The sequence below is a fragment of the Apium graveolens genome, chromosome 6 (assembly GCF_009905375.1).
Source record: "Apium graveolens cultivar Ventura chromosome 6, ASM990537v1, whole genome shotgun sequence".
NCBI lineage: Eukaryota > Viridiplantae > Streptophyta > Magnoliopsida > Apiales > Apiaceae > Apium > Apium graveolens.
The window spans coordinates 267,899,850-267,971,594 of record NC_133652.1 but is presented as its reverse complement, the minus strand read 5'-3'; the positions used below and the strand labels follow the sequence as shown (position 1 = coordinate 267,971,594).

Below are 71,745 nucleotides of genomic sequence, written 5' to 3'. Positions count from 1 at the left end.
TTAACACTACTACAATGCACACAGCTTTTTCTAGGAGCATACTTATCAGGTGTGTAATTGTTATGTTTGTTAACTCCTACCTTCCCATTTCTGTTGGATTTCCTTTTGGATTCCTTTTTATCCTCAACCATCTTGAGCCTATTGTTTAACTGTTCTAAGGTCATGTGCCCTACATTCACCTTTCTGACATCTTTGGATGTGTTTGCTTCTTCTTTGACAAAGTTCTTTGAAGTTGAACCAAACTTTTTGTTGAGTTTCTTTAGATTTTCTCTTTTAGAAACATCTGCCTGTTTTAATTGAGGAACCTTCAACGGATGTTCCTTTTCTTCCTTCAACGGATAACTTTCATCATCCGTTGATTCCACATCCGTTGACAGTCCATCAATTAATTCCAGTTTCTTTTTATTTTTATCCCAGGCAGTTTCACAGAATGATTCAATTCCTTGGACTTTGGCAATTTGAGCACTTACATCCCTAGATGTTTTCCAGGCTTTAATCACCTCTTGCTCTTTCTCTAATTGATTGGAAAGTATTTCTACTTTCTTAACAGATTCAGCTAGTTCATTCTCAACAGATATACAATGCAATTTTGTTTTCTCTAGGTCAATCAACTTATTTTCTAACACAGTATTTCTATTGCTTAAAAACAGATTGTTCTCTTTGATCCTACTATTTTCTTTAGCAAGAGATTTAAGAGACACACGCAAATGATACAATTCAGTAGACATGTCATTGAAAGCATCATTGCACTCTTCTTTAGTAAGCTGTGTTAAATCAGTAGTGATTACCTGATTGCTTGATGAACTAACTTCGTTTTCTTCAGAATCAGCCATGAGAGCAAGGTTGACATAATCCACATCTTCATCCTCTTCATCTCCATCAGCTGCCCAGTCCTTTTCTTGAGTAATGAAAGCCCTTTCCTTCTGTTTGAGCAGATCAAAATATTTCTTTTTGTAATCTACTTGTTCAAATTTCTTCTTTTCAGAGGTTGGCTTTCTGCACTCACTTGCAAAGTGTCCACTTATACCACAATTAAAACACTTGAACTTGGATTTGTCCACCATGTTCTTATAGGGTTTAGTGGCTCTAGTGTTTTTCCTGAACTTCATCTTTGCAAATCTCCTGGACAGAAATGCAAGATGCTCATCAATACCATCAGAGTCATCTTGACTGGAGTTGTCTTCATTTTCAGCAACTTGCTCTTTACCCTTGTCTGATTCTGGATTTCTTACACCATCTTTGGAGCTTGATGTAGATCTCACAGTTTCTTTTCTGCATGCTTTCTCATTTTCAGCTACCAATGCAACTGAACCTCCTTTCTTTCTCCCCCTCTCCAATACCTCATCCTGTTCCAACTCTAGTTCATAAGTCTTCAAGATTCCATATAATCTTTCAAGAGTAAAGTCCTTATAATCCTGAGAGTTTCTTAAGGAAACAGTCATGGGTTTCCATTCCTTTGGTAAGGATCTCAAAAATTTAAGATTTGAATCCTTCACCTGGTACACTCTACCATACAGCTTCAGTCCATTCAACAGCTTTTGGAATCTATTGAATGTGTCATTTAAAGATTCATTCTCTTCAAAATGAAAGTACTCATACTGTTGAATGAGAAGCTGCATTTTGTTCTCTTTTACTTGTTCTGTACCTTCACACAGCAGCTGAACTGTGTCCCAAACCTCTTTGGCAGTTGAACAATTTATCACATTATCAAACATATCCTTGTCAAGACCATTAAACAAAATGTTCATAGCCTTCTTATCCTTGTGGACTTCTTCTGTGTCTTCCATTGTCCATTCTGCTCTAGGTTTTGGAATGGATTGACCAACAGCAATTGTGGCCGTAGCAACTGTGGCTACTTTGTGGGGAATGTGAGGATCATTCTCAATGCAGTTTACATAACCTTCATCTTGGGAGAGTAGATGAAGGTGCATTTTCACCTTCCAGTGGTGATAACTGTCTTTGTCAAGAACTGGGATCTTTACTCCAATATCCTTCTTACTCATCTTTGTTAGATTCCAAGATCTTTAAACTCTTTGTGTGTCAAGAGCAGGCTCTGATACCAATTGTTATTCCTAGAGGACTAACAATGAGATTTACAGAAGGGGGGGTTGAATGTAAATCTCAAAACTTTTTCAGGTTTTGAGAAGTTTATTAAAGCAGTGTGTTCTAGATGAACAAGTGTATGAATTGCTTTGAGCTAATGCAGACAGATATATATTCAAACACAAAATGTAAGGAACACAACAAACTTTAAAAACTTTTCTGGTGGATTTGTTGTTCCACCAGAGATGGTATATTAGAAAATCTGTGTTCAACAATGTTGATCACAGCTGCATCCTAGTACAAACTAGATGAATTTTCTCTCAAGATATTTCTTAACAGCTCTGGAAAATCTCTCTCTAATTACTAGCTTCTTCTTGGTTTATATATTACCAAGTGTACAAGTGAAAAACAATATAAAATTACAATAGTAAAATAAGTTCTTCACTTGCTTCTTTTCCTGTTCAATCAAGTACTTTGTTGACTATTGCGTCTTTGTACTAAAGAAGAACGGCTGCTTTTTCTGTTGATCCTGAAATTCGGCTACCACATCTCAGTTTTCTCTGACAACCCATGTGCCTCTGTTTGTAGGTACAACTACCACTTATCAACGGCTAATTAGCAGAACATCCGTTGAAGCTTTCATCCGTTGATGACTTCATCCGTTGAAGGATGTTATCCGTTGAAGCTTTCATCCGTTGATGCTCTCATCCGTTGAAGGATGTTATCCGTTGAAGCTTTTAGAGACATCCGTTGAAGCTTAGCTTCTCATCCATTGAAGGTCTTTAAGTCATCCGTTGATACCACTTCATTTATACAAAATTACAAGGCATGAAATATTTACAATTGGCCTTCCTATCTGCATATCATCTAGTAGTCAACATGACTCATAGTTTCTCTCAACTTCTAAGAATTACATTTTAAATACAGAGACTGAAATATGCTACAATACTAGACTTATTTCTAAGTAAAGCTACACCATCAACGGATAGCCAAAGTGGTCTTATCCGTTGAGGCTACAGACACTAAATTTCTACTTAAGTGTTTTGTTAAACATATCATCAAACTAATGCACATATATTCCTAACAAAACCACTGTCTAGAAAAAAATAGAGCAAGTGTTTCATACAAGGCCCTTGGAGCTTGATTCAATCCATAGAGTGCTTTATCCAGTAAGTAGACATGATCTGGATACTTTGGATCAATAAAACATGGAGGCTGTTCAACATAAACTTCCTCTTCGAGTTCTTCATTTAAGAATGCACTCTTCACATCTATTTGGAACACCTTAAACTTGTTATGAGCAGCATAGGCAAGAAAGATTCTAATTACCTCAAGTCTAGCAATTGGAGCAAAAGTCTCATCATAATCAATGCCTTTTTGTTGTGAGTAACCCTTTGCAACCAGTCTTGCTTTATTCCTTGTAATAATGCCCTCACTATCAGTTTTGTTTCTGAACACCCACTTCGTGCCTACTACAGATCCATTCTTTGGTCTTGGTACAAGGGTCTAGACTTTGTTCCTTTCAAATTCATTGAGTGCCTCTTGCATTGCTGTAACCCAGTCAGGATCTCGCAGAGCTTCTTCAACCTTCTTAGATTCCGTTTGAGGTAGAAAAGAATGGTAGAGACATTCATTTGGAGTGGCTTTTCTTGTTCTTACACCACTGTCCGGGTTTTCAATGATTAAGTCAGGTGTGTGTGACTTAGACCATTTTCTTGCAGATGGAAGTTGACTTCTTGAAGACGAACCTCCCTCTTGATCCATGAACTCTCTGTTATTTCTTTGATTAGTACCACTATTGTTTCCTGATGCTCCCCCTGAATCAATATTCCCATTGTTATCAGTACTTGACTCATCAGAATTTGAGGAAGATGAGTCTGATGATCCTTCTACTAATGTTTCTTGAGTTGAATCACTTGTAATAGTCTTTGGATTTGAGTCATGTTGCTCCCCCTCAACATATACTTCAGTGTTAGAAGTATTTCCACTGTTTTGTGGAACCTCAGAGCTTTGAGTGATATCAGGATTTACTGTATCAGAGTCAGGACTTAAAAGTTCAGCATAAGGTACTTCATTTTCAAGTCTCAATTTGTCATGGTCATCTGCATCTTCTAGACCTGTTATATTCTTGTCATCAAAAGATACATGTATAGATTTCATGATTTTTCTTGTTCTCAGATTGTAAACTCTGAAGGCTCTTGTGGACAATGGATATCCCACAAAAATTCCTTCATCAGCTTTCAGATCAAACTTGGTCAGCTGCTCTGGATGAGTTTTGAGAACAAAACACTTACAACCAAAAATATGAAAGTACTTCAAATTTGGCTTCTTTCCCTTCACCATCTCAAATAGTGTTTTTCCATGCTTGTTGATCAATATTGCATTTTGTGTAAAGCAAGCAGTTTGCATAGCCTCAGCCTAGAAGTAGATAGGCAATCTTGCTTCCTCTAGCATGGTTTTTGCAGCTTTTATCAGAGTTCTATTCTCTCTTTTAACAATTCCATTTTGTTGTGGAGTTCCGGGAGCAGAAAACTCTTATTTTATCCCCTTGAGTTTGCAGAACTCTTTCATAGAGCTATTCTTGAATTCAGTTCTATTATCACTTCTGATGATCTTCACTTTGTATGTTGATCCTTTTTCCATCTCCCTCACATGATCAAGAAGAATGGATGGAGATTCATCCTTGGTGTGCAGAAAATACATCCATGTGTATCTTGTATATTCATCAAAAATTACGAGTGCATACCTCTTCTTGGCAATTGACATAACATTCAATGGACCAAAGAGATCAATATGAAGTAGATAATATGGTTCAAGAATGGAGGTTTCCATTTTACTCTTGAAAGAAGTTTTCCTTTGCTTGGCTTTCTGGCATGAGTCACATAAGCCATCAGGAGTAAAAATTGCATTGAATAATCCTCTCACAAGATCTTTCCTCACAAGTTCATTGATATTGCTGAAGTTAAGGTGAGAAAGCCTTTTATGCCAGTTCCAGTTGTCTTCCACAGATGCTCTACTCAGTAGACAAACTTCTGAATCATCAATACTCGTGGAGACCCTGGCTTCCTATAAACTACCATGTCTTACACCAGTCAATGCAATCTTTCCATCAGACTTACTGACAATTTCACAATGCTCCTCATAGAGGTTGACATGGTAACCTTTGGCATAGATTTGACTCACACTGATCAAATTATGCTTGAGTCCTGCAACTAGAGCTACATTTTCAATGATGATATTTCCAATATTGATTTTGCCATATCCCAAGATTTTTCCTTAGTTGCCATCTCCATAAGAAACGCTTGGGCCAGCATTCTCCTTAAATTCTGATAGCAGGGATTTATAACCAGTCTACAATCAGTAATTTGAATCGGTTAGTGTTTTTAAGGACCCAGACTTGCTTGGATCCTTTGGCCTTTTTAAATTTGTTAACATATGCAGCAGAAAACTTTTTATCATAGTTTATGTTAACATCATTACTATTAGTATTTATACATGCAGAAACATATTTTGCTTTAACTAAAGAGGGTTTCAGTTTATAATAATCATAATACAATCTGTGATACTATTTACATGTATAAATAGAATGCCAAACACTGCCACAATGAAAATAAGGAATTTGTGTTTATATCTAACTGTCCTATTCCTAAACTCTGATTTGGAAGGAACAACATTTATCTTTTTATTCTTCTTGCAAGAATTAGCAAGATGATTAGTGCTACTAAAGTTTGAACATGTCTTTCTAGGTGCATTAGGAGGGGTTACATAATTTCCATTCTTATTAACACCTACATTGCCATTTTTATTTTTCCGTAGACCTTTTCCTCTTGTCTTTCATGTGAAGATCCTTAAGCTTTTGCTTAAGCTGTTTCTGAGTCATTGAACAAATATTTACTGATTTTGTGTGAACTTGTTCACTCTTATCAATAATTAAGTTTGATCTAGGTGCTGAGGTTATACCTTCCTCATGGATTGACTTAACAGAATTAGCACTTGGATTAAACTTAATGGTCTTTATTTGAACCTTGTTCAGTTTGACCTTGCTATCAGTTTTTATTGGTTCTATTTTCTCAGTTTCTATTCCACTTTTCTTATCAGAATTAGATCTAGCAGAATATCCTAATTCTGATCCCCAACAACCATTCTCTAAAATTTCTAGTTGACTTTCCTGAGTTAGTCCAAAGTTTAATAACTTCTCTTTCTTTTGCTAGCTCCTTCTCTATATAATCATGTTTTTCTAACAATTTTTCTTTAACATAAATAACATTATCTCTTTCTTTTTGAATTTTTAGCATGGAAAGCAACTCAATTTCTAGGTGATCATTCTTTTTCTTTAACACAGAGTTTTCACTCTTGATTCCATTAATTTCTAAGGTTTAATCCCTATAACTAACATGCAGAGTCTTAAGAAATAATCTTAATTCATAGATATCATCAGCATCAAAAGCAAGAATAGACTGAGGTACCTTTGATTCGGCCTTGTCAGCCTCATTATCAGCTTTTTTCATAAGAGCATAATTGACTCCATCATCTGAATATGATGAATCATCCCAGTTTCTCTTCCTTGAGATCAAGGCTTGTTTCTTCTCAGCTCTGGGTTTTCTACAGTCAGCTGCAAAGTGTCCAATTCCATCACAGTTGAAACATCTCTCTTTTGACTTGTCAAGTTTTCCAGATGTAGATTCCCTCCCACCAGTATTTCTTTTGTTGTTCCTCTTATTAGAGTTTGAGGAACTGGAACCTTTTCTGGAAAATCTTCTCCTGTTCTTGAAGTTCTTTTAGACCATCTTCTTGAAGCTCTTAACCAGTAGGGTAACCATTTGATCCATGTCTTCATTGTTGTTATGATCACTGTCAGCATCTGATTCAGTATCAGTATTTGAGTCATCATCAGGATTTGAAGATTCATTATCTGACTTTGTAATCATGTCTTTCCCTTTGGAGTATATTTTCCTCCTAGCTTTCTCCTTTGGCTTCTCTTCAACCTTGAGTGCAAGTGGTCTAAATTTAGATCATTTCCTCTTGCTTCTTTGCTCCATCTCTAGTTCATGAGTTTTCAGAACTCCATAGATCTCATCTAGAGGTGTGTTATCAAGTTGATAGTTATCCCTTATTGATGTGACTTTAAAGTCCCACTTTTCAGGGAGAGCAAGTAGGAACTTCAAGTTTGAGTCCTCCAAATCATATTCTTTGTTGACAAGGGATATGTCATTCAGAAACTTCTGAAATTTGTCATGGATCTTAGTTAAGGACTCATTGTCCCTTAAGTCAAAGTGCTCATATTCTTGAGTAAGTACTTTCCTCCTGTTCTTCTTGATAGCGGTTGTACCTTGACACTTTATTTCTAAAGCATTTCATATCTCTTTTGTTGTCTTTCATCCAATGACTCTATTGGACATAACACTATCAAGATTGCTGTGCAGGATGTGTCTGACCTTAGCATCCTTCATGATAGATGCTATATCTTCAGGAGAATAGTCCTTCCTGTCTTTGTCTATCATCTTCTCTGGTTCTCCTGCAAACGAAACAACTACCTTCATTGGTCTATGTAACAACTCAAATTTTTTAGACGTTGTAAAACGCTTAATGAATAGTAACCCTGACATACGGGAAAAAGTTTTTAGCCCACACTATGTTGTGCAAGAGAAATTGAGTTTTCGGAGTCGGTAACGTGATTATACATACCAAATAAGTGTATGTAAACGCTATTAGTTTTCGAAGAAAATAAACTTTGAAAAAATGACCGTATCTACGAACCATCAAGGATTACGCGAATCACAATATAATTTTAAACTTTAAATCCTACAAATTCAAATCCAAAAACGATACTTCAAAACATAAAGAACGTATACGAAGGGATTTACACCGTGAACCGTTTGCAAGAATTTATTATGAAAATGAATAAGCGACCGAGCGAACGCTAAACGAATAAATAAACGTATCGAACCAATATAACTAAACAAACTAACTATGGTAAGAAACTAACCATGGTTAGGTTATCAAATAGTAACCTAAACTAGATAGCATGATGACCTAAAGGCTAGAATAGTAAACCTAGAATCTAAACTAGATAGATTAGCTTGTATACCTAGGAAGCTAGCTAAGATATGCATAGATTTTCTAGTACTAGGTTATATACTAAATTATATCTTCAAAATCTTCCAAGAGAAGCATTCAAGAAATCAAGAATATCTATATATCTCTCTCTCCCCCCCCCCCTCCCCATTCTTCATTCCATTCGGCCAAAACAAAGAAAAGCAAGAAATCAAATTCAAAACCCTCACTTATAACCATGGAAAAAATCCGCCATTAATTTCCAAGCTTGATACATCCTAAACTAAGGTAAAATAAATTTTTGAGCTAATTTTATTAAGGTTTGATGGGTGAAATAAATTCAAGAGAAGTGATAATGAATAGTATGAATATTAACTTTTCTTTGGTTTCTTGATTTTAATGATTGATTTAAGTTCCAAAACCCCAACCAAGTATTCCCAATACTCCACCATAATCAAGAACACATCTCAAGCTTTCAAGAAAGGCATAAATCTTTGACCCATATTTATTTAAGATTTATGTTTCAAGAACCTTTAAAATCCTAGATATAAACTTAGTTTTAGTGGTTGATTTGTTGAAATCTTAATGTTTAGTTAATTAGTTCTAAGGTTGATGATTGTTGCCTCAAGAACATTATGTTCTTGAGAGGAGTTAGTGTTGGGATGATGATTTGATGATTGTTGGTGGTGGTATAATGACTTAAGACGTAAACGAAACTCGGATCGTAATCGTAACCTCGCTAAAACGAACACAACTCAACATAAAGTTTCTGCAGAATTTCCCGAGTTAATAAACTGTAGTTTCTTGAAAAGTAACACTTAATTAAGATAGAAAATGTTATAAGTATCATTTAGGCATTTGAATCTCTTGATTCCGATTTACGGATCAAAAGTTATGACCGTTTTAGTAAAAGTGATTTACGCGACAAAAACTGCTACAAATTACGAACTTTGGGAATAGAAATGCTCGATTAAAAAATATTCATAAATCATGAAATTTTACAGAGAGTAATAAATAGAGTTCATTAACTGTTATAAAATATTTAAGTGAAAATAAGGATTTTTCAATTTTATAAAAATATCGGAACCGAGACCGCGCGATTAGAAAACCATAGAAATCATAAGCGGAGCCGACGATGAAAATGAAAATGGATATAAAGGATTTCGAAAATAAAGCGACCGTGACATAAATGAGTACTTAAAGGGGTAATAAGAATAAAATGAGTTGTGGGAAAGATTAATAAGTAGCGCGTATGTACGAGTCGCTATAGATAAGAACGGGATCTAACGAAACGATATATATTTATGATTATAGATTTCCGAGCGGACCCTAGAGCATCCTCCATCTCAAAGTATCCAGACAAGTTTATGAACCCAACTCCATATATTGTTGTGTTGTGAAAGGATTGTTTTACTATCTTTTGTATAAATGTCATGCTTGTTATGATGCTAAGCATTTGAGTTTTCGCATAAATAGCGATTGTATTACGATATGTATAGATGTCATAGAATATTTTAACGCCACCATGAGCGTGATGTATAATTATAAGACCGAGAGTCGGTTGGAATTTTAAAACGAAAACCTGGGAGACATTCCGGAGATGTTTTGGACGATTAAAGTTCGTACTTATTTTATTCCAAGGGACTCGATGTCCACTTGCGAAGTATTAAATACCTCGAATTTATTTAAAACGATTTTCAAAGATCGTATTCCCTCAACTATATTTAATTATTTGAACAACGAATATTATTTCGGTTATTCATTTAATATATGAGAAGTATTCTCCAACGATTCTTCATTTCAAACTCGATTAATTATATTATTAAAGATTACTTTAATTATTTAAACATAAATTAGTTGAGCAATATTATTTCAAATATTCTTTTAAAATATAATTATTCGAGGTTTAATTAATTAATAATTATTTATTTATTTATTATTTATTAAATGATTTAATATGATTTAAAAATCATAAAACCTGATTTAAAATACTTCTGAATTTTAGAAAATCATTCGAATAATTTCAGACCGTTGAATAATATTATCTCGACATATTTTAAATATTTTGAATATAGTTTCAAAAGAAAACCCCCCTCATTTAATTATCCGTTGACAACGGTCAACTCACATCCTTGGTAGTTCTTCTGAAAATTCTCGGAAGTACATATATATATCTATATAAATATATACTGATAAGATAAGCTGTTTCAATCAACAAGCAAAACGCTTGGGGAACTTCGATGTGGTTCGAGTTCTTGAGATATGATAGGATTCTTTTAAGAACTTGGAGGGGTAGACTCTAGTACTATGTGTACTAGGGAGACTACCAAAGGTACCGCAGGCGAAGGTACTCTGTGTACTCAGGAACTTGTGAAGTATACCCAAAATGGGGCACGTAGCCCGAATGAGGCAAGGGTGATAACTGGGATACGAAGGTGTCGTCCTTCTACTAGTAGAAAAGGTTACTATTTCCGTAGTACGACTGATCATCGTATGCGGTGCCTCCAGTGAATATCCTAAATTCTTCCAATTGGAAATTGTGATGCAATACCGTAACCAAAGCCTCGGTGTTGGGTTTACCATTAAGGTATTCGCAGGATAATAAATCCCCTAAAGAATTGTTTTCGAAAGAAGGTGTGCATCATCGAGGAAAAACTATTTTTGAATAAACATATCTATCGTATATGGACTTATACTTGAGTTTATCATACAGTCATCTCATACTGTACACTATTATGCTGAGCATTATAGCTCACACTTGTTTTTCTTAAATTGACACAACACAACAGTGAATCAAGATGCCTATCATGAGACTCACAGCCAGGAAACGGGTAGAAAATGGCCAGCTGTACCATAGGATGTTTGGTGTTGTACCTCAGGTAGACCGAATAAGCTGGACTGGTTTTCAGTTGTTTTTAGTCCGGCTTATTTACAAGTATGACTTATGTAAGATAATAAATAAGAAATGAATATTTGGCCGACAGACCAACCTTACTTAAAGGTTACTTCCGCGGTAAGACAATCACTTTTGGGGTTGTAATAATTATCACCTCGTGGATTGATATAATCTAGTAATGAATGGTTCGTTTCCAAGACAATAACTTATAAGTGTCTGTGTGTGTATGTTGATGAGTGTGGGGTCGTAAAGGCGTGAGTATTTATATATTGTGGTACAAGATAAGTGTTATACATGATTCAAGATGGCGTGGCCTCCTAGATCCCTGACCCCGGATTTTAAGGTGCCACAGAAATGGTATCAGAGCCTTAGGTTAACAAATCTTGAAAATGATAGGATATAAAATACGTAGACATAAGAATAATAATAATCAATTTTGAAATCAAGTCGAGTTCGCCGTCGGGCTACATCGGTAGTCTTGACACTTTTACCCTTAAGGAAATTCTGACTCAAAGTTAGTAACACCTTGCCTATTGTGTCAGGTACCAGTGGAGCCTATGGGGGAGGTTGACCCTGTTGATGATGTTATGGCCCCTGAGCGTGACCCTACTCCGGAGCCGTAGGACCCACCTATTGTTGACTCAGATGATGACCCTACTGAGGATCCCCGGAGGAGGAGACTGACTTCCCTGCCCCCATAGATGATGATGTTGAGATGCCTCAGGGCGATGGCGTAGTCTGGACAGACATAGAAATATATGATGAGGACGAGGATGATGAGATGGATGCACAGAACTATAAGGTTCATGACATATCCTCTAGTGACCCAAACTCACCTTTACCACCCCCAGTGACCATACATGTAGCAGTGCATGACTGCATAGTGGCTCAGCCTAACACTGAGATCACCGCGGTATATGTCTGCATTGTGGAGCTATGATAGGCGCTGACCGCCGAGAGAGCCATCAGGCTAGGATACCCAGGGGACTTTAGAGCTGCTTCCCCGTCCATAGCTCGCAGGTTGATTGATGGGATTGAGCTCCGTACCCGTGTACAAATGAGGATGACAGCGATGGGAGGATAGATCCCGGTAGTTGATGCAGAGCTGATGTTGGCAGACGTGATGAGGAGGGTTCGAGACCTCACGCGCATTGACAGTGACTGAGAGGACAGTGACTACTTATGGACCTTGTAAAGGGCTAGGTGACTTGTCACCAATTTTGTTAGGATAACTAGCAGTAGATAGCATTCCTAGCTTTTTAGGGTACCTGGTGTATGTGTATGTATTTGTATTTCAGTATTCAGGACCAAGTAGTTGATGTATTATATTCAGGATCATGTATGAAATTGGATGGTTGTTTTGTCCCCAAAATATAATTTGGGAGACCCTATGGTATATATCTAGCAGTTATTAAGAAATTGATGTCTATATTTATTGCACCTGATAAAGACATGCTAGATGATAAATGACATGCTTACCTACGAATAAATTAATCCAAATGTAAAAATCTGGCAACTGTATTGACATATTTTCATTATCAGAACAATGACATCCCGTAGAAGAGAAACCAGGGCACGGCCCGCAGAATCTGTCAACCAACAACGAAATGGACCTGACCACATAGTGAATGAGGAAAGTGAAGAAGACCTAGACTATAAGGAGTATGATGAGGAAGAGTATGTAGAAGAAGAAGCTGAGGATACCCATCATAGAGGGAACCCCATGAATGAATTTATGAAACTTTTAAGGGCCAATCTAAACCAATAGCCCATTCCACCATAGCCGCATATTGCCCAACAGATTGCGGCCATTGCCTTCAGGGCATTCAAATCCCTCAAACCCCCAGAGTTTCTAGGATCTGCTGACCTCGTTGAGGCAGGGGCTGGCTCAAAGAAATAGAAAAGTCCTTCGAAATACTAGGTATGGAAGAATGACACAAGACCATTTTTGCCTCTTACATGCTGAAGGGGGAAGCTAACTACTGGTGGGAGTCCAAATGAAACCTTGAGTCTGATGCTGTGATTCCATGGGATAGATTTACCCGATTGTTCTTAGACAAGTATTTCCCTAGGTTCATGGAGACTCAGATGGACATTAAGTTTCTAGAGTTGAAACAAGATAAGATGACTGTGGCGGATTATGAGGCCAAGTTTACTGAGTTATCACGATTTATGCCTGAGTTTGTGAATACTGAGGAGAAGAAAACGTGAAGGTTTCAGCTTGGTCTGAAATAGTGGATCCAGAACCGAGTAGCAGTTATAGAACTGACATATTATGCCACCTTAGTACAGAATGCCTCGATTGTTGAAGCAGGTAGTGAACAAAGTTTGAAGGAAAAGGAAAATAGGAAAAGGAAGATAGGGAGTCAAGACAGAGGAGGAGGAACTAGGAACAGGAGCCTTCCAAGCAGGTTTGTCAGAGGAGTGGTGTCCCAACCTGCGAGAGGCTCCGAATTTAGAAAGACCCCAAGTGAGAGCGTTGGCTAGAGCGGCGGACAATCTAGGGAAACATTTCATAGCCAACCCCGCGCCCCAATACCGAAATGTCAAACATGCGGAAAAAGACACCTTAGAGTGTGCAACCAGGTGAGAGCCCCTCTGAAATGCTACAGGTGTGACCAAACCGGACACCTTACCAACAACTACACCCGACCCAATGTGGCGTGTTTCCAATATAGGAAGGTAGGGCACATGAGGAAGGATTGTCCGACATTAAGGCCCCCAGCCTTAAGGATGAGCAGAGCTGCATCCAACCGGCCCCCAGCTGCTAGGACTTTCAACATGACCGTCCAGGACGCTGTCCGAAACACTGACGTGATAGCAGGTACCCTTTTGTTAAATTCCGAACATGCATATATCCTATTTGATTCTGGAGTGACCATTCTATATAATCTTAGGAATGGATTGATTATCCATTAATGGAGCGCAGATAGATTGTGAGCGAAAGAGGGTAAAGATAAGAGTGCAAAATAGAAATGAAATAGTGTTTAAAGGTCAACGACAGACCCCGAAATTTCTGACCATGCTTCAGGCAAAGAGATTGTTAAAAAAAGGTAACGAGGCCTACTTGGCTTATGTGATGGATACTAAGAAGGAACTTCCCAACAAACGGGACATACCCGTAGTGAATAAATTCGAGGATGTGTTTCCAAAGGACTTACCAGAATTGCCACCCGACAGAGATAAAGAATTTTCTATAGAACTAGCATCAGGGATGACACCAGTGTCCAAGGCCCCTTATAGGCTAGCCCCAGTTGAGTTGAAGGAACTAGGTTCTCAACTACAGGAGTTATTAGATAATGGGATGATATGACCCAGTGTGTCGCCGTAGGGAACACCAATACTGTTTGTAAAGAAAAAGGATGGTAGTATGAGATTATGCATAGACTATCGGGAGTTGAATAAGCTGACTATCAAGAATAGGTACCCTCTCCCTAGGATTGATGACCTATTCGACCAACTCAAGGGTTCTGTACACTTTTCCAAAATAGATTTGAGAACATGATATCACCAGTTAAAAATCAAACCATAGGATATACCAAAGACTGCCTCTCGCACTAGGTATGAACATTATGAGTTCTTAGTCATGTTGTTTGGACTAATCAATGCACCCGCAACCTTTATGGATTTGATGAACAGAGTGTTCAAAAAGTACCTAGATATATGTGTGATAGTTTTCATAGATGATATTCTAATCTACTGAAGGGCAGAGCAAGAACATACAGAGCATTTGAGGATAGTCTTAGAAATCTTGAGGAATGAGAAATTATATGCCAAGTTCTCGAAATGCGAATTTTGGTTAAAGGAAGTTCAGTTCTTAGGACATGTGGTGAGTAGCAAAGGAGTTTTAGTCGACCCTGCCAAGATGGAGGCGGTATCCAATTGGGAAAAACCGACTACCCCAATCGAGGTTAGGAGTTTTGTGGGTTTAGCAGGATATTACCGGAGATTCTTGAAAGACTTTGCCAAGATAGCCGGCCCATTAACTAGACTTACCCAGAAAACGAAAAAGTTCGTGTGGACAGAGAAATGTGAGGAAAGCTTTCAGGAACTCAAAAGGAGACTGGTGTCAGCACCAGTGCTTGCTCTTCCCGATGGAAAGGGAGAGTTTGTGATATACAGCGACGCCTCGCACAAGGGACTAGGATGTGTGCTTATGCAGCACGGAAAGGTTATTGCGTATGCCTCTCGGCAGTTGAAGGAATATGAGATCAGATACCCAACCCACGATCTACAGTTAGCAGCCATAGTGTTTGCCCTCAAAATTTGGAGGCACTACTTGTACGGTGAGAAATGCGAGATTTAAACAGACCATAAGAGCCTTAAGTATATTTTTACTCAAAAAGAATTGAACATGAAACAGAGGAGGTGGTTAGAATTGATTAAGGACTACGATTATGAAATTTTGTATCACCCGGGTAAAGCTAATGTGGTGGCTGATGCCCTCAATAGGAAGGAGATACTCAAAATAATAATGACATCTGAGGAGCTAGTTAAAGAATTTGAAAAGATGGAAATTGATGTGAGAATAACCGGTAAAGGATCAGAAGGATTATTTGAGATTAGGCTAATGCCGGAACTGACTGAAAAGATACGAGTGTGTCAGGAAAAGAAGATGATTGAAGACAGAGAAATATTGACCGGTGAGGAAGTCAAATGCGAGAAATATGAGAAAGGGATCATGAGGTATGCATCCCGGATTTGGATTTCAAATGTGCAAGAACTAAAGAATGAGCTGTTGCACGACGGGCACAGCTCCAGATATTCGATCCACCCACGAAGTATGAAAATATACCATGACCTTAAGAAATATTATTGGTGGCCTAACATAAAAAGAAAAGTAGCAGAGTGGGTCAGCAAGTGCTTGACATTCCAGAGAATAAAGGCTGAAAGTCAGCGACCGAGTGGACTATTACGGCCCCTGGAAATTTCTGAATGGAAATGGGAGCATATAGCCATGGATTTTGTGGCAGGCCTAACAAGAATGAAAACCAATCACGATGCCATATGGGTTATCATAGATAGACTAACCAAGTCTGTGCACTTCCTGCCAATCAATGAAAGGTACACTGTAGACAAGCTAGTGGATATTTACATGAGGGAAATTGTAGTGAGAGACGGCGTTCTTGTTGTTATAGTGTCAGATAGAGACCTAAGGCTTAACTCCCGATTTTCGAGAAGCTTCTAGGAGTGTGTAGGCACCAGACTAAATATGAGTACCGCTTACCACCCCCAAACATATGGGCAAAGTGAAAGGACTATTCAGACCCTAGAGGACATGCTGTGAGTGTGTGTCATCGACTTTAAAGGGAATTGGAATGACCACTTACCCCTGATTGATTTTGCCTACAACAATAGCTATCACGCTAGCATAGGAATGCTTCCGTATGAAGCTCTTTACGGAAGAAGATGTCGCTCTCCCTTATGTTGGGATAAGGTTGGAGAAAATAAAATAATAGGACCCTAGTTAGTCTAGAAAACCAGAGAGATGGTGGGACTCAATAGGAAGAGACCGGTAGCAGCTCAAGACAGATAAAAGAAGTACGATGACTAGACCAGGAAAGATAGAGAATATGAAGTAGGAGATTCAGTGTTGTTGAAGGTATCCCCATGGAAAGGAGTGATGAGATTTGGAAAGAAAGGGAAACTAAGTCCCAAATTCATAGGACCCTTTGAGATTTTGAGGAGAATAGGACCTCTAGCTTACGAGCTCGCCATGCCTCCTAATCTGCAATAAGTGCACAACGTATTCCACGTGTCAATGTTAAGAAAATACCATGCCGATGCGTGACATGTGATAGAGTATGAGCAGGTAGATTTACAACCAAACCTGACCTACATTGAGACCAGTAAGGGTAATGGACCAGGATGAACAAGTGTCGAGGAACAAGACTGTGAAGCTGGTTAGAATCTTGTGGAGAAATCAGAATATTGAAGAGTCAACTTGGGAACTAGAAGACGCAATGAGCAATAAATATCCCCACCTATTTTCTAATTGATTCCGGAACGGAATCCTTTTTAGAGGGGAATGCTGTAATAACTCAAATTTTTGAGACTTTGTAAAACGCTTAATGAATAGTAACCCTGACAGACAGGAAAAACTTTTTAGCCCACACTATGTTGTGCATGAGAAATTGAGTTTCGGAGTCGATAACGTGATTATACGTACCAAATGAGTATATGTAAACGCTATTAGTTTTCAAAGAAAACGAACTTTGAAAAAATGACCGTATCTACGAACCATCAAGGATTACGGGAATCACAATATAATTACAAATTTAAAATCCTACGAATTCAAATCCAATAACGATACTTCGAAACATAAAGAACATTTACGAAGGGATTTTCACTGTGAACCGTTTGCGATAATTTATTACGAAAACGAATAAGCGACCGAGCAAACGCGTAAATGAATAAATAAACGTATTGAACCAAGCTAACTAAACTAACTAACTATGGTAAGAAACTAACCATGGTTAGGTTATCAAATAGTAACCTAAACTAGATAGCATGATGACCCAAAGGCTAGAATAGTAAACCTAGAATCTATACTAGATAGATTAGCTTGTATACCTAGGAAGCTAGCTAAGATATGCATAGATTTTCTAGTACTAGGTTATATATTAAATCATATTTTCAAAATCTTCCAAGAGAAGCATTCAAGAAAGCAAGAAAATCTTTCTCTCTCTCTCTCTCTCCCCATTCTTTATTTCATTCTGCCAAAATAAAGAAAAACAAGAAATCAAATTAAAAACCCTCACTTCTAGCCATGGAAAAAATCCACCATTAATTCCCAAGCTTCATACATCCTAAACTAAGGTAAGATAAATTTTTGAGCTCATTTTTTTAAGGTTTGATGGGTGAAATAAATTCAATAAAAGTGATAATGAATAGTATGAATAGTAACTTTTCTTTGGTTTCTTGATTTTAATGGTTGATTTAAGTTCCAAAAACCCAACTAAGTATTTTCAAGACTCCACCATCATCAAGAACACATCCCAAACTTTCAATAAAGGTATAAATCTTTGACCCATATTTATTTAAGGTTTAAGTTTCAAAAACCTTTGAAATCCTAGATATAAACTTAGGTTTAGTGGTTGATTTGTTGTAATCTTGATATTTGGTTAATTAGTTATAATGTTGATGATTGTTGCCTCAAAAACATGATGTTTTTGAGAATAGTTAGTGTTGGGATGATGATTTGATGATTGTTGGTGGTGTTATAAATATAAGACGTAAACGAAACTCGGATCATAATCGTAACCTTGCTAAAACGAACAAAACTCAACATAAAGTTTCTGCAGAAGTTCCCGAATGAATAAACTGTAGTTTCTTGAAAAGTAACACTTTATTATTATAGACAATGCTATAAGGATCTTTTAGGCGCTTGAATCGCTTAATTCCGATTTACGGATCAAACGTTATGACCATTTTAGTAAAAGTGATTTACGCGACGAAAACTGCTACGAATTACGAAATTTGGGAATAGAAATGCTCGACTTAAAAATATTCATAAATCATGAAATTTTTATAGAGAGTAATAAATAGAGTTCATTAACTTCTATAAAAAATTTAAGTAAAAATAAGGATTTTCAATTTTATAAAAATATTGGAACCGAGACCGATTGATTAGAAAACCATTAGAAATCATAAGCGGAGCCGATGATGGAAATGAAAACAGATATAAAGGATTTCGAAAAGAAAGTGACTGTGATATAAATGAGTAATTAAAGGGGTAATAAGAATTAAATGAGTTGCGGGAAAGATTAATAAGTAGCGCGTATGTACGAGTCGCCATAAATAAGAACGGGTTCAACAAAACGATATATGTTTATAATTATAGATTTCCGAGCGGATCCTAGAGCATCCTCCACCTCAAAGTACCCAGGAAAGTTTACGAACCCAACTTCATATACTATTGTGTTGTGAAAGGATTGTTTTACTATCTTTTGCATAAATGCCATGCTTGTTATGATGCTAAACATTTGAGTTTTCGTATAAATAGCGACTGTATTACGATATATATAGATTTCGTAGAATATTTTAACGCCACCATGAGCGTGATGTATGATTATAAGACCGAGAGTTGGTCGGAGTTTTAAAACGAAAACATGGGAGACATTCCGGAGATGTTTTGGACGATTAAAGTCCGCACTTATTTTATTCCAAGGGACTCGATGTCCACTTGCGAAGTATTAAACACCTCAAATTTATTTAAAATGATTTTCAAAGGTCGCATTCCCTCAACTATATTTAAATATTCGAAAATCGAATATTATTTCGGTAATTCATTTAATATAAGAGAAGTATTCTCCAACGATTATTCATTTCAAACTCGATTAATTATATTATTAAAGATTACTTTAATTATCTAAACATAAATTAGTTGAGCAATATTATTTCAAATATTCTTTTAAAATATAATTATTCGAGGTTTAATTATTTAATAATTATTATTTATTTATTAATTATTTATTAAATGATTTAATATGATTTAAAAATCATAAAACCGTATTTAAAATACTTCTGAATTTCAAAAAATCATTCGAATAATTTCAAACCGTCGATTAATATTTTTTTGACATATTTTAAATATTTTGAATATAGTTTTAAAAGAAACTCCCCTTCATTTAATTATCTGTTGACAACGGTCAACTCACATCCTTAGTACTTCTTTCGAAAATTCTCGGAAGTACATATATATATATATATATACATTGATAAGATAAGTTGTTTCTATCAACAAGCAAAATGCTTGGGAAACTTCGATGTGGTTCGAGTTCTCGAGATATGATAGGATTATTTTAAGGACTTGGAGGGGTAGACTCTAGTACTATATGTACTAGGGAGACTACCAAAGGTACGCAGGCGAAGGTACTCTGTGTACTCCGGAACTTGTGAAGTATGTGTATACCCAAAATGAGACACGTAACCCAAATACGGCAAGGGTGCTAACCGGGATACAAAGGTGTTGTCCTTATACTAGTAGAAAAGGTTACTATTTCCGTAGTACGACTGATCATCGTATGCGGTGGCTCCAGTGAATGTCCTAAATTTTTCCAATTGGAATTGTGATGCAAAACCGTAACCCAAGCCTCGGTGCTGGGTTTACCATTAAGGTATTCGCAGGATAATAAATCCACTAAAGAATTGTTTTCGAAAGAAGGTGTGTATCACCGAGGAAAAACTATTTTTGAATAAACATATATATCGTATATGGACTTATACTTGAGTTTATCATACTGTCATTTCATACTGTACATTATTATGGTGGGCATTATAGCTCACACTTGTTTTTTTTTAAATTTACACAATACAACAGTGAATCAAGATGCCTATCATGAGACTCACAGCCAGGAAACGGGTAGAAAACGGCCAGCTGTTCCGTATGATGTTTGGTGTTGTACCTCAGGTAAACCGAATAAGTTGGATTGGTTTTCAGTTATTTTTAGTCAGGCTTATTTACAAGTATGACTTATGTAAGATAATAAATAAGAAATGTATATTTGGCCGACGGACCAACCTTACTTAAAGGTTACTTCCGTGGTAAGACTTAATCACTTTTGGGGTTGTAATAATTATCACCTTGTGGATTGATATACTCTAGTAATGAATGGTTCATTTCCAAGACAATAACCAATAAATGTATGTGTGTTGATGAGTGTGGGGTCGTAAAGGTGTGAGTATTTATATATTGTGGTACGAGATAAGTGTTACACGGGATTCAAGATGGCGTGGCCTCCTAGATCCCTGACCCTGGATTTTGGGACGCCACAGTCTATGAGGACCATCATAGATCCTATTTAGATATTCAGGATCTGTGGATTCCAAACACATGGCCATCCTGGCTTTTCAGATTGGATATTCATGTATCTTCACGATATGCACCTAGATTGCTTCATATCTACTCATGTTGTTGCTTATCTGTGATGTGGCTGGGGGTTGTGGCTTTGGATTATGTGTTTCTTCTTATTTGTCCGACATTGTTGATTGATTTTCAGACCTTAAACTATTTGTACGTTAATAGCAAGCTCTGATACCAATTTTTAGGCCCTTAATCAATTGTAGAAGGGGGGGAATACAGTTAATACAATCAATTCGACAAAGCTTCAACAGAATCAACAGTGTTTATATTAACAGATAAAAACTGATTACAAACATACTCTGTCGAAAGGATGAACAAATATCCTTGAGAGTTGCTAGGTCATGCGAAAGATATAAAAATGTCGCAATACATATAGCATGACCCTAATCTGTGCTTTATATAGAGCACAACTACACAATGTATAAGGAATCATATTCTATTAATAATAAGGAAACCTATACAATGCTTCTGAGATAAAGTCCTTCAGCGCCTTGAGTTCCTGTTTCCTTTTCCTTATCGAATATCAACTGATGTGACAAATACTGATTACATCATCTGTTGACATCATCATCCGTTGATATCATTATCCGTCGATATTATCATCCATTGATATCTGTTGATATAAGTTTTGATGTGAACTTCTGATAGTTTTCACTTGATATCATCAATTGCTCCTAACATATCAAGCAATGAAACTCTCAAGGAAATGCAGGAGATGGTGGATCTATCTAATGAAGATGAATCTGAGTTCTACAGACAACTTCAACACCAGATAGAAGAGAACAATAAAAAGCTGAGAATGAAGATTAGACACTCAAGGAGAAAAGATACTCAGACTAGAGGAGCACCTTGAACAAAACTTGTGAGACTTTTGTGAACATTCTTTTATAAAACTGCAGCACTTACCATTTTATCTGCTATTGAATGATCCTTTTGCATAAGGTGTTTTGTCATCATTAAGTCCTCCTAAATTTATGCCTACAATTCTAGTAGACATAAATTGTGGGAGACTGTTAGGAATGTGTTGTAGTCTTAATGATATTTTACCAAAACACCTTAGTAGATTTAATTAAGTGTACTTGTAGTTTTCAACGGATAATCTTACTTTGTCATCCTTTGAAAGAGTAGCTTATGTTTAAATAAGTTTCTGTAGCACATTCATGTATACTGTAATGTCTTAGAGAATTAGAAATTGTAATATATTCTAAGTCATGTTGGCTACTAGAATGATATGCAAAATAGGTTGGCTAATTGTAAATATTAGATGCCTTACAATTTTGCATAAATGAAATTGAGTCAAATGCTATTGAAATACTTTCAACGGATGTTTCCACAAGGTATCGACGGATGACCCAAGTCCCAATCAACGGATGATCCAAAAGAGTCTCGACGGATAATCAAAGGATTCTCGACGGATAATAATTTCAAATAGAAGTTGATAGTGACTTGACAGTCACATGGGTTGATTTTATACAAAAGGAATGTGGCAACCTGTAATCAGGATTATGAAGATCAAGAAGCATTTACATTTCCATGCAAAACAGGGATGTTCAAAGATGCTATATCTATCTGGAGTTAGGGGTGAGCAACGGGTCAGAACCGGAGCGAACCGGAACCGAAAAAACTGAGAACCGAAATAGGAATATTTCAAGAACCGAACCAGACCCGCTTATAAGTAAGAACCGAATCAGAACCGAACCGTAAATTTCGGTTCGGTTTGGTTCCGAACCGAAAGAACCGAATTTATATTTTATTTCATATTTATTTATTTTGCATATTATTTTAGAATCTAACTTTTTAAATTTTGACTAATTTTGATTATTTATGAAGGATAACTTAGTAAAAGAAGATTTTTATAAGGGGTGGATCATTTTGAATTTGATTACTTTCTACTCCCTCCGTCCCTCCCAATTGTTATCGTTTCTGGGAGAGTGTCCGACACGCATTTTAAGATGAAGAGAAAGTATAGTTCTTTAACTTTTTTTAAAAATTTTATTTTTCTGAATAAAAGTTTAAACATTCTAGTTTTATTCAGAAAAAGAATTTTTTTCAATAAAGTTATAGAACTATACTTTCTATTCATCTTAAAATTTGTCCCGACACTCTCCCAGAAACGATAACAATTGGGAGGGACAGAGGGAGTAATATTTAAGAAGAAATAATATTTATAAAAAATATTCAAAACTCTATATATATTTAAATAAACGAGTAATTCAGTCAAAATCATATTTTTCTTAAAATTTATAATATTATAAATAAAAAAAACATAATACATAATATAAAGACATATATTATATATATATATTTATATTTATTCATTTATATATGGTTCGGTTCGGTTCTTATGATTTAGTATGTTAAGAACCAAACCGAACCGAGAACCGGAATTTCTAGAAAAGCAAGAACCGAACCGGACCCGAATTAGTTAAGAACCAAACCGGAACAGCAATTTTTGATCGGTCCGATTCGGTTCTCGGTTCTGAACCTGAAAATGCTCACTCCTACCTGGATTGCATTGGACAGAGAAATGAAGAAACATGTGATTAGACCTAGATAATAGACTTATGTTTTGTCTTACCACACATCTAACTTGGTGATGTATAAACCAAACATAATAAAGAGTTAATTATCGATTGACACAGTCAAAACAAGCCAGAACAAGAGAACAATTGTAAGCTATAAAGATATAGCTTAAAAATGCTCTCTTGTTCTGGCTTGTTTTGACTGTGTCAATCGATAATTAACTCTTTATTATGTTTGGTTTATACATCACCAAGTTACATGTGTGGATAATTTGATATAGATTTTTCTTAATTTGTAATTAATTTTGTTATATTAAAATTTGAATTACTAAATTGACTTTAAAATAAACATTGCCCTTCAGTAAATATACTATAGACAGGTTCAAATAAATCTGTTATATCTATGCCCGAGGTGTTGTTTGAGGGTGGGGCATCATGACTTATGATTGAATTAGGATACTGAAATGAGTTTGTGTACGTGTTGAATACATAATTAGTTTTTTCAATAAAATTACTAAATTGACTTTAAAATAAACATTGCCCTTCAGTAAATATACTATAGACCGTTCCAAATAAATCTATTATATCTATGCCCGAGGTGTTGTTTGAGGGTAGGGCATCATGGCTTATGATTGAAATAGGATACTGATTATTTAATAGAGTTTGTGTAAGTGTTGAATACATAATTAGTTTTTTTAATAAATAATGTAAATAATGGGTCTAATATTTTGGAAGCTATTAACAAATTGTTTTGGAAGGTGTTAACCAACCGACCAAACGATACCATATTTCGCTTATAATAATATAGTATAGATATCACGTCAAGGTAGGGGAACTTTTTAACATTTTAACTATCTAAAATTAGAATCCATAAATAACATAATATATAAAATATTAACTTCATTAATTTCAATAATATGTCTTTATTATATTTTCTTTATTATCTTTTATATAATAAAAAATTATAAAATTATAAATGTTATAATCATTCCGTGCATCGCGCGGGTTATATGCTAGTTATACTATTATAAGTGAAATATGGTTTCGTCTAGTCAGTTAGTTACTACCTTCCTAAAAAGTATGCTAATGCCTTCCAAAACAAAATTTAAACAAATATAATTTTATTAAAAAAAATTAAAACATGTATATAATATAACCTCAAACTTTATGAATTATTATCCAACTTAATTTCTAATTGCACTTAACTTCTTTTTTATCTCTTTCGTAGGGAATCAAATACTTTCAAAATTATTTTATTAATTCAAAATATAATATAACAAAATAATTAATAAATCAAGAAAAAATTTAAAAACAATATTAAAAAAACAATATCAAGTCATCCACGTATACCACTCATATTCAAGACTCTCAGTTTACTAAGGCTCACCCGCGTGTAATAGGAGAACATTTTAAAATTTTAATTATCAAAATTTTGAATCCTTTAATAATATGATATATATACAAAATAATACGTACATAATTTAACTTCATTAATCTTAATGATATATCATTATTGTTTTTTATAATTTATTTATATAAAATAAAAAAATTACAAATATTATAATTAGTCCGTACATCGCACGGTTATATGCCAGTATTTATAATGACAAAAAATTAACTTTCCTATAGTAATTCGGGCCTATCGGATAACTTTTTTTTCTTTTCAAAAGCATATTATAATATGCCCAACATTCCAACTCTTCATTTACCGTTATAAAATTATAACATCTCATCAGAATAATGAGTCTACGTAATTCAAATTAAATCGATTTTAGGATAAAATCGGTAACGGCTAACAGTTAGCCTCTCAGTGGTAATTCACACCTTTCAAATAGGAAGGAGGAGCACCTTTTTTCTTTTAAAAAATATTTATAATATAGTCAATATTCCAATTTTTCATTTTCTGTTACAAAATTATAACATCTCAATATCTCACATCTCGTTATAAATATTTTCATCATTAATCTATCTTTCATCTACTGTTTCAACTTTTTTCTTTGCAATCGGCCATCAAGCATCACTGTTCTCCGTTATCCATTCATCATTCTTTGGGTAAGATATAAATTTATTTGGTTTGAATAATTCTATTTTCATTGGTATGTTCAACGAGCAATTTTATGTAATTCAAATAAATTTCTCAAATTTCATGAAATGATATGAAATAATACATGTTAAATTTTGATTTGGGACATATATATACACGTAATACTCGTATTATTATTTTGAAAGTTATTATTTATATGTCGGTATCTCGAAAAAAAATTTGGAATTTTTCTTGGGGCAGACAAATTTTTTCATGTTCAAACTATCATATTTTTATCATAAATTTACTTTGTTGTCGTGGTATATGTATCATATATATTTTATTGTCATTATCATAAATTACTATAAAATTGTTGAAATTTATTGTCGTTAGCGTAAATTACTATAAAATTGTTGAAATCTATTTTTAATTTATTTCTATCATTGTGATATATGTTATACTATAATAATGTTTGATCAGCTGATTGTTGTTGTCGTATATATGCTATATATTAGTATTTGATTGTATGTCTTTGTAATTTTGTTTTTTGTACGAGTTATTATGAATGGTTCTTATAATTTACTTTTACATTTTCTCTATAAAGTAATGGTGAGGCTAATTTTACCTTATTTTGTCACAGGACGGGTGGGTCTTATTAGATTCAGTCGCATGGCCCCGGTACAAAATCAAATTCCCCTGTTTTTCAAGTGCTTTAATGGTGAAGATCGAAACGATAAAATGGTATTTAAATTTTATTTATGCAAATATATTCTTTTTTGTATAGGATCAAAGCAGTAGAATAGACGTATTTAATTCAGAATATAAGTGACAAAAATGTATCCTTTTATGTATATAATCAAAGTTTTACGAGAGGCGATATCATGTGAAATAAATAAAATAAAACCCGATATATGTATGAGTCTGAAATTAAAATACCCATGTTTAATCGCGCAATGCTCAAATATTTAAAAACGCTGAACACCGCTCCGATATGATTAAATACGCTTTTTTAATATACGTCATACATCCATATTTAGATGCATATTCTTTAATTTTTTTTAACTTTTTTCTAAAGTACACACATTATACAAATGCATATACTAGCCTATTCATATGATAATTATGCGTATATATGATATGTAAAAATTTTAAACACGAATTTTATTGATGCGTGTTTTTAATTTACGAAATTTATACAAGTATCGTTGTGACGTGTATTTGACATGTATTTTTAGTTAAACTTATTTTATTATGACACATGTTTTATCTCAATACTTTTAAATTTTTAATCATATATGTTTCAATTTTGTCACAAGACAAGATAAGTGTGTAATTCCAAAAAAAAAATGGTAAAGTGGTGACAACATTTTAATCTATCCGAGTTATAAAATGGCAAAATGTGTCAACCCTGTTCATTGTGTGTTGAAGTACTTGATACAAGCATATAACTAATCTAAACATATGTATATTCCTCGCAGGATCTGCCAAAATCATGGTGCTCGTACGTGGGCCGAAGCCTACCCTGTGAAGCTATTCTTCGGAACATGGATGGAGATAGCTGGCAAGTGAAGATAGCCCATGATCAAAGTACTGATGAGTTCTGGTTCGAACAAGGATGGAGGACATTTGCTGAACAAAACAAACTGGACCACAATGACAATATTTTATTCATGTTTGATGGTGCATCCACGTTTGACATCGAGTTGTTCGATGAGTACGGAGATGTGAAGGAATGTATGAGGATTCGAAACTCAGAGGAAGAAAAGAGGATAGAGCAGCTTGAGTTTGAGTCTATGCTATGCCTAGGAGAGCAAGGAAACATGCCTTCTGAGTCAGTTGAGTCGGAATCACAGCTGCAGCAGCCACGACAGCTGGAGCCAGAGACGGAGGAGAGGCAGGACATGCAACTCGATCAAGAGCCGAGTGTCTGAAATTACAAAACCGGAAACACCAGAAGCTATTATTTTCTTAAGAGCCCATCTCGTTTCAGAAGAGCAAGAAGATCATAAGAGCAACACATGCGTTTTATGTGTGTGCATTGAGATAGAGATTTACTGAAACAACTCTATGCACTTAGCGACTTAAATAAAAACTTGTTCTGTTTTATTTTGAACATGAATAATTTTATGCATATTGGTATGCTTATGGATTCTATTTTTTTTTGATGCATTTGATGACCATGTTTTCAGATCATTTACATGTATCCATCTTCTTTATTGTATTGCATAATAAATAAATTGTTCTTCTAGTACTAAAACAACAGTGTTAGCGGTTCTTTTTTAATTTTCATTGCTTTACTTGCTACCGGATACAAAGGGAATAACTTCGTGCAGAAAGAGCGAAGATATTGTTTTTTCCTTTAATTATTTGAATGATTATTTTGAGTATGCATATTGTGTAGTATAGAGAAATATGTCTGCATATTGTGCAGCGGGTTGCACGTCTCAACGTTTATTTAAGGCCGTAAAAGAGTTAGAACTGAATAAGTTCGGTTCGAGAGTCTATCGAACTCGATTTCAAACCAAATATTTTGTCCGTTGAGCTTAACGAACGAACATATGTTCAATCCGTGGCCTGTGATCTCTTTTGAATTATGTATAGCAAACTTCTACCAAATGTGATAGAAAGGACTCTCTTCCTGATTTTGATGAATTCACCTGAATGCCATACGAATACTTGGTTACAGATTATAGAAGTTTAAATGAAAAGGATAGCAAAAACTCCGCAACTGACAAACAATCTCTCTTGGCTTTTCTTTTGGTCAAAATTTAAAGTAAGAGGGTAAGAGCTTTGTCTACAAACTCAACCTCACATCTATTTTTTTTTGTCAACCAACCATCTCCAAGCCATCTTATCCATTCTTGATTTCTTTCTATCTCTTCCAATACAAAGTTCATCCATTATCTCTCATACCATCTTTGTACTCCTGCAAAACAGTGTCCTCCCATTGCATCAAAACAGGTAAATTAATCATGTTCACATTTATCTCCTCATATTCTACTAGCTCATTTTCAAGGATTCTAATAAAAATTTTGTGTCCTTAACAAGGTTTCTTTATTTCTATTCAGCTGGTGAGTCAAAGAGTTAGCAATGGCAGCATCAGCAACACTATGTCCAGCAAAATTCACCACAGTCTCCGCCGCGGTGGCGTGCCCCACAAGGGCATCCCAGAAAAGGCCTAATGTAAACTACATTAGTGGCTTGAACTCATTTGGAGGACTAAAAGCTCAAAACAATGTGGTGTCATTAGGCCTGCCAGTTTGCACTGAACAATCTTTCGCAAAATTTGTTAGTTCATTGAAGTATTCGAACCAAAGAAATGGAGGTGGAGGGGCACTAACCTCAACATGCAATGCAGTGGCTGAGATTTTCACCATTGCTGCAGTTATAAATGGGTTAACACTTGTTGGGGTTGCAGTGGGATTTGTTCTTCTTCGAATCGAAGCAGCTGTGGAGGAAGCTGAGTGATTAAGCATGCAAGAAGGCTCTAGTATTTTCTATATCAAACTATATCTTTTGATTATTTTGTGTAGAGTTCAAGAATTTGGTACTTATATGATAAACAAGTACATTGGTTTCTATTTGGAAACTGAACTGAATACTACAAATTATAATAACAATTTACATTCATATAAATCAGTGTATAAATTGCTTACTTGCAGGTTGCTTAGATGATTAGTGGTTTCGATTGCATTGTTAATATTAGCAGTACAATTCGAGGACCATTAATCTCAGGTCTCTTACAAAGTAAATTTATTACCATAGATTCTAATTTAGTGTAAAATTAGCAAATTGATTATTGCTACAGGGATGATTAGTCCTATAAAAGGATGGTGTACGTAGAATATTTTGGATTCATGGACATGTTAATGCAAGCTGAACTCATTGAACACAGAAAATTGGTTCTGCCTTAGATCATCAAATACCAGAAATTATATTCGAGTAGATGCTAGATTTTCGGTCAGCAGACGTTAGTCATTTATGATATAATAATGATAAATTTCACAGGTCTGTAAGTCTGTAACATTAAAGAATTTTACTAGATTACAACAACTGTTGCAACTTGCAAACAAAGCACAATGCCAATTGTAATAATCGATAATTCTCTTGACTGGACAACGAAAGGGAGCTGGTGATTTGATTGCCTTTGTTACCCGGACTCAGCTGAAGTTCTAAATTGGAAATGTAATACAAGTGTCGAACTTGGCTATAATTTATAGATCATACATGTTTTGGCCAAAATTAAGTTTCTGAGTGCTCATATCCCTATCTCATTGTCGAATGTTCACCATGGGTACTTGATAAAAATGCAGTAAAAAGTTTCTGAGCAAGCAATCTACTTTTCCGATGATAAAAATGCAGTAAAAATTTTGTAGAACAAAATTACGAGGTGATTTTAAATCTACACACATTTTACCAAAGATGTGGATAACAGCTGCTATACAATTGGTGCAACTAAATCTAGTTACTCAAGTGAAGGACAAAAACTATTCAATTATTATTAATTCTAGTTACTTGTCTCATTTTAATGCATCATATTATGTTTTAAAAATCTTTTCAAACTGTACTAGAATACTTCAAATATAAGGCTAGCTAGTAGCGAAACAAGGAAGGAATGGTCTCTGGTTTTAATAGACTGTCAATCAACATTCAACTGCAAGATGTCATACTCTGTTGCTTTGTATTATTTTCTACTATTTGTTTATGGAAAATTTTCAGTACCCATGTCACAAGAAAGAACACCAACTCCACACCACCAGAACCTGCTGGAAAATGGCCATTAATCGGTCACCTTCATCTTCTCGGAGCAAACAGGATATTACATCATACACTTGGGGCCATGGCTGATCAATATGGGCCAATCTTTTCTTTAAATCTAGGAATTAGCAGAACACTTGTGGTAACTAGCTCGGAAGTTGCAAAAGAATGTTCCCCACTCGTCCGAAATCTCTACTTGGAGAAGTAGTAGGATATAATAGTTAAGTTATGATATTTCAGCCATACGGATCATACTGGCGCAAGATACGTAAGCTGGCAATGGTTGAACTTCTATCTGTTCGTCAACTGGAAATGCTCAAACATGTTTGGGAATCTGAAGTCAATTTTTTTGTTAAGGAGCTATATGAGCAATGGACTAGAAACGGAAATGGAAGCAAAGTTGTTGTGGAAATGAAGGAAAGGTTTGGAAATTTGACAACAAACATCGTGGTGAGGACAGTGGCAGGTAAGAAATATTCTGGTACCGGAGTGCAGGGTGATGAGGATCGAGGCAATTCCAGAAAGCTATGGGAGATTTCATGCACTTAGCAGGGTAGTTTATGGTTTCTGATGCACTACCCTTATTTGGTTGGATAGATACATTTAAAGGATGGATATAAGGGTAAAATGAAGAAGACTACAAAAGAAATTGATAATGTACTTGGAAGTTGGGTGAAGGATCATCTGCAGATAAGAGAATATCTAAGCATTGATCAGTTGGAGGAAGACTTTATCCATGTCATGCTGTCTGCCATGGATAGCGAGCTGTTTACTAACGACGTTGAAGATACTGCCATCAGCACTTGTTTAGTAAGTTGTGCAAAATTCCCTGGTATTGTATCGATAATTTATATATTGTAGACTTAATGAAATCACATAATCAACCTTTTCTGCCCCTAAATCTACGTTATTTTTTCGTAGTAATTGCATAAGAGAAGATTGTTCTTTTCCTGAATAAAAGATAAGATTGTTTCAATGTTTATTGATCTTATGATCAAGAGACTGTTTAGACACGATGTTCTTGCACAGAAATCTTATCATTAGCTGATTAAAATAATAAAACTGGAATTGTTCACAAAACACTTGTTTTCACTCTTTGGTTGCAGAGTCTTATCCTAGGTTGTTCTGACACAACATCGGCCATACTTGCATGGGCACTCTCACTACTACTAAATAATCGTCACGTGCTAAAGAAGGCACAAGATGAGCTGAACAAGTATGTAGGAAGGGACCGCCAAGTAAAGGAATCAGATATAAAAAATCTAACCTGCTTGCGAGCTACTGTTAAGGAGACATTGCGATTGTATCCAGCCGCGCCACTATCAGTCCAACACGAAGCAATGGAAGATTGCACAGTGTCAGGATTCCACATTCCATCAGGCACCCGGCTAATTGTGAATCTCTGGAAGATGCACCGTGATCCAAAAGTTTGGTCTGACCCTCTAGACTTTCAACCAGACAGGTTCCTGCAAAAACATGTTAAGGTGGACATTTGGGGTCAGAATTTTGAACTTTTGCCATTTGGATCAGGACGAAGGTCATTCCCTGGAATCACATTTGCAACCCAGGTCCTGCATTTAACACTTGCTCAATTACTTCATAGGTTTGAACTGGAACCGTGTTATCCTCACCTATTGATTTGACAGAAAGTCCAGGAGTTGTTAACCAAAAAGCAACTCCAGTGGCGGTTACCCACCAGAATGTATATCATAATCACCAGAATTGATTTTGTATTACTTTGAAGTTAATAATCAAATAAATGAACAGCGTCATATTTGCAACTTAAGATAAAGTACGCTTCACAAGAATATCAAGTAAATACATTACTCTTTTCAACAATTCTTATATAGAAGTAGTCTACTGTTCTGAATGTTTAGAGGTGCATCTTATAAAATACATGCAGCTTTATCTGATAATGTAAGTTAATTACATTTTCTACATGCCATTTTTGTTCTGTTGGTGCTCTTTGGTAGAAGAAATAGCAAAACTACAGAAAGCTGGAGCCTTCTGAGGCTAATCGTAATTCTTTAAAATCCCCTTACAAATAGCAAACAAAGCATAATTTCAGACACTAATATACTCTTGCAACCTGGCAAAGAAGGAAGACCTTGTGAAACCTTTTTGGCTCTCTTCGCAAACTTACAGCAATATGGTCAAATTTTTAGGTTGTATACGCAAATATTAACAAATTGGCATTCGAGTGGATTGAAACAAATATGTTGTGAAATGTGAATCACTCAAGTTTAGGGGAATTAAATTTACGTATTCATATATGGGGCTGTTTGCTTGTAACTTACTTCTGACTTATAAGCCCATAACAACTTATTTTGTCTACCTAACTATGTTAGTAGCGCCGTACTTTTTTCTCGACTTATTTTGATTTTTCGCCTTTTTATTAACTTTAATTTTAAAATATATGTTTTAAATGTTAGTCTAATGTAAAATTTATGAATTGAGATAATTATATTTAAAAATTAATTATTTTAGCTCATTTAAGTTAAAAAAAATCTGACTTGTAGATAAAATTATCAAAACACTTATATAACTTATAAGTGTTAACTTACTTATTACTTTTAAGTTACTTATTTATTTTAAGTTATAAATTATCTATTTTAAAATTTCCCAAACATGCTCATGATCTCGAGGCAAACTGAATAAGCTGTTAAAAAATTAGTTCAGGTCTGGGAACCAAATCCGAAAGAACAGTAATGAATTCAAGCTTAAATTTGAATGGATGAATATCTGACTCGGTTTCACCCTAATTGAGAAAGGCAGCTATAAATTTAATCTAAATTATTTATACTAAGGGGTCTCTGTTGGAGTTAATCTTGAATATTTGATTACCTTATTTAGTCCAGCTGTTTGTTTAATTAATTGATTTGGTCATTATGTTTCAGAGAGATTTTAGGAGTGCCAGCAAATAATGATAGAAGTGGAGTAATATTAAGAAGGTGGTGTGATTCTATTTTCCTGATCTGTTGCCATAATCTGTGGTGTTTATTTTCTTTATAAGCTTTGTTTTTCTATTCAATAAAATATAGAGAAAGAGTTGTTGCTCAAAGTACTTTGTCTTATGTTTAGTTTTACATATTTACTCATCTGGTGTCAAATAATTACAATATTGTGGTATCAGAGCCATATAGGTTATAGTAGTACGTATGTCAAAAACACAGACAATGGATATTGGGAAAGAGCAAAGGAGGATCAATGGGCTTGAGTTACCCTATGTTGACCAGGACGAACTATACCGTTTGGGCAATGAAAATGAAGGTGCTTATGCAAGCACATAGTGTTTGGGAGGCGATAGAACAAACAGATCCAAAGGCACAAACCGATCAAAAGGCAGGTGCAGAAGAACGGGTTGACAAAGTGGCTCTTGCAATGCTCTATCAAAGCATTCCAGAGGAAATGCTACATTCTCTGTCAGATAAGAAAAAGGCAAAAGATGCCTTGGAAGCATTGAGAATTATGAGTCAAGGCGCAGACAGAGCTAAGGCAGCCAAGGTTCAGACTTTGAAGGCATAATTCGAGACTCTTAGTATGAAAGACACAGAGTTATTGGATGATTTCTGTATGAAACTTAATGGATTAGTGACAAACATTCGAGCCCTTGGAGAAGATGTGAAGGAAACTTACGTGGTTAAGAAATTGCTTCGTGCAGTCCCACAAAAATTCTTACAAATAGCGTCCACAATGGAACAATTTGGGAATTTAGAAACAATGACGGTAGAGGAGGTAATTGGTTCACTAAAAGTACATGAAGAAAGGATAAAGGGAAGTACAGAAAATGTGAATAGTCAACTGCTACTCACAGAGGAAGAATGGATTGCAAAAGAAAAAAATGAAGGTAAATTACTTCTTACCAGGGAAGAATGGCAAAAACGTATGAATCGAGGAAGTGCTGAAGGAAGCCATAACATGAGAGGTCGTGGTGGGAGAGATAAGAGCAGGATCAGATGCTATAAATGTCACATGTATGGACACTATGCTATTGAGTGTCGAAGACCAAAGCGTGACAAAGAAGGACTGAAGATGATGAATCAACACTCTTGCTGGCAAGCCATAGAAAAGAATTGATGCTGAACGAAGATAATGTGACACCAAAGCTGTTGACAGATGGGAAGACGAAGAATACAGATTCAAACGTGTGGTATCTGGACAATGAGGCAAGTAACCATATGACGGGGGACAGAGAAAAATTCATGGAACTAAACGAGAAGATAACAGGAACAGTAAGGTTTGGAGATGGTTCAGCTGTGGAAATCAAGGGAAAGGGACTGATAACCTTTAAGTGCAAAAATGGTGAAGAACGGATGCTACGTGAGGTATTTTGCATTCCTTCTCTATGTAGTAACATAATTAGTTTGGGTCAACTCTCAGAAGAAGGTAATAAGGTTGTTTTGAAGAGTAACTATCTGTGGGTGTATGAGAAACAAGGGGAATTGCTTATGAAAGTACAACGATCTCCAAATAGATTATATAAACTGATTATTGAAACCATAAAGTCAAAATGTTTGTTGACCAAGTCAGATGAGGTAACAAATTTGTGGCACACTCGTTTAGGACATGTAAATCATATGTCTATGACACTAATGCAAAAGCACAAGATGGTATATGGTCTGCCTAATATGTCAATGCCAAAACAAGTTTGTAAAGGGTGTTTGATATCAAAACAAACAAGAAAGGCTTTTCCGCAGAAGTCAAGCTATAGTGTAACAAAAGTTCTACAGTTGGTACATGGTGACTTGTGCGGACCTATAGAACCCACTACGCCCGGAGGAAATAAATATTTTTTTTCTCTTGGTGGATGATTTTAGTCGGGTAATGTGGGTATACATGCTAAAAAATAAGGACGAGGCGTTTGATGCCTTTAAGAGGTTTAGAGCCAAAGTTGAAGATGGTGGAGAAAAGAAGATAAGAGTTTTTTGTAGTGACCGTGGAGGGGAATTTACATCAAATGCATTCAAGGCTTATTGCGAGGACTCAGGAATCAAGAGACAGCACACAGCTCCTTATACACCCCAACAAAATGGGGTGGTAGAGCGTAGAAACAGGACAGTTGTGGAGATGGCACGTTGCTATTTGAAAGAAAAGGAAATGTCATCATTATTTTGGGGTGAGGCTGTTTGACATGCGGTGTATGTGTTGAATCGATTACCAACTCGAGCATTGTCAAGTGAGACACCCTATGAAGCTTGGACGGGCAAAAAACCAAATTTGGGGCATTTACGTATTTTTGGTTGCTTGACTTATATGAAAGTTCCAAGCGTTAATACAAAGAAATTGGATGACAGGAGTATTCAAGTAATTAATCTTGGAAGTGAACCAGGCACCAAGGCGTATAGACTATATGACCCTGTGGGGAAGCGTATACATGTGAGCAGAGATGTCGTTTTCGAAGAAACGAAGGGATGGTCATGGGCACAACAAGAAAATGATAATTCATGCAATTCAAGTTCATTCTCAGTGCCAGAAATACTTGAGAGAGATGGAAATGAAATTGTTGTCGAAGAACTATCGGATGTTGAAGAAACATGGGGAGATGAAGTCACGACACCTTCGCGCACACAAGGAAGGAATGAGAGCAGCACTAAAAGTTCACCAGTGTCACAGACGTCAGGGACAAGTTTAAGTTCAGACAGATATGATGGGAGCACAGAACCACGCAAGTTCAGGCCTCTCTCAGAGATTTATGCTGATGCGGAAGAAGTAGAAATAGATGAAGAACTACTGAAGATAGAAGGTGAAGAACCACATAATTATGAACAAGCTGTAAAAGTAAAAGATTGGAGGATAGCTATGGATGAAGAAATTAAATTCATAGAAAAGAATGGCACTTGGAAATTGACTAAATTACCAGATGGGCGCAAGGTAATTGATCTGAAGTGGGTTTTTAAACTGAAAAAGGATGCAAGTGGGAAAGTTATGAAACACAAAGCTCGTTTGGTTACAAAGGGGTATGTACAAGAACACGGAGTCGACTATGATGAAGTTTATGCTCCAGTCACCAGGTTAGAAACAATTCCATTATTGTTGGCATTAGCAGCTAAGAACGACTGACAAGTCCATCATCTTGATGGGAAGACAGCGTTTCAAAATGGAGACATTAATGAGGAAGTATACGTTGCACAACCAAAGGGATACATCAAAGAAGGACATGAAGAATTAATGTATAAACTTTACAAAGCATTGTATGGCCTAAAGCAGGCACCACGTGCATGGTACGCAAAATTAAACAGCTGCTTGGAAAATCTTGGATTCAAATGGTGTCCCTCAGAACATGGTGTGTACACTCGACGAAATAAGGATGAAGTGCTGATAATATGTGTGTATGTCGATGACATACTGGTGACAGGCACTGACTTGTCAAGCATTGAGATTTTTAAGAAGCAGATGAGTCAAGTATTTGAAATGAGTGATATGGGATCATTGGCATATTACCTGGGAATAGAATTAAAGCAAGAAGATGGTGTTATCAAATTAAAACAAACGAGTTATGCTAAGAAAATTCTGGCACAAGCAGGTTTGACAGATTGTAATCCAACAAAATTTCCTATGGATCCTAAGGAGCAATTAACGAAGGATGAGAGTGGCAAAAGGGTTGACAGCACCAATTACAGGAGCTTAGTGGGTGGCTTACGATATCTGGTGCATACCAGACCAGACATAGCATTTTCAGTAGGGATGGTGAGCAGGCATATGGAGCACCCAACAATGTTGCATTTAAACGCAGTGAAGAGGATATTAAGGTATGTGAAAGGTACGTTGGAGCTGGGTCTTTCTTACTCAAAAACAAGTGGAAACAATATCTTGACAGATTTTTCAGACAGTGATTTTGCTGGTCATGTTGAGGATAGACGAAGTACAGGGGGAATGGCCTTCTACTTGAATGATAATTTGATAACATGGGTCTCTCAGAAGCAAAAATGTGTAGCATTGTCATCCTGCGAGGCGGAATTTATGGCTGCAACTGCAGCAGCATGTCAAAGCATATGGCTGCAGAATGTTCTACAACAGGTGACAAATGAGAAGATAGGATCAGTGACTCTTTACATTGACAACAAATCGGCTATAGACCTTGCCAAGAATCCTGTGTTTCATGGACGAAGCAAACACATTGATATTCGTTATCATTTCATTCGTCAATGCATTGAGCGTGGTGAAATTGAAGTAAAGCATGTTCCCGGTGAGAGTCATCGTGCAGATATTTTGACAAAAGCTTTGTCAACTGTAAAATTCGAGAAAATGAGAAAGCTCCTGGGAGTTAATAATGTTGCAAGTCCAATTCAAGATTAAGGGGGAGAATGTTGGAGTTAATCTTGGATATTTGATTACCTTATTTAGTCTAGCTGTTTGTTTAAGTAATTGATTTGGTCATTATATTTCAGAGAGATTTTAGGAGTGCCAACAAATAATGATAGGAGTGGAGTAATATTAAGAAGGTGGTGTGATTCTGTTTTCCTGATCTGGTGCCACAATCTGTGGTGTTTATTTTCTTTATAAGCTTTGTTTTTCTATTCAATAAAATATAGAGAAAGAGTTGTTGCTCAAAGTACTTTGTCTTGTGTTTAGTTTTACATATTTACTCATCTGGTGTCAAATAATTACAATTGTCTCAACATATCTCCGGTTAAACAAAAATCTAAGGTCTCAGTGTAAACTATCTCACTTGAATTATAAGTCTGCTAATATGACAGTTTTTTCTCTCTGTCTACTATGACAACTTTAGTCTTTCTTTCATAATCATTAGCATTTATCCATTTCGTTATTAAGTAAAATCATTTTATTATCAGATTACATCACTAGTTTTCAAACAGATTAAGTATTATGGTGATAAATGAGGATTCACGGGAGGATATGTATGCAAAGCTTGTTATCGAGGCGGATGATGAGGGAGGGGTTATAGTGCCGAACGAGGATATTGTGGTACAACAGGTTGGTTAGTAGATTCTTAACAGAGAGAAATGTTAATTTTAATGTCATGCAAAACTTAATGGCATCCCTATGGAGGTCAAAGGAGGGGATGGAGTTGCATGACATTGGGGGATTACGATACTCCTTCACGTTCTTTCATCCGATAGATATTCAGAAAGTTATTGGTGGAGGAGGTCCTTGGTCATTTGAACAAGCAACACTGGTATTGCACAAACTTGCAGAGGGTGAGGATCCGTGTACGGTTAAAATGAAGAGTGTGGAGATGTGGGTGCAAGCCTATGACATTCCAAGGGGATTCATATCAGAGAATATACTAAAGAGTGTGGGTACATCGGTGGGAACATTCATTCAGGTGGATTCAAATACGTTTGATGGAACCTGGAAACCATTTGTACGTATTAGAGTAGCAATCAATATACAAAAACCTCTGAAAAGAAGAATGAAGATTAAGAAGGAAGGGGGGATTGGAGTTGGATTAGTTTTAAATATGAACGTCTGGGAACGTTTTGTTTTGTTTGTGGTGTCCTGGGCCATTCTGATAGAGATTGTGGTATTGTGTATGGTGATTGAAAAAACATATGGTGTGTGGTTGCGAGCTCCGTCAAAGAATGCTGCTAAAGTTAATACGGGGGCGAAATGGTTACGTAACATGAATGATGGGAATAACCCACAGATAAAAAAGACTGGGCAGAGCACATCGTCAACGACGGTGGACGGTGACAGAACGGAGCTGGAACGATTAATGGAGGTGGATGAAGTGATTAGAGAAATTCACGGGGATTCTGGTGGAGTCCAAATCAGATTCCGTGATTTTAGCAAGCAGGAAAGGAGGGATAAGATAATGCCAGCAAATTTTCAAAAACAAACAACCGTGAAAATAAGTGGAGAAAATATAGAAAGGGATCAAATTGTGATTGATTCGAAAAGGAGACGTATAGAAGATAAGGAGAAGGAAAGTGTGGAGGGAATTGAGGATGGTTTAAATTTTGTAAATCAAACAGCTGAGCCAAAAAACGTGCAAGTGGCGGGTCCTGGGGTCCAGGCCCGCCTAGAATTATGAGTCTCCTTGCTTGGAACTATCGTGTGCTGGCCAACCCACGGACAGTTCGATTCGTAAGGGAATTAAATAATCAGTATAGGCCCGATATTATTTTTCTAAGTGAAACATTAGCCAAAAAGAATAAAGTAGAAAAAATAAAGAAGCAATTAGGTTTCGAGGGCTGCTTTGCTGTAGATGCTATTGGAGGAATAAGGAGGGAGGGGTTACAGTGGTTAATAGCTGCTCTAATTTTATTGACTTTGAGGTTATGCATGATCAAGTTGGAAGGTGGCGTTACACGGGTTACTATGGATTTCCGGAGAGAAGTAAACGAAGTGAAGCTTGGAGAATGTTAAAGCAATTGGCTATAGACTTTGTATTACCTTGGTGCATTATAAGAGACTTCAATGATATGATGACAGAAGATGAAAAGAAGGGAGGTCGTTGTCATCCTCGTGCATTATTGAATGGCTTTTCAGAAACAACAATGGAGTGTGGCTTACTTGATTTGGGTTTTACTGGAGATAAGTTTACTTGGGAACGGTGTAGAGGCACTGAACGATGGATTTCTGAAAGATTGGATAGAGGTCTGGCAACATCAGAATGGAGGAGTCTATTCCCAGAAGCAGAGATTAAAGTTCATGCACTGTCCACTTCGGACCACTTGCCTCTATGTTTACAGTTAGACAAATTTATGCCCCTAAGAGTAAAGGATTTCGATTTGAGAATATGTGGGTAAGGGAGAATGAATGTCGTAATATTATTCAAAGTTGTTGGAATGGGGGGAATAATAATGATATTTTGGATAAAATGGCTCTTTGTTGTGCTCGTCTCGAGGAGTGGGATGACGGATTGATAAAATAGTTGAAATCTCGAATGCATCAGTATAGCAAGGATATGCAGAGATTCAGGTCCAGACATGATGATGATGGAGTTCGTTTGTATCAAGAAGCTCGGTGGAATTATCTAAGATTGCTTAAGAAATAAGAAGTGTTTTGGCGTCAAAGAGCTAAACAGTATTGGCTTAGGGACGGTGACAAAAACACGAGATTCTTCCATAAGTTTGCGTCTATGAGGAAAGAACATAATAAAATCAAGAAGCTAAGGAATGAGGCTGGAGAATGGCAAGAAACAGATGATGCAATACAAGATATTATTGTGAAATATTTTGAGAACATATTCACTGCTACAACAAAGGAGGAGAGAATGTCGGATATAATCATGTTTAAACAAATTACTGAGGATCAAAGTTGTGCACTTACTCAGGAGGTAACTGAAGAGGAGATTAAAGCTGCCATTTTTGCAATACACCCTGAGAAATCACCGGGGATTGATGGGTTTCTTTCAGACTTATTGGCTAATTGTGAAGCAGGATGTTGTTGAGTTTTGTAGAGATTCTTTCGAAAGTGGCAAACTACTTGATCATGTGAATCAAACTCTTGCGTGTCTCATTCCTAAAGTGAAACAACCCAAGCAAGTATCTGACCTGAGACCTATATCACTCTGTAATGTACTAATGCGCATTCTTTCAAAAGTAATGGCCAATCGACTAAAACCTTGTTCGGGTTCAATTATATCTGAAGCACAGAGTGCATTTACTGAAGGGCGTCTTCTTACAGATAAAAGTTAATAGCATTTGAAATTAACCATTATATTCACAGAAAAACTCAGGGGCAGTATGGGGTGGCAGGGTTGAAGTTAGATGTGGCTAAAGCATATGATCGATTGGAATGGAAGTATATCGAGTTGATGATGAGTAAGTTTGGTTTTCCTCAGACTTGGATTAATCGAGTTATGGAATGTGTTAGGACTGTCTCATACACTTTTTTAAGGGATGGAAAATTCTTTGGAGATGTGAGACCTCAAAGGGGGATTCGTCAAGGAGATCATATCTCCCCCTACCTATACATTCTCTGTGTAGAAGGGTTGACTGGAATTATCCGTAAATATGAGGAGCGTGGACTGATTCATGGATGTCGAGTGGCTAGGGGAGCACCAAGTATATCTCATCTGCTCTTTGCAGATAATTGTTATCTCTTTTTTAGAGCCACACGGATGGAGGCTGGTATTGTACGGGATATTTTAAATAAATATGAATTGCTCTCTGGACAAATGGTAAACTATAATAAGTCAGACATTGTTTTTAGTCCTAATACATGAGTTAAGGAACAAGTAAGGGTGTGTGATTGTTTGGGCGTGTGAGAAAAAGCTAAACCAAGGAAGTACTTGGGTATGCCCATGAGTATTGGTAAGAGCAAAACGGAGGTGTTTGGTTTTCTCAGCGACAAAATCCAGCATAAACTCCAGTCATGGTGTAATAAGGCGTTGTCTAAAGCTCGTAAATTGACGCTGATCAAATCATCTGCACAAACAACACCTAATTTCTGGATGAGCTTATTTTTAATCCCGGAGACAATTTGCGATGAAATTGAGAGGAAGATGAATGCATTCTTATGGGGGGAGCGAATGGAAAAGGAGTGAAATGCTTGTCTTGGAAGAGATTATGTGCCCCTAAAGAATTTGGGGGGTTGGGTCTGAAGGAATTAAAAAAGTTCAATATGGCCATGCTTGCGAAACAAGGCTGGAGGTTACTCATTGAAGCAAATCAGTTGGTTAGTGCGGTGATGAAAGCAAAATATTATTCAGATTCGAGTGTTCTAAATGCTCAACTAGGTTCTAATCCTAGTTATGTGTGGCGTGGGATTTACCAAGCATTGGAGATGGTAAGAGATGGTACACGTAGAAAAATTGGTGACGGTGAGGATACGATGGTGTGGAAGGTGCATTGGTTACCGGATGATTTGCATGGTTTTATTACTACGGATGAATATACTCAGCTGGAGAATATTAAGGTTAGCAATTTAATGTCTGCTGACAAAAGTTGGGATGTTGAGTTACTTAATGATTTGTTCTGTGCTAGAGATGTTGATTTAATTAGGAGAATCCCAATTCATATGAGAGAGACCAGAGATTCGTGGTACTGGCTTTTAGACGAGAAGGGAGCATTTATGGTCAAGATAGCTATAGGTGGCTTCACGGGAAGTGTACTGATACTTATACAACTCTGTGGAAGAAACTATGGCATCTGAGACTTCCTAATAAGGTCTCTAATCTGTTATGGAGGTTGTGCAAGGGGTGTCTGCCTACTGCTATGGCACTGGAATCAAAACATGTTGACATAGATGTCCGATGTCCATGGTGTCACTCTGAGATTGAAATAGATGTGCATGTTATGTTTTTGTGCAATTTTGCGAAGACAGTCTGGTTAACCTCTGGTGTAAGCCACTTGGTGGAGTGTACAACATCTGACTTACCTTTTCAAATATTAACAAGAGTATTTGAGAATGGTACGAGAGATCAGTGGGTTGAAATTTCTATGATTTGTTGGAGCTTGTGGAATAGGAGGAATAGATGGGTCTGGCACCGTGTTAATGGATCAGTATTTGGTGTTCGTCATAGTGCAATCAATCTTCTCGCTGAGTGGAAGGAAGCCCAGGTGAAAGATGAGTATCGAAGGCTTAGAGGAGAGTTGGGTCGTAGGGTCTGGTGTCCACCGAAGGAGGGATGGATGAAGATAAACATCGATGCTGCATTGTTACTCGATGGCAGTAATGGTGTTGGTGCAGTTATTAGAGATAGTCAGGCTAAATTTGTAGGAGCCAGAGGTCGAAAAATAGCAGGAGCTTGGAAACCAAGGGAGGCCGAAACTATGGCTTTGAAGGAAGCCTTGTCTTGGGTTATGGCGGAAGGATATAATCCTTGTGTGTTTGAGACAGATTCGTATGAATTAGCTACTGCTTGCAATGGTAGACCGGGAGAGGCTTACTTCGAAACTATTGTAATGGATTGTATCCATATCTTAAAGCACGTTTGTCCTGTGCTAGTTGATTTTGCTTATCGTTCTGCGAATAGTGCAGCCCATGTTCTTGCACGAGCTGTCTATTCTATGTCAGATATAGGGGAGTGGGGTGTCACTCCACCTGATTTTCTTACTCATGCACTTGATTTGGATTTGAATTAATGCAAGTATGATTTACTTCAAAAAAAGGGGTCTCAACATCTTAAGCGAAAGATCTTAAGTTGGAGCCAACGAATGGTCTTAAAGATTTAAATTAACTTAATTGTAGTTTTTCTGTAATCAGTAAAAGCTTATCTCCTTTAGTCCTGATCTAGGGTCATATTGAAAAATATTAAAATAAGTAACTTATGACTAAAAATTAATAAGTGAAATAAATATCTATAAGTTATTGTTTAGATAATTTTACTTAAAAGATAGAATTTTTTTATTTAAATAATTTATAATAAATTTTAAATACAATTAACTTAGTTCGTGGATTAAAATTTGGAAAAAATTTAAAAACATATATTTCAAAATTAAAATTAATAAAAAATTGAAGAAATCAAAATAAGTTGAGAAAAAGTACATCGTTACTAACATATAAATTATCAGCTTATAAGTTGTAAATTCAACTTATAAGTTGGGTTGACAAATACTCGTCGTCGAATAAGTACCCACGGGCTTATAAGTGAATAAGTTACATTTTAAGTAACTTCCAAACAGGTCACTAGATGCTGGGTCTGGGAGTAGGGTTGTTAATGGATCAGATCTGGATCGGATTGGCCTTGATCCATATCCTGATCCATTTAATTTTACCGGATTCGGATCTGAATCGGAGTTTTGTCGGATTTTTTATAGACCGATCGATATCTGGATCCGTTAGGATCACGGGATGGAGCTTCGATCCGTTTATATATAAAAAAAAATGAGCATTGTTATGTGTACAAGAACATGAATTGAAATACGAGACACGATCACTTATCCTTGTGCAATTTCAAGAGCCACAGTCTTCACACGTAGCTTATCCTTGCAAAGAACAAGTCATTGTGAATATTATGTAGGTTGCAGTTGGTAATTATTTTGTTTTATAAAGCTAGAGATCTCAGTTTATTCCAGATATGTTGCACTGAACATGCTGATGAGAGCTATTACAGTGGACTCTCAGGCAGTGCAAAGGCATAGAGCCACCATTTTGGAATGTGTGAAGGTACAAAACTTGCTCCGCTTCTAGCGCTACGAAATATAAATTATGAAAGAAGTTATTATTCTTATACTGGACTTTCGGTGAAGTTATATATATTTCTGATATATAATGAATTATCTAGATCGGATCATTAACGGATCGGATCGATCTAAATTCATATCCGGTACTTATCGGATCAGATCGTTATCGGATTGGATTTTTTTCGGATCGGATTTTCATTTAAGTGATCCATATCCGTTTCATTAGCTTTCGGATCGGGCCGAATTTCCGATCCATTGACAGCCCTATCTGAGAGGATATTATGAGGTCAAAATTGGATGGCAGCAAAAACCGAAAAAAATAGATAATTATGAAAGGTATCATACATTGAATGTGGATCTCGGTTGTTGTACAAGTGATGCATGTAATTCCAATTAGTCATATGAAAGACAAAAAGTGTTACGCACAAACACAGTCATGTTATCTTTACAGCTGTGGCTGTAGTTTTCAAACTAATTTAAGTAGTTACTTGTTTAGTTTTACTTCATCATATAATCATATAATATACTGGTCTCATGTCATTGCACCTTCTAGGGGCTATTTGGTTCATAATTAACGAGTCCCGTTAACATAAATTAGAATCCGAGTGGATTAGTCATTTTGTTATACCCTTTGATAATATTCTCATTCCCATTCCTATTCCCAATCCCATCCACAATGACTACCAAAACGCCCCTCTAGCGATTCATAAACAATGTACCAGAAAATACAACACACACAATCATATTATCTTCGCAGCTCCTGCTGTAGGTTTCAAAATGATTTAAGTAATTACTTATCTCATTTTACTTCATCACATATTGGTCTTGTCACAGATCGAAAGTACAAGGTCAAAAAGTAGCTTTCTGATATATAGCTCCTTGTCTGATCACAGTATATATAGTACTACCAAAGTGTATGATTGTTGTGTGAAATGGGTATTAACATTCAACTTCAAGATATCATACTGTACTCCCTTGGATTTTTTTCTACTATTGTTTTATGGAGAATTTTTAGTACCTATGTCATAAGAAAGAACGCTAGCCCCGGACCACCAGAACCAGCCGGAAAATGGCCATTAATCGGTCACCTGCATCTTCTTGGAGGAAGCAAGATACTACATCATACACTTGCAGACATGGCTGATGAATACGGGCCAATCTTCTCTCTGAATCTGGGAACTAACAAAACTCTTGTGATCACTAGTTGGGAAGTTGCAAAAGAATGTTTTACAACACAAGACAAGGTTTTTGCCGCTCGTCCAAAATCTGTAGTTGGACAAGTAGTAGGATATAACAGTACAGTCATGATATTTCAGCAATATGGACCATACTGGCGCGAGATCCGTAAGCTTGCCATTATTGAGCTTCTATCCAATCGTAGACTGGATATGCTCAAACATGTTCGGGAATCAGAGGTGAATCTTTTCATCAAGGAGCTATATGAGGAATGGTCAGCCAATGGGAATGGAAGCAAAGTTGTGGTGGAAATGAGAGAAAGGTTTGGAGATCTGACAACAAATATTGTTGTCAGAACAGTGGCAGGCAAAAAATATTCTGGTACTGGTGAACATGGCAATGAAGAGTCGAGGCGATTTCAAAAGGCCATGGCAAATTTCATGCATTTAGGGGGGTTGTTGATGGTTTCTGATGCAATTCCCTTACTTGGTTGGATAGATACAGTTAGAGGCTACAAGGGCAAAATGAAGAAGACAGCAGAAGAGATTGATCATATACTTGGAAGCTGGTTAAAGGAGCATCAGCATAAAAGAAAAACTATCGGCAATAAACATTCAGAGGATGACTTCATTTATGTTATGCTGTCTGCCATGGACGGGAACCAGTTTCCCGGCATTGACACCGATACTGCCATCAAGGGCACCTGTCTAGTAAGTTATGCAAAATTCTCTGGTATAGGCATATATAATTTAAATACGTTAGATTTATTGAAACCATATAATCTACTTGTTTCTGCATATAAACCAATATTGTCTTTGCAGATGGTCATTGCATATTAGAAGATTGTTTTAGTGTTATCTATCCTATTATAATCAAAGCGTGACTTGATACAGTATTCTCGTGTGAAAAGCCTACGTTCTTAATTAAAAACTAGAACTGGAATTGCTCACACAGATATGTTTACAATAAATATTTGGTTGCAGAGTCTTATCTTAGGCGGTTATGACACGACATCAGCTACACTTATGTGGGCACTCTCACTATTACTAAACAACCGTCATGTGTTGAAGAAAGCACAAGATGAAATGGACCAGTACGTGGGAAGGGATCTCCAAGTAAGGGAATCAGATGTGAAGAATTTACCTTATTTGCAAGCCATTGTCAAGGAAACACTACGATTATATCCAGCAGCACCACTATCAGTCCAGCACGAAGCAATGGAAGATTGCACGGTGGCTGGATTCAACATTCCAGCAGGCACACGGTTAGTTGTGAACCTCTGGAAGATGCATCGTGACCCAAAAGTTTGGTCTGATCCCCTAGAGTTTCAACCAGACAGGTTTCTGCAAAAACATATTAATGTCGACATCTGGGGTCAGAATTTTGAGCTCTTACCATTTGGATCAGGACGGAGGTCATGCCCTGGTATCACATTCGCATTGCAGGTCCTCCACTTGACACTTGCTCAATTGCTTCATGGGTTTGAACTGGGAACTGTCTTGGACTCGTCCATTGATATGACTGAAAGTTCAGGTATTACTAACCCAAGAGCAACTTCACTGGAGGTTACTCTGACCCCAAGACTGCCTCCTGCAGTCTACCAATAAAACATCACCTTTGGTAGCTTAGTCTTCCTTCAAAGATACCAAGTTGTATGACTTTTATCTATAAAATGAAGATCAAATGTGATCTTTTGTATCAGTTAAAACAATAATATTAAACATTAAATGAGGCTCTATGATGGAAAATTGTTTTAAGTTACATTTTATGTATTTTGAACTTCATATAGATCTTGTATTCAAATTCAAGCTTCAAATTTTGATACTCATCTTCAGAGTAAGGAGCTTTACATAAAATTTTGTACTCAGATAAGAATCTGAAATCATGAACATAACAAAAAGAACTTATAATCACGTGTCTAAAAAATAGGAGCGATTTATAGCATTGTACTTCAAGATTCTGGTTTCCCCGAAACCTTGAACGTTCTTTCAATATTAGACAGTTTGGAGATTTAAACCCAATATCAGTATGGATTTCATAAATATATTCTGGTAGCTAGTACCTAGAAGCACATAGTTGAAAGAAATTTATATAAAAAATTTGAAAAAAAAAAAATTAAATGGTAAGGCGTGGAGTAAATCGAGTGAAAGGTCAGAACCCTGGTGGGAAGTCAGTCAGGATAACAATCATATACCTCACGCTAACTTTGGAAATCAAGCAGCTCACAGAAAGAGTTCTGAAATTTTCTGCGTTGCTCAGGTCAAATTATGCCAAATTGGACTGTGATGTTTGTATTAGGAACAAATGTGGTAAAGTCTGTGTCATATAGTAAAAGTAAAATAAGGACAACATTAGAAAGATAAGCTTATCAATTATTGGTTAAAGTCTAGATATCTTTGCTTGTAATCCAGAAGATAAAAAACAATCTTTCAGGATTACTTTTTATAAATTTCACAAAGATCTGCAATCCAAGGAAATGGAATTCAGCAATCCAGCTCAAGTCATAGTACTGTGTGGCCTAATTCTTCTTGTTACTGTTCTATGGAGGATCTTCGGTATCCATGCGAAAAGCAACAAGAGTGACTATGCTCCCCCGGAACCTGCTGGGGCATGGCCTATTATCGGTCACCTTCATCTTCTAGGAGCCAACAAGCTGTTGCATCATTTATTTGGAGACATGGCAGATAAACTTGGACCTATTTTTTGTTTACAACTAGGAATCCACAAAACACTCGTGGTAAGTAGCTGGGAAGTTGCAAGAGAGTGTTTTACTGATCAGGACAAAGTCTTCTCCAACCGTCCAGAATCTATAGCTGTGAAGATCATGGGATATGATCATGCTATGTTTGGTTTTCTTCCTTATGGCCCAAAGTGGCGTAATATACGTAAGCTAGTGATGGTTGAGCTTTTATCCAACCGGAGACTTGATAAGCTCAAGCATATTCCTGAATCAGAAGTCAATCTGTTTATCAAAGGGCTTTATGAGATATGGAATGTCAAAGGAGAAAGAAGCATGCCTGTAGTAGAACTGATGGAAAGATTTCGAGACCTAGCAACGAATATAGTGGTGAGAATGGTGGCAGGAAAGCGTTATTTTGGAAATGGTGGACATGAAAATGAGGAGTCCAGACGGTTTCAGAAAGCCTCGGAGGATTTCATGCATCTGTTAGGATTGTTTATGGTTTCTGATGCAGTTCCCCTGTTTGGTTGGATAGATTCACTAACCGGATACAAGGGAAAAATGAAGAAGACAGCCAAAGATATGGATCACATACTTGAGGGCTGGATAAAGGAGCATCACCAGAAACGGAAAATTTCATGCATAGATGAATCAGAGCAAGACTTTATGCATGTTATGCTGTCTTTCATGGAATCTGATCCAGATGCTCATAATTCCGATACAGCCATAAAGGCCAGTTGCCTGGTAAGTCAAACTACAACACTTACAACTTAAGAGGCAATGATAATTCATCTAATTCTATGTCAACTTCTAGCCTTAAAAGTTAAGAACTTATAAAGGAATATGTTACACTAATTATAATATTTACTTTAATTTACACCGTTATTATCCTTATTAAATACAGCCTATCTTAATTTAAGATCTGCCCTAACCAAAATAAATTTCTGCAAGTGCTTTGTTATGTATGAAATGTTCATCTGACTATCAACTAACTGCAACTAAATATTCCAAGTTAAAAGCTCATTTAGGCAGTAAAGCAAGTTTAAACTAAAATGTGCAGTTGTACCATTGGCCTTCTCCTTGCAGAGTCTTCTCTTAGGTGGATATGACACAGCAATGGTCACACTTACATGGGCAGTCTCCTTGCTACTAAACAACCGTCGTGTACTAGAAAAAGTTCAAGATGAATTGGAAAAACATGTTGGAAGAGATCGCCAAGTAAATCTTTCAGATGTGAAGAATCTAACTTACATGCAAGCCATTGTCAAGGAAACATTACGATTGTACCCAGCTACACCACTTAATCCACCTCGTGAAGCAACCGAAGATTGCACTGTGGCAGGCTTCCACATTCCAGCTGGCACACGCTTATTTGTGAACCTCTGGAAGCTGCAACGTGACCCTAGCGTTTGGTCTGATCCCCTAGAATTCCAACCTGAAAGGTTTATTGAAAAACATGTTGATGTCGAAATGTGGGGGCAGAATTTTGAATTGATACCATTTGGATCAGGAAGGAGGGTTTGCCCTGGCATCACACTCGGACTCCAGATTCTGCATTTGACACTGGCTCAGTTGCTTCATGGGTTTGAGCTAGCAACTGTTTCAGACTTGCCTATTGATATGACTGAAGGTCCAGGACTTACTAACCCGAAAGCAACACCCCTGGAAGTTACCATCAGGCCTCGGCTGGCTCCTTCTCTCTATGCATGAACCAGATTTGGACGTAGAATTATTTGGGTTCAGGACTTGTAATTTTGGGTAGTGTTCTGATTGCCCAAAAATAAATTATACATTTTCTCTTTCACTATTACAATTCACATATGAGCATATAAAACCAGTAATGCTAGCTCATATGTGCCGACCCTATATTGTATTTGATACTAAATTACCCCCTTACATAAATTGTATAATGTTATAAATTGACCACTCTTTCTACACCCCATATTTTTATAAGTGCTCACCCTTGATAATTAGTCAAGTTCTAAAGTTGAAATTCCTTGTTAAGAGTAAAAACTCTTTTTAAGAAGCCATTTTCATCAACATGGGCACATAATAGTTCTTCCTTAACTTTGAAAGTATTGTAATCCTCCATAGTGAAGCCCTTTTCTTTAGAGAATCTTCCATAGTTGGAGTTCTTTGCTAGCCCTAGGTAAGGAAGGCATCACGAGGTTGGCGGGTAATGTAGTTGGCCACCTTGAGGAGCTGGACTCGTTCCTCGTCAGATCTACTATAGTATGCCAAATTTTTTAGCATTGAAGCATCATCACCAAAATCATCAAACATTTTGTTGTAGTCTATTATTTTGGTAGACTGTAATATTCAAGGACAGCTAAAGAAGCATTTGATGGCAGTGTTTTAAAAATGCATCAAAGATGCGCAAAACTTGGCAAACACAAAAAAGATTGAGACAACTTTGATATTCCTAAAACTGAGTTGCCCAGAGACCAGGCTACGTAGAAAAGTAATATGTAAACCCGTAGAAAAATTGTGAGAAATTCAATAGATTAAAATGATGAATAGCTGCCCTTGTAGGAAGACAGATAACTGATTATGTGGCCTTAGCTACATATATTGCTAGTTGCTGTCAGCCAAAACTGCCTAACTCAAAATTATTTAAACTACTAAGGTCCATTGGAGGAGATAAGGAGATTTACATGTCATCGAAATCAATACATTATCACGATAGATTGAGAGACCAGACAGTTATTCATTTATTGTGCAGAGTACAGTTCTATAGTACTGTTCTAAGGGACGTGTGAATATACACCACATCTAAGGTATGATTTTCGGAGACCAGCTATTTGTTCTTCGTTATGATGTGCAATCCTTGTTTATTATTAGTATGTGATAATTATATCATCTTTTGTTAGTTAAAAAGCACCAGAACTCTCTTTCACAGCAAAAAGAACTAGATTTGAAAATTCATTGTTCTTTAATTAAATTAACATTTCTTCCATCTGGTAGAAAAATTTGCACTTCAACTTACAGCAAACTGATCATTACTTGGAGTAAAATATGCCACAAGCGTCCATGCAACTGAAATGAACAAATGTTAGATTAGAGGTATCAAATAAGTACCCAAAATTATTTCCAAATAAGACATGATAAATTTTGATTAATTAGAGTATAATCGACTCCCCAGTGCAAATAAAAGCATTATTGAATGGTGTAAAGTGAAATAACAAAGAATCGGAACTTTGATTCTGATTATGCGATTACACAAAGGATTTCCATAAAGAGTTTCGAGGTAACGCCAAATCGCAAATGCAGAATGATGTATATAGACTTTTCCAAACACTATCTACCTAAAAATATACATTTAGCTATACTGTTGGTGATCAGAAGTTAAGAATCTTGTTAAGTGGGTAGTGGGTACTGGTTAAACTCATCTATCATTGCCTCATTGGACAACAGTTAGAATAAAGCTAACAATTATTAGTAAACGCTTAAATTTGTCTGTTTGTAATATCTGAGTTATATCAGACATTTCCTTCAAATTGACAAACTAAACTCATCTGAATTGCATTTACAGTTAATCATTCAAAGAAATGGAACCCAGCATTCAGCCTCAAGTCTTAGTCCTGTGTGCCCTTACTTTTTTTGTTACTCTTTCATGGAAGGCCCTTAATAGGTATGCCAGAAGCAACAAAAGCGACTCTGCTCTCCCGGAACCTGCTGGTGCATGGCCATTTATCGGTCACATACATGTTCTACAAACCAGCAAGCTATTACATCATTTATTAGGATCCATGGCAGATAAACTTGGACCTGTCTTCTCGTTGAAACTAGGAATTCACAAGACGCTTGTGGTAAGTAGCTGGGAAGTTGCAAAAGAATGTTTTACAGTACAGGACAAAGTCTTTGCCACCCGTCCAAAATTTCTAGCCGTGGAGATCATGGGATATGACCATGGTATGCTCGGATTTCTTCCTTATGGGAGAAACTGGCGTGATCTGCGTAAGCTAGTAATGGTTGAGATGCTGTGCAATAGTAGACTTGATAAGCTCAAGCATGTTCCAGAATCAGAAGTCAATTTTTTTATCAAGGGGCTTTATGAGCTATGGATAAGCAAAGGAGACAGAAGCATGGCTGTATGGAACTAAAAGAGAGATTTGGGGACCTGACAATGAATATTATGGTGAGAATGGTGGCAGGAAAGCGTTATTTTGGCACTGGTGTGCATAAAAGTGAGGAGTCACAACGGTTCCAGAAGGCCTTGGGAAATTTCGTGCACTTAGTAGGGTCGTCTATGGTTTCTGACACAGTTCCTCTATTTGGTTGGATAGATTCGTTGACAGGATACAAGGGTAAAATGAAAAGGACAGCGAAAGAGATGGATCAAATAATTGAGAGCTGGATGAAGGAACATCGACAGAAAAGGGAACTTTCAAGCATTGATGAATTAGAGCAGGACTTTATGCATACTATGCTATCTGTAATGAAATCTGATCCGTCTTCTCAGATCACCGATACAGCTATCAAGGGAACTTGCCTGGTAAGTCTAAGATGAAACACATACACCTGAAACGACACCAGTAACTTTTTTTGGCATTAAATTCTATATCAAATTGTGACCTAACATGAAATGTTAAACACGGTTAAAGGAATATACTGCACTAGTTTTTCAAACTTAAATGCCTAAGTGCGTAGTGAGATCCGAGCATCACAGGTACTTTAGTTTTGCACCTTTACTATTTTAATCAGGGGATGAGCCTAAAAAGTCTGTCATGTGCCCTAACTAATAGAAATATTCTACAAGTACTTTGTTGTGTGTGTAGATATGAGGATATTGTTTTCATCTCTGTTCAGCAGACTCTCGACCCACTATAGTTAAATCTTCCATCGTAAAAAGCTCATTTTCAGCATGGAGAGGCAGCTTGTTTCACTGAGTTATGTGGTTGTACATTGGACTTCTCTGTGCAGAGTCTTCTCTTAGGTGGCTATAACAGAGGGATGGTCACACTTACATGGGCAGTCTCGTTGCTACTTAACAACCGCCACGTGCTGAAAAAGGTTCAAGATGAATTAGAAAGGCATGTGGGAAATAATCGCCAAGTAAATGAATCAGATGTGAAAAATCTCATCTACTTGCAAGCCATTGTTAAGGAAACATTACGATTATACCCGGCCGCACCAATTAATACACCTCATGAAGCAATGGAAGATTGCAGCGTGGCAGGCTTCCACATTCCAGCTGGAACTCGCTTAATTGTGAACCTTTTGAAGTTGCAACGTGACCCTAGCATTTGGTCTGATCCTCTAGAGTTCAAACCTGAGAGGTTCCTTGAGAAACACGTTGATGTGGACATGTACGGGAAGCATTTTGAACTGATACCGTTTGGATCAGGAAGAAGGGTATGCCCTGGCATCACACTTGCACTCCAGGTTCTGCACTTGACACTGGCCCAGTTGCTTCATGGGTTTGAGCTGGGAACTGTTTCAAATGAGCCTATCGAAATGACTGAAAGTGCAGGACTTACTAACCTAAAAGCGACTCCTTTGGAAGTTACCTTCAGGCCGCGGCTGCCTCCTTCTATCTATGTCTGAAACAAAGAGTTCAATTGCAAGTTATGCATGTACTCCTGAAGCCACAGAGGCAGTGTCCACCCTAGATGCACTAGTGAATTACTATTGTGACAACTTACTTAGAAATAAGCGTAGTTGTGCTTTTTCATCCATATCAGCAAGAATAATAAAACAATTGGTCATGCTATTTAATTTTTCATAATTTAAAGTTGAAAAAATTCATTTTCAATAATTTACAGTTGATTTATTTTTCATAATTTACCTAACAATGAGACATCTCTTAATTCGTTTCAATTTATGTTCTATTTTTTCTCTTGTGCCTTCTTTCTTACTTTCTAAACTAGCCAGTAAAGGTGTATGATTTATTATTGCAGACTCACCAGCATTACATCATCATCATCATGACTTCAGTAGCACTATTGCACTCTCAGGGGCCAAAGGGCCAAGTATCCTTATCTATATAAAGAACTCAATCACTGACAAGGGATAGTAACTTACGGGGAACTGACGTGGACCTGACATATTACAGTGTAACTCAAATCGAGAGAAGGCCAAATGATATCAAGGTGGTCAATATAAAAGAGAAGGTTGCTGTCCTACTGCTAGAGAAATGCAAGATAAAGGTGCTAAGAAATGTAAACTTATCTGTACAAGACAGCAGGAGGAGCTAAGAAATGTAAATAAAATGTATAATGACTCAACTTAAAGATATTTCATCCAGAAAATGACACGAGCAAGAAAATTAACAGTTTGCCAGGCCCTCGCAAAATGCTGGTGAACTGAAATAAAAAACAACTAAATAATGCAACGACAACAGAATACTGATTTAGATTTTGATTTCTCTTTTATTTTTAGTAGAGGCAAGATCCATATTACCTCCTCTTTTATAGGAACAGATACACCGAGTATGTTCGAGTTGGTTTACAAAATAATGATATTAGCATGAAGGCATGCCTTTTTTAACCCGAGGCAGGGCACCTATTGATGCTCTTCTTTGCCTTGTCTCTTTTAGTTTATTGTGAAACTCATTACAATTGTAAGATCCTTCAAGTCAACCTTATTAGTTTTGATGACTTAATCCTTAGACCCTAGTATTATTCAAATTTTACAGTTGACCAATATATATTATTACTCTGCAGTGTTTTAAAAGCCGATGATTAAGTCCAATTCCCGTTTTTTACAACCCGCCTGCCCTGTAACTAACGATATCCACTCATATTAAGTGTGGACACATATCAAACAGAGTACAACTGCATTATATGTTTTACGGTTATATAACATATCCTTGGAATATCCACTAAAATATCCCTGGGCTCAAGCAAGTTACCTGTATGCTGGCATGCTGTTTTTTCTCAGCCTTCAATTATTTTCCAATCACTCTTTCTGTGTATATATAAAGCCATATTGCTCCTTGTATTCATCATCAATAGAAAAAGAGTATATAAAAATATCGATTTTTTTTGTAGAATACTGAATACAGATCGAAGAGATCGTTGAAAATGTCAGATATGTTGAATGTGTGCATGGGAGAGCTAATAAAACTGAAGCAGAAAGTGCAGGTTAAGAGATCTCTGGTGTCAAGTGAAGTTTTTATTCAACAAGAAAGTAAAAATACTTCTTTCTGTGACCTTAATTCACCGGTGGAGGCTAAGAAAGATGTTAACAGTCTCTCGGAATCCACCATCTTCTTGATCATGGACAGGTTTGCACCGTCATGAAGAAATGAACTAACTCATGTAATAGAATTGGTCTCTTTGTATGTAATGAAGTTTAAAAAGCTTGTATTAGTAAGTAATTCATGTGTTTATGTACATAGAACAGTTCCAGTGTCTACTAGCACTATATCTACTGCAAATGCCTGAGAGAAATTCTAAAGATAAATCTAATCTGCAAGAATAAAAGAAATATAAACTACAAAGACGAAGGACTAAATTCTAATCCTAAAGGGAAATAATAATACAAGTGCTGAAATATCACTTTTCATTTCCAGTGCTAAAATATCATTTTCCCTTGTTTGAATCAGTCTTCTCGGGTTCGATGTGCAATATGTATAATTAAAATAACAGTGCTGCACATTGGGAAAAAATGTATGTACCTACAATGAAATTCAATGTGTAAGCTGTAAGAATGTCACGAGAAAGTGCTAGTCTCTGTGCTGTCAGTCCAGTCATTCGTAATGAAGCTTGGCTTCTCATAATTCCACTTCAAAACTTCGGTTCCATATCTAAGTGCTTCATCAACACTATCTGATTCGAGTCCTGTAACCCGAGAAACATACAACTTATTTCCGGTCAGGTCCTTGAACTGTTGTTTAAATTTTGCTGCAATGTAATGGAATGCACGTTGAGCCAGTGGTGCTATGGGATTCCGGCTACTGCTGGTGGTGTTGCTGTTGCTACTGCTGTGTATTGGATTAAAGTCATGAAACCACTCACACTTAGTGAGTGGAACCTGTTCAATCTTCTCTTCCAGCAAGTCGAATTTGTTTAGTATCAAAAGAAAGTTCTTCTGGTGACAGACTGGATGTGCCGCTATAGTTTCAAATAGCTTTTTGCTTTCCAGCATTTTGTTTGTTGGAACTCCATCAATGTCGTAAGAGTATTCGTCATAATCCGTCAAAGAAACACAGTAAATGATGAGATCCATATCTTCAAACATTTCCAACCACCTGCAATTTGCTCCAAGGCTGCTAGAATGAATTCTTACAAGCTGGTATCTGCAATATCACCATATCAGCAGGGGTAAGGATAAGGAAAGCAAAGCAACATTTTTAATTTGGAGATCGAGTGAATAATGCACAAAGAACAAACCTTTGCAAGGGACTATCTTGATCAGAACCATCTATGAAGCTATCATTTAGTGACTTTGGGAAAGAAAAATCCACACTGGCTATACTGTTCGAAGAAGAAATCCCCTCAGCATATAAAATGTCCATGTCAGAGGGCTCATAGTCTGTCCGCGAGATCTCAACAGCCTTTAAATAGAAAGTAAACAAGTTAAGTTTACTTGTACCATCAATGGGTTGTTCAATTAAAGTTTATGTTATGTTACATGTGCATACAGACGTCGGAGCATTAAACCAAGGATCATAAAGAATGAGATTACCCGATTCAAGAAATAGTTTGCAACTCTAGGAAGCATTTGTATCTCATTTCTCCGATCAAACGTAGCTTGAAAGGCTCTATCCTTCCACAATTCTTCAATTAATGGTGCATATTCACGAGTAGAAGCAGGGAAAACTGCTTCTAAATTTCCGGACATCATAACTTGGAGTAGCCAATCAGAGAATGCTTGAAGTCTACGACTGATGGAATACATGTTTTTGTTTTCAATCTGGTCGGAATTTGGCGTATCTGCGCAATCATAATAAAACAATCAGTGTGAATAGAACTGAAAGAGGATTACAGGCTCCAGATCTGTTAAATAGCATTTGGTGATTTGCAGTGAATACATTTTATAGGTCAGTGTGTAATAAGAAAAGTGCATTGATGAAAGAAACTACTCTGTCAGATTCGCCTCAAGTGTCCTGCTTTAGAAAATATCATATACTTAACTAAACTGAACGGCAAATGCAATTGAAGAATGGTATATTTTGTACCTGAGGAACCAGGTTGATTAATGGATTTAATCCTCATTTCATTTATAGCTTCTACTTCAAACCGTTCCCGTTCCTCGAGCAGAATGCCTATATAACGGTATAAGTTGCCCTGAATCATGTGCTTCAAAGTCTGACGTTCATCTGTAGAGAATGGAACTTTGTACAGAAATTTGGCCTGAAATATAAATACAGATTACAGAATTAGAAAATCAATAAAATGGATTATTTTCATAATCAATCTGTACATGCACATGTCAAAGCTACTGCAACTTATGCTTAAAAATCTGTTCTAAAAAACTAAGTAATCAATCTGTAGTTATAAACATCAGTATGCATGTGTCAGTACAAATCGCCAGTAAAGAGAAAATGTCACTTCTTAGTGACTAATTCATATACAGTGGCATTTTGAGAAGGATTGATGAAAATGTTGCCATCTAAGAAGAATATCAATACTAATCCTTCAATTTTTTTGGCTATATCTACATTTCTTAAAGACAAAGTACTGCTTAAATACAAAAAGAGATGGAGATCCTCGAATGGAAATCGTAATTCTGCATTAATATACATGACAATTTTGAAGGGAATAATACCTGTTTGAAAATGGTACTGGTACCGGATTTCTCATAGCCAACCATAAGCAATTTATGGGATGCTTTTTTCTCGAGTTTGCCAGGAACACTAGTAGCAACTTTATGAGCTTCTTCTTGACCAGAAATTGCAGATTCCGAAGGGATAGGCAATGACAGGACAGAACATAATAGTTTGACCTTTGGCTGTAACATAAATTTGAAGGTAAAAGTTAGTGCTTGAACATTGATTTGATACAGGCAGGGATAACCAATGAACAAACTACAATAGTATGCACCTTAAACCATATTCGCTTAATCTCATTTTTCTGTCCCACTTCCTGGAAAGAACCATCGGCACTACACCAAAAGTGTGGTTGTCCTTCACATTGGATTCCTGCCCACTACAAGTTTAAGTGTTTAACAGAATGTTCAGATAATACCCAATGTGAAAAGCTACATCAGTAACAAAATAAAATTAATAAAACAAAGACAAGATATATCTATTTACATTCAGAATACAAACCTGCATCACCCAGAGTTCTGGTTTAGTTATCTCCCGATTGTTGACCAAGATCTTTGTGTTTCCATTGCTCGCATTTTGCATGATGGGATCGCCAACATCAAGCTGAGGAGTAATAATCTGGGAAGGCTTCTCTCCTTCCTGTTTGATCAAGGTAATTAAAATAAATTATCAAGTAATAACAATTACTAGTAGGATGCAGAAACAAAGTACGATTAGGGTGATGCTTACCAAACCCCAAAGTCCAGATTGCTTGTCATACCAATACTTTCTTGGTCTTAGCTTTCGTGGTGGATTTGGACAGCCTAGCAATCGAACCAGCTCTTCATGAGAGAGAGGCTTTCCATTCAATATGACGAGCTCGGGTGGAACTTGATTCACTACACATGATACCTCATGGCTCATGATCTGTTTAACTCCCAAATCAGTGAGCAAATGCCTAAGCATCCGAGAACTTTTTCCAAGGCTAGCTCGCTTGGATTCATCAATTCTGCGACCAATGCATGTAACACATTTCCTTCCTTCCGGCATCGACCCCATTGCTCTTACCACACAATTAGAGCAATACTTCGCATTGCAGACTATGCAAACTTCCTTCTCCTTGAACCTTTTCTTAACAAGGCATCGATGACATGCCCCTTTCTTCACATTGGATTTACCCAATTCCAGTTCATAGCCTGTAGGGGATGCAACAATATCATTATAATCTTCATGTAAACACTCTGTATCCGAGCTTTCTGACAAGTCGCGTGAATTGTCATGACTGTCAGAAAACCCCAAAGTACCAGAACTTCTACATTCCTTCAATAATCTAGGAATGCATTCAGCACTCTCCGAAAATTCCAACTCCCCCGATGTATCAATCACATTGACTACTCTAAAACCTGTCCCAAAACTCTTGGACACATCAAGTACACGAGCAACTTCAAGTTCGTTGGAATGGGTAACTGGAACTAAAGATGCATCTTGTTCTAACTCTATCTTCGACAACTTTGGTTTCAAAGAATCAATCTTAAAAAGAGGTTGAACAACCGGAAGTGACCAATTTTTACCTACCCCCTTTGTCGAAACTCTAGCTGCTACAGGTATACTGTCAACATTCACAGGCTCTACCCGAGGAATAGTGTAACTGATCGCAGGGCCTTTGTACTCCATGGCAAAAGAGTACTCCACATTGTACTCATCATCAACATCAAAATCTAAAGGCTTTTCCTGAACAAATTTTCTAACAAGACTAGCCATCATAGAAATTCGATCAAAATACCAGAAACCTCACCTCGAATTTCAAAATCCTATCAAGAAACAGCCTATAAACCGAGAAAACAAGAACTACTCTGCTCTCACCTCTCTGTTCCAAGGCCAACTAACTTGAACAAACAGTCTATCATGAAAAACCTAAACTCTGAAAATACTAAAACCCTTTGAAAACCTCATGAAAATATAACACTTACACCAAAGAACAAAGAAGATTTGGCCTTTATACTAGTTAGAATCAATAAAACTAAATATTTATAAAATGAAGAATGTAGAAGAGTAAGACTAATTCAGTGGAAAATCATGTTACACTTGCAGATGTATTTACACGTAACATGCAAATGTATTATATGTATGTGTGTAGATAATTACCAGGAAAGGGGGAGACCGAAGAGTCAGAGAGTTTGAGAGAAGACTTGGTGTGGGAGACAAGGACCATGTCGTCTTGTTCATCAAACCGCGTTCGGTACATGGTTTTTACCAGGAAAGTCTTGAGAAGACATAATTAATCATTAAATTACTTGTTTTGCAAGTAAAACATGATTAAATATGGGATCATCGAAACATAATGTTGCATTAATATGGTAACAAGCCAAATTCATATGGTATTTTTCTATGCCCAAATTAACTCGTAACTTGCACTCAGTTTATCCCAAATTATATGTACCTTTTACTTGTACGCATCTTTTAAGATGATACCGTATATCTCCTTTTGATTATTAACAAAAAAAATTGAAAAATATGGGGTCAATACATCTTAAATTACGTATAAAAGTCAAATGAGATAAATAATTTGGGATGGAGGGACAGATTTACCTTACTAGCTAACCTAGAATTTTTACCAAAATAATTACAAAATGATGTGACAGCACAAATATTAAAATAAAGGAGCTGTTTAGACAATTTGTCAACTATTTATAACACATAATTATTTTAGAAATATTTTTGGGATCTAATTAAGGTATCTAGTTTTTCTTTATTTTCAATATTTGAAGATTACGTGCCTTAATCTAAGGGTATCTATATAGCCCATCGACCCTTGTTATAATTTATTCCTCCGGAAATTAGGTTGACACTATTTTGTCACATCATTTAAAATTATTTTGTTTTATTTTTTTCTCTTATACATATTTTTAAACTTTTATTTGAAAAACATTTATGTCAATTGATCTAAATATCGATATACCAACTGATATTTCTAAAAAAATAATACTTTTTAAGTGGGCCGAGTCAGATTCAATAAATCTGGACATATAACTGATAATATATATTCATAATTGAAAAATATTAAAACTGATTTAATGTGTGGATTAAATACAAAATCTGTTACATTTTATTTAAATTCAAAATTAGCAGTTTTGATTTATGTATTAAATGAGCATTTTTGATTTCTGATATTAAAGTCTATTAAAGTCTATTAATATCAGGGTGATCGGTTACACTTAACCTCTACTATAAATAGAGCCTAAGTTGTTGATGAAGATACACCACACCTACATTCTCTTCTTCTCCTCTCTGCTCTCTTTTTCTCCCAAACACAAGTTCTGAGCTGCTGATTTTTTCGGCGACTGGGGTTCTAGTCAAAGTAGGATTTGTTGTTGCTGTGAACATAAAGTCCAGAGCTGTTTTATCCTGGAGGAGGCATTGCAAGCAACCCAACGCAGCAGGTGGGGGCAATTATCTCTTCAAGAGCAGTTAGGGCTTCGAGCAAGGCCTGGCAACTCAGCTGATTAGTTTTCTTATTTCATTGTACCTGTTGGCTACCACTGCTTTTCTGTTTCTTTTCACTGTGTTAAAGTAATGGTTATTGGTACGCTTTCTATTCTTTCTTTGTTCCTACAATTACGGATATGCATATTGTTTACCTACATGTTTTGTTTCGTTAATTGTTATCTTGATCTTTGGCTTATTAAATATGTTATATAACTGCCTCTATGTTGCTGTAATAGTCCTTATTTCTGACATTCTTGAAGAGATAATTCGTTGTATATTATTTAGCGTAATAATGGTTAGCGAAACTGAGATTCCCGTTGGTGGTGGTGGTAGTTCTGGTGCAACTGTTGGGGCCATAGATTGAACCACTTATAGTTTTCCACAAGCCGTTGAATTAACTGGTTTACCAGAGAAATTCAACGGTGGCATCGGCTTTTCTCGCTGGCAAAAAAGGATGAAATTGTGGTTGACTATAAAGGGTTTGTGGCCGGTTGTGGAATATGAGAAACCGATTGTAGATCAAGAGAAGGATGAAACGGTTAAGGCTTTTGCGAAGTGGTCTGAGAAGGATGGGGTGGCTAGGGCGGCTATTTTGGTTGCTCTAACAAACACTTTGTTTGATGTCTATTCTTCTGATGCCTACTCCGCAAAACTCTTATGGAAGAAGCTGGACCAAACACATAATACTGACTCACAAGGTCTGGAAAAGTATTATGTGGCAAGGTTTCTTGAGTTCAAGCTGGTGGACAATAAGTCCATGACTGAGCAAGTGCATGAGTTCGAGATGATAGTGCATGCTTTGAAGGAGTCTGGAATGGACCTCCCTGAAACGTTCAAGGTTATGAGCGTGATTGAAAAGCTCCTGAAGTATTGGGAAGAGTTCTCTCTCTCTCCCTGAAAAGACAGAAAGGAGAGATCACCTGGACAAACCTTATGCTAGACATCTCGGTCCAAGAACAACACAAGTCCAAACAGGGACATGTGATGCCAACTGAGCACGGTACCTCGAAGGTAAATGTAGCAACTGTAGGACAGAAAAGGAAGGCAGTTTCTAAGAAGGTTAATAGTAATAAACCTAAGAGTGACAAGGATAAGGCCAAGAAACCCAAGACAAATAAACCATGTTGGTCTTGTGGGCAGGTTGGGCACTGGAGTAAGGACTGCCCTACGAAGAAAGCGAAGAAAACTGAGGTGTTAGCGCAAGAGAATTGTTAATCCCTTAACAATATAGCAAGAATTATAGAAGGGGGGTTGAATGAAATTCTTGAACCTTTTTCTCGAAATAAAAATGTTCAACTCGGATATAGATATAATGTTTTGATTAGCACAATGCGGAATAGAAACTTAATTGAATCAAAATATAGGTAATTAAAAACAAGAGTCTATAAAAACTTTCTGGTAGATTTAAACAATTCCACCAGAGATATATATAATATATCGAGAGGACGAGGACTCTGTGTGCAGGAATGTTCACAGCTGCTTACAAATAGAACTACTGAGAATACAGGAAATGCTAATAATTCTGCTTACAAAGATTTCTCTGTTTTTGTGTTTCTCAGCTATCTCAGTTAGTTTTCTATTTGCTACACTCTTGGTTTATATAATACCAAGATTACAAAATCAAAAAGACTGAACAAATATAAAAACTATCAGTCTTAAGCTTTGCTGCTTTTCGTCCTCTATTACCCAGTTAATGGGCTTCCACAATGTGTTTATATACATCTCGACAGCTGTGTGTCAGCTTTCACTGTTCAACTGTTGTTTGAATTCTTCATATGATCATCCGTCGACTTTCAGAACATCCGTTGATGGTTTAATTGATCATCCGTCGACTGCTATATTAAACATCCGTTGATAATCATTTGATCATCCGTCGATGGCTTTGTTAATCATCCGTCGGTAGCTATTTTGGCACTTGACTCTATTTCACTTATGCAGAATTACAAGACATCATTTATGTACAATTAATCAACCTATTCTGCATATCTAGTTAAAGTCAACATGACTTATATGCTACTACAGATTCTATACAAAGGTGCATACATAACTGTGCTACAGACTTATTATTACATAAGCTATTCACTCGATGGATAATAAGTTAATCATCCGTCGGGACTATAATGAGTTATCCGTCGGGACTGTAATTCTTATCCGTCGAGTGCTACATAATTTCACTAAGTAAAATCTACTTAGATGTTTTATTTATGTAATCATCAAGTACACAACATATGCACAACAATCTCCCCCAATTTATGTCTACTGGAATTGTAGCCATAAATTAAGAGATACTTGATGATAACAAAACATCCTGAACATACATCTTTAAAGATAAGTAGATAAACTGAAAGTGCTTCAATTAAAAAAAATGTACAAGGTTTGGCTCACAGTCAATTCAAGATGCTCCTCTATCCTGAGCAGATTTTTCTAGTTCCTTGAAGGTCTGGATCTTCTTCCAAGCTTTCTGTTATTTTCCTCAATTTGATTCTGGAGCTGCCTGTGGAATTCCAGTTCATCAGATTCTGAGAGATCTAGCTTTTCTTGCATTTTCAAGAGAGTCTCATTGCTAGAGATAATCAGTTGGTCTTCTAATCTGAAGAATCTTCTCACACCCTTGTCATCCATGAATTCCATCAGCCAGTAGGGCCTTAAATGCACTCTTCTCCCTGTGTATGGGATGATTAGAGTCTTTGGGAGTGCATCTTTAGCTCTAACACTCCTTAGTTCTTCAATCTTCTTCAATACTAGTCTTCTTGCAGTTACATTGAACCCAAAGTTTTTCTTGAAGGATGAATAAACTTTTATCAGCACAGCTTAGCTCTCTTGAAGAATCCTGTGAAGTGGCCACTGAATCTCCCTTCCTCCTTTGTACTTGAACACCAACCTTTCAGGTAGGTTTCTGTATGCATCAATTGCCCTTACTTCATCCTGTTCATCCAGATAAAGATTTAGATCTGAAAATTCTTTGATGTCACACAAGTACAAGTAGTCTCCCCTGTTGAGCTTGGGTTGAGCTTTAACTACCGACTTAGATTTGAGAGGTGACAGCTTCACTTTCTTGACTGCCCTTGACTTTGTCCTTTTTTTGGCTTGCTAAGGATTGGTAAGCTGAAGTCAGGAATTGGTATGTTATCCCACTCTATTGGCTCATCCTTTGGCACAATAGGTTCACCATGTATGTTCCTGTAGGGATCCACCACCCTTATGTCTTCAAATACCACAGAGGGCTTTGATGCTTGAGTTGTAGCTGGTATGGATTCCTTAGGAAATTGATCTTCCAATTCCTTGTCAACAACATCCAGTTTCCTTTTTGTTCTTCTAGCCAATTTTTTCTTCCTTTGGGATTTCTTCTGTTCTTCAATTTTCTTCTTTGATTCAGCAGCTTCAGATGGTTGAGAGGGAATTTATTGAGAAGAGTTTACAGCCTGTAGCTTGGCCAAGATAGCAATCTGTTCTTTCTTTTATTTAGACTTCTTTGCATCTAGAGCAGCTTGCCTCTTTTTCTGCTTTAATCTGGCTTTTTCTTCTTTCTTTGCTTGAGCAAATTGTGGATGTCCAGCTACCACACAAATTTCCTTTCCATTTCTGAATATCTTAGCAATTCTCCTTTTTGAAGCTGAATCAGCTAGATCTTTATAGAAGACAATAGATCTTGACAGAAGCTTCTTTTCATCAGGCTTGGGTATCTCATACACAGTGTCCATAGGTTTCTTTCATGATGATTTTGGATAATTTGCCCTTGGTTTAAGAATTGTTTCAGCCTTTGGAGACTTGATGCAGGAAGATTGTCCTTTTTCCAGATAGTTCATGCTCATCTCATTCACACTGATTGGCTTGACATGAGAGTGATGGATGGATGACTTAACTGGCTCCTTGACTAGTTCAAACTTTTTCTGTATCTCCTCATCAGTCTTATCCCAGTTGATCAAACTCAACTTTTCTTTTTCGGCAACTTTCAAATCTGCTGCTGCTGCTTTAATTAGATCTATACCATCTGCAACTGTTGGCTTGGAGACAATAATTGAAGGTACAATTACTTTGCTGATTTGTACTTGAAGTTTCTCCCCCTCAGTTGGTCCTTTCTCCCCCTTACTTGATTCTCTCTCCCCCTTTTTGTTATCATCAAGTTGAGGAGTTAGGCCTTGTGCTTTAGCCAGTTGCATGAGAAGATTTGTCTGAGTCTGTTGATTTTGAAGAAGGGTAGCCACTGAATTCTCAATAACTTGAACTCTGTCTTCCAGCTTGGCCAGCTTCTTTTCAGAATCTGATTCTCTCCTCAATCTTAGTAATAGATCTTGCATGGTACCATATGGCATTATAGAATCCAGCTTCTCAGAATTGTAGGTCTTCAAGTCAGCTATATCTCTTTTTAGTTCATCCACACTCAGATTCTGTCTTAATTGTTGGATCTTCATGAGATGTAGAGAGTCTAGGTGAGCTTAAAGAATAGCCTTGGTACTAGCATCTGAAGTTTCCTGAAGGGCCTTTTGAATAGCCATCACTTGCTTGACCAAAGATACACCAAATTGTCCTGGTGTAGATTCCTTTGTTCATGCCCATCCAGGTAAATTTGAAACAGAACTTGGGCCTTCATCTCCCCCTAAGTTCATGCTTCCATCCAAAGAAACAGAGTCATCATCATTAGAATTTACTCCAAATTCTTCAGATGCCTCACCAGCTTGAGAAGGCATCCTATTGACAACAGCTTTATCACTTTGAAGAGATTTTGAGGTGTGTACTAAATTCAAAGTCTGTTCTGCCTCCACATTGCCCTGAGTAGCCAACAATTGATAGGCTGACACAGGATGAGTAAAAGTGTCAGCATCCAAGGAAATGTTATCAATTTCAGCTTTGTAATGTTGCTGAAATTGTCTTTCCTTTTCAGCATCATCCACAATCATTGACTCACTAGCAATAGCTGGATCCACCCTTATTTCTCCTGTACCTGCCTTTCTCTCATAATCTCTCTTTTATTGCATCAGGGTCTCACCCTGGCTCCCCACCCTCACACCCTCACCTTCACCTACTAAGGTGGGACTCCTCTCACTCACTTTTGTCAATCCTGAATAAATGGATTGCTGAGATTCACTCTTTTCCTCTCCTTTTGCCTGGGAGCAACCCAGCCTCTCACTCAATGCACTCTCCTCTCTCAGTCCTAAGAGTGACTGTATTACCACTAAATATTCTGCACTAGAAATAATGATGTTTGAAGTTGTGCAGAGACACTCGACGGATAAGTGATATCCATCAGGTGAGTAGGAATGAATGAGGTGGGAAGAGAAACTATTGTTGACTCTATGTTGATTGAAGTTATTTGAGGCATATATGTCACAATAGTATCTGAAAGAATTGGCAAGTGAGCCAACAAATCATCTAAAAGATGATGCTCACTTGCACTAGATTTTGGCTTCCCCAACAGAGTTGAAGAAGGGGAATCAGGAATTGAAGTGTTTATCATATCCACTTCCAGAGAGTTTGATGGTGAGTATGGTGTTTCAGAGGCTTCTATTATAAGAGATTTTGGCTGTAACTCCATATTTATTGGAGCCACATCAAACTGAATTTGAGAAAGTGCAGGGACTGTGTCTTTAGCACCAGTTTACACTGTGTGTGTGTCCTGTGCATCCCCAGTGGTTTTGGATTTCTTCTTTCTTGTATAAGTTTGGGGTGAGCTTGTGTCGCTAACCCTTTTGGCCTGTGCTCTTGGCTGAGAGCTTTGTTCAATAGCCACATCCTTTTGGGAGGATGTAGCTAGAAGTGAGCTTTTGTCCTTTTTAAGCACTACAGTTTGTTGGGAAACTGCAGTGTGGTTAGGCTGGGATTCACTCAACTCTCCAACCTTATCCTTGGGGTTTCTTTGATGTTCACCCCTTCCCTCACCTAACTGACCCTCCTTCACACTCACCTCTTTGGCTTTGGTGGATTTTTCAACTGGTACCTTTTGAGAGATACCAGAGGGGGTTTTCTTTGACTTGCATTTAGAAATTACAGTTGTTTTGGCAGCTTTGGTAGGCAACTGTTTGGTCATTGTCACAGTTGCCATAGCTACTCCTGAACTCAAAGAAATTGAGGAGATTGGAATAGTTGAGGGTATGGATGAACTTACCTCACTTACCTGAGGTGTCTGCATTACATGAAAGTAGAACATTGGCACATCCTTATGATGGTTGGCTCTGTTCAAATCTGCAATAATTCTTCTCTCTTGAACCCAGCAAGCCAATTTGTTTTTTGGGTTCTCAAGTACATTCTCTTGACAAAGATGGTTAGCCAATAGCATGAAAAATCTAGCATAATATACATTCTTTCCCCTTTTGGCTAACTCACCTAGTTTAAAACCTAACTCATACAAGACAAGGTCACTGAAATTGTAAAATATATCTGTAACTAGCATGTATAGCATGTTAAGCATGGAAATGTTCATAGAATCAAAATTACTGATTTTTCCAGAGAAAACTTTAGTCACAACATCACACATGAAACTCCATTCCTTCCTAAGACCTAATCTTCTAATATCACTTAGCTTAGTAGTAGGAAGTGCATAATGCATGTAATTAAGCATATTGATAATATCAGTGTCATTGTGTGGTGAAGTTACATTATCATCAGGAATTTTGAAACATGCTTTTATCACACATCACTATTGATACAAAACTCATTACCTTTGATAGTTAGAGTGATGGTTTTGTCAGTAGAGTTGTAGATTGCAGTGGTCCACATCTCTTCAACAACTTCACAGAAAATTGTGGGTGATTCAAGCATGGCATAACTTAACTTGCAGTTCTTCACAAAGTCCATCATCTTGTGATAGTCTTCTGATTGCTGAATACCCTTATTGACCAAAGCAGTGAAGTTGTTCTTCTCATAAATGAACCCAGTTTGAGACATAATCTTTACTACAGGTGCCATTGTTAGAAAATGAAAGCTTGAAGAGAAAGAGGATATTTGCTTGAGAGAGAATGAAATAAAAGCAGTTGAATTTGAGAATGATAAAAGAAAATAATTGGAATGAAATAAGCTTTTATACTATCTCAAAAACAACGGATGAAAATAATAAAGAAAAGTAAATTACCCAATAGAAATTGCCTAAAATAGCCGTTTAAAAATAAACTGTAAAAATTCCACCCATTATCCGTCGTGTAATGCTTACAAACTGTAAGTATACTCGATGGATAATGTTCAGGGAATTAACGGTTAAGATTTAGACAATTCGACGGATGAGGATAAACTGTTATCCGTCGAGTTTTAAAAGATTCCAGAAAAGTAATTAATTTTTATTTGCAAATAGTATATCGACGGATGACTCAACTCGATGGATAATGGTCATCCGTTGAGATGCAAATTTTGACTTAGCCAAAATTTCATCCATGACTAAAAATCAGCTAAATTTCTGGCTACATTTCAACTTGCAAAATAACTCAGATAAATTCAAGAGTAATTAAGCATACCTAACTCACTTACCAACCTTGAAAAGGTGGATTCATCCAGTGGCTTGGTAAAGATATCTGCAAGTTGCTTCTCACTTGGAACAAAATGTAACTCTACAGTACCATTCATTACATGTTCCCTTATAAAATGGTACTTGATGTCTATGTGGTTTGTCCTTGAATGTTGCACTGGATTTTCAGTGATGGCAATTGCACTTGTGTTATCACAGAAAATAGGAATCCTCTCAACTTGCAAACCATAGTCTAGCAATTGATTTTTCATCCATAAAATCTGTGCACAGCAACTGCCAGCAGCAATATATTCAGCTTCAGCTGTAGAAGTAGAAACTAAATTTTGCTTTTTATTGAACCAGGACACAAGCTTGTTTCCTAGAAATTGACAAGTTCCTGTTGTGCTCTTTCTATCAATTCTGCAACCTGCATAATCTGCATCTGAATAACCAGTTAGATCAAAACCAGAATCTCTAGGATACCAAATGCCAAGTTTTGGTGTTCCCTTGAGATATCTGAAAATTCTCTTAATAGCTATCAAGTGAGATTCTCTAGGATCAACCTGAAATCTAGCACATAAACATGTAGCAAACATTATATCTGGCCTACTAGCTGTTAAGTACAGAAGTGAGCCAACCATGCCTCTATAGCTTGAAATATCCACAGACTTTTCAGTAGTGTTTAATTCAAGCTTAGTTGCAGTGGCCATGGGAGTTTTTGCAGATGTGCAATCCATTAGATCAAACTTCTTTAAAAGATCAAAAATATATTTAGTTTGACTAATGAATATTCCATCACTAACTTGTTTAACTTGTAAACCAAGAAAGTAAGTTAGTTCTCCCATCATACTCATTTCATACTTACTTTGCATCAGTTTGGCAAACTTTTTACAAAGTTTCTGATCTGTAGAGCCAAAAATAATATCATCTACATAAATTTGAACAAGTATTCTAAAGCCATTAACATTTCTGAAAAATAAAGTTTTATCTACAGTACCTCTTGTGAAGTGATTTTCCAAAAGGAACTTTGATAAAGTGTCATACCAGGCTCTAGGTGCTTGCTTCAGTCCATAAAGTGCTTTTAGTAGATAATAGACATACTCTGGAAAATTTGGATCTTCAAAGCCAGGAGGTTGACTAACATACACTTCTTCCTCCAAATCTCCATTCAGAAAGGCACTTTTGACATCCATTTGATAGACCTTGAAATTGGCATGGGCTGCATAGGCTAAGAAGATTCTGATGGCTTCAAATCTTGCAACAGGAGCAAATGTTTCATCAAAATCTATTCCTTCTTGCTGGAAATAGCCTTTAGCAACCAATCTGGCTTTGTTCCTTACTACTATGCCATTTTTATCCATCTTGTTTCTGGATACCCATTTGGTGTCTATTGGATTCTTTCCTTTAGGCTTGGGTACCAGCTTCCATACTTTATTCCTTTCAAATTGGTTTAGCTCCTCTTGCATAGCTAAAATCCAATCAGGATCTAACAAGGCTTCTTCTACCTTCTTTGGTTCTTCCTTTGACAGAAAGCTGCTGTATAGACATTCTTCCTGAGTTGCTCTCCTTTTGATAACCCGACGGATGGTGAATTTTGAGTACCGACGGATGAGGCAGGTTGTCTTCCGACGGATAACACAGATTGCCTTCCGACGGATGAAGCATTATGCAACTCGACGGATGTTCAGTTTTGTGCTTCATTGGTGGTAGATTTGTCTGCATTATTGTAACACCCCCGAATCCGGGGTCGGGGATCCGGGTTGTCACGAGTTCCATTTCCCTTAATAACACCCAATCTTAATAAATAATCAACTACTCTGTACTGTGACCCCACAATAAACACAACACACCACAAGTTATAGTCTCAGAGATGAACACTAAAAAATAACACAAGTCCTTATATTCCACAATTATAAACCGTTACACCTTAAAAAGGTTCTGAATAAATTTACATATTCCTTGCCATTATTACAATTCATATTATACATAAGTCTGGTTCATCAATAGTTGAAAACCTAGCCTATTGGTAGCTCCTACCTCAGCTACGGCGGCATCAACGCTTTCAGAAGACTGCGGAACGTTTTCTAACCGCTTGCGAATCGGGAGCTTGGTCCTGTTCATCTTTTCTATCTGTTGTTGTGTGATGAAAGAAGAAAGCAAGGGTGAGCAGCAAGCCCACCAAAATAATATGTATAATGATTAACAATATATGAGCCTTCTCATAGTACTCATGAAAGTCTTGGTCAAAAGAAATGAACCAAGTTGATATCTTAATGCGATGAAGTCGCAAAATATTCAGTATATATATATACACATATATTTTTCAAAATATGGGAAGTCCTCTTCCATGCATAATACACACAGAGTTCCAGTGTATAACTGTATAAAAAAATATTGTTGCAAGGTGATCTCATATATCTAACCTTGTCTCAATGTTTTTCTGAAAATCTTTGTCATGCATAAGATAATCATTTACTAGATATAAGTTTAAAAGATGAAGTTACAAGATACTCCAATATACTTATATCTTTTCGAAATACTACTTGAACTACCACCGTTCAAGTTATAATCAGTTTCAAAAGTTCATCACATAGATGAGACTACAAGACAAGATTTGAATAGATTCAATCTTTGAATATCATTATAAATAATGAAGTTACGAGATACTTCATTAAGTCCCGACATATATATATACAACTATATATATATATACATTTCCTGAAAACCTCTGTCATGTAAAGTATGAACAGAATTGCAATATCCAATAAATTTGGAAAGGAAAGAATTTTGGCATAAACCTGATATCTTGCTGATCAGGCAAAGATACCAATAAGTAACCTTTTCTACTAGTAGATGGACGAATTCCCCACTGGTCATCACCCTGGTTGCAATAGGACCTTATGCTGGACTGCCACTCAGCCACTTATACATTTGATGGACTCCCACTGAGCCACTTACACTATCATGGACGCCCACTGAGCCCATGTTGCTTATGCCGACTCAATAGATGGACTTACTTCCCGAACGTTGGGTAAGTAATCAATTCATTTACCAAAACTGTAACCTTGTTGCGAATATAA

The 71,745-nt window shown here is 36.7% G+C and overlaps 7 protein-coding genes and 2 pseudogenes across 8 annotated transcripts; 8 read left to right on the top strand and 1 right to left on the bottom strand.

Moving 5' to 3' along the window:
* Positions 1-25,306: 25,306 nt before the first annotated feature.
* LOC141663779 (B3 domain-containing protein REM21-like) lies at positions 25,307-27,590 on the top strand. Its single transcript, XM_074469597.1, has 3 exons — positions 25,307-25,432; positions 26,044-26,144; positions 26,882-27,590. The coding sequence occupies exons 2-3, from the start codon at positions 26,073-26,075 to the stop codon at positions 27,332-27,334; spliced, it is 525 nt and encodes a 174-aa protein (XP_074325698.1). The 5' UTR covers positions 25,307-25,432; positions 26,044-26,072; the 3' UTR covers positions 27,335-27,590.
* A 614-nt stretch (positions 27,591-28,204) lies between these two features.
* Positions 28,205-29,039, top strand: LOC141668995 (uncharacterized). Of its 2 annotated transcripts, none has more exons than XM_074476064.1 (2): positions 28,205-28,364; positions 28,472-29,039. In XM_074476064.1, exon 2 carries the CDS (start codon positions 28,494-28,496, stop codon positions 28,869-28,871), a length of 378 nt encoding a protein of 125 aa, XP_074332165.1. In that variant the 5' UTR covers positions 28,205-28,364; positions 28,472-28,493; the 3' UTR covers positions 28,872-29,039. The 2 variants fall into 2 exon arrangements, with proteins under 2 accessions (XP_074332165.1, XP_074332166.1); XM_074476065.1 differs by having other exon boundaries at positions 28,213-28,364; positions 28,452-29,039.
* A 979-nt stretch (positions 29,040-30,018) lies between these two features.
* LOC141666011 (cytochrome P450 CYP82D47-like) lies at positions 30,019-31,887 on the top strand (annotated as a pseudogene).
* Positions 31,888-39,403: 7,516 nt separating this feature from the next.
* Positions 39,404-39,874, top strand: LOC141666010 (uncharacterized). Its single transcript, XM_074471996.1, has one exon. The coding sequence runs from the start codon at positions 39,404-39,406 to the stop codon at positions 39,872-39,874; it is 471 nt and encodes a 156-aa protein (XP_074328097.1).
* A 2,412-nt stretch (positions 39,875-42,286) lies between these two features.
* LOC141666009 (uncharacterized) lies at positions 42,287-43,156 on the top strand. Its single transcript, XM_074471995.1, has one exon. It carries the CDS (start codon positions 42,287-42,289, stop codon positions 43,154-43,156), a length of 870 nt encoding a protein of 289 aa, XP_074328096.1.
* Positions 43,157-44,739: 1,583 nt separating this feature from the next.
* Positions 44,740-47,201, top strand: LOC141667425 (cytochrome P450 CYP82D47-like). The gene is made up of 2 exons (XM_074473919.1): positions 44,740-46,083; positions 46,357-47,201. Exons 1-2 carry the CDS (start codon positions 45,130-45,132, stop codon positions 46,978-46,980), a joined length of 1,578 nt encoding a protein of 525 aa, XP_074330020.1. The 5' UTR covers positions 44,740-45,129; the 3' UTR covers positions 46,981-47,201.
* Positions 47,202-47,722: 521 nt separating this feature from the next.
* Positions 47,723-49,976, top strand: LOC141667426 (cytochrome P450 CYP82D47-like). The gene is made up of 2 exons (XM_074473920.1): positions 47,723-48,797; positions 49,140-49,976. The coding sequence occupies exons 1-2, from the start codon at positions 47,850-47,852 to the stop codon at positions 49,761-49,763; spliced, it is 1,572 nt and encodes a 523-aa protein (XP_074330021.1). The 5' UTR covers positions 47,723-47,849; the 3' UTR covers positions 49,764-49,976.
* A 1,166-nt stretch (positions 49,977-51,142) lies between these two features.
* Positions 51,143-53,825, top strand: LOC141667424 (cytochrome P450 CYP82D47-like; annotated as a pseudogene).
* Positions 53,826-55,340: 1,515 nt separating this feature from the next.
* LOC141667423 (extra-large guanine nucleotide-binding protein 1-like) lies at positions 55,341-59,892 on the bottom strand. The gene is made up of 8 exons (XM_074473918.1): positions 58,498-59,892; positions 58,270-58,407; positions 58,043-58,147; positions 57,768-57,950; positions 57,178-57,352; positions 56,685-56,932; positions 56,390-56,553; positions 55,341-56,295 (listed from the first exon to the last, which is right to left on the bottom strand). The coding sequence occupies exons 1-8, from the start codon at positions 59,509-59,511 to the stop codon at positions 55,710-55,712; spliced, it is 2,613 nt and encodes an 870-aa protein (XP_074330019.1). The 5' UTR covers positions 59,512-59,892; the 3' UTR covers positions 55,341-55,709.
* Positions 59,893-71,745: the final 11,853 nt, after the last annotated feature.

What these genes read in the sequence shown, in the direction of transcription:
- LOC141663779 (XM_074469597.1), top strand. Translation starts at nt 26,073, where the DNA reads ATGGCCCCGGTACAAAATCAAATTCCCCTGTTTTTCAAGTGCTTTAAT. An exon ending in AAGATCGAAACGATAAAATG is followed by an intron (nt 26,145 to 26,881) that starts GTATTTAAATTT and finishes TATTCCTCGCAG; the next exon opens with GATCTGCCAAAATCATGGTG.
- LOC141668995 (XM_074476064.1), top strand. Translation starts at nt 28,494, where the DNA reads ATGGCAGCATCAGCAACACTATGTCCAGCAAAATTCACCACAGTCTCC.
- LOC141666010 (XM_074471996.1), top strand. Translation starts at nt 39,404, where the DNA reads ATGCATGATCAAGTTGGAAGGTGGCGTTACACGGGTTACTATGGATTT.
- LOC141666009 (XM_074471995.1), top strand. Translation starts at nt 42,287, where the DNA reads ATGGCACTGGAATCAAAACATGTTGACATAGATGTCCGATGTCCATGG.
- LOC141667425 (XM_074473919.1), top strand. Translation starts at nt 45,130, where the DNA reads ATGGGTATTAACATTCAACTTCAAGATATCATACTGTACTCCCTTGGA. An exon ending in CCATCAAGGGCACCTGTCTA is followed by an intron (nt 46,084 to 46,356) that starts GTAAGTTATGCA and finishes ATTTGGTTGCAG; the next exon opens with AGTCTTATCTTAGGCGGTTA.
- LOC141667426 (XM_074473920.1), top strand. Translation starts at nt 47,850, where the DNA reads ATGGAATTCAGCAATCCAGCTCAAGTCATAGTACTGTGTGGCCTAATT. An exon ending in CCATAAAGGCCAGTTGCCTG is followed by an intron (nt 48,798 to 49,139) that starts GTAAGTCAAACT and finishes TTCTCCTTGCAG; the next exon opens with AGTCTTCTCTTAGGTGGATA.
- LOC141667423 (XM_074473918.1), bottom strand. Translation starts at nt 59,511, where the DNA reads ATGATGGCTAGTCTTGTTAGAAAATTTGTTCAGGAAAAGCCTTTAGAT. An exon ending in TTAAGCGAATATGGTTTAAG is followed by an intron (nt 57,951 to 58,042) that starts GTGCATACTATT and finishes TTTATGTTACAG; the next exon opens with CCAAAGGTCAAACTATTATG. An exon ending in CAAACTATTTCTTGAATCGG is followed by an intron (nt 56,554 to 56,684) that starts GTAATCTCATTC and finishes TTCTATTTAAAG; the next exon opens with GCTGTTGAGATCTCGCGGAC.